Source organism: Pangasianodon hypophthalmus, chromosome 4 (genome assembly GCF_027358585.1).
Source record: "Pangasianodon hypophthalmus isolate fPanHyp1 chromosome 4, fPanHyp1.pri, whole genome shotgun sequence".
Classification (NCBI taxonomy): domain Eukaryota; kingdom Metazoa; phylum Chordata; class Actinopteri; order Siluriformes; family Pangasiidae; genus Pangasianodon; species Pangasianodon hypophthalmus.
The window spans coordinates 7,457,787-7,529,875 of NC_069713.1; the positions used below are offsets into that span (position 1 = coordinate 7,457,787).

Sequence of the window (72,089 nt, forward strand, 5' to 3'; positions counted from 1 at the left end):
TCTGTGCTGTGGTGGGGCCTGAAACCTGACTGATAAAGTTGATAGATATTATTACTTTGTAGATATGAAATTAGCTGCTGCGCTACTACTTTCTCTAGTATTTTAGATAGAAAGGGAAGGTTTGAAATCGGCCTATAGTTAGTTAAGTCGTTAGGGTCAAGGTCTGGTTTCTTCACTAGTGGTTTAATAACAGCTAATTTAAGTGATTTTGGAACGTACCCATTGCTCAGTGAGGAGTTAACTATTTTAAGCAGGGGTTCAGTTACGGTTCCAACTATTTGCTTAAGAAGACGTGTTGGTACCGGATCTAATAGACAGGTTGATGATTTAGCAGAAGAGATGAGCGAGATTAAATCATTCTCTTCAAGAGGAGTAAAACTTTCTAAGCTATTTCTAACTATTTACCTGCATTTCTTCTACATATATTTTACTCCTCCACCCAAAACTTATTCTACACCTTTTGTTTTGTTCCCAGCACTTCTGTAAGACCATTTTCGTAGGATGTTCTTCTTTATGCCTCTGGAGGTTAGCCCAGTAGTTGATCATTAATTGTTTCCTTCTAATTTCTAGTGGCATCTCTCCTAACAAGACTTGTAAAGCTGGAATGGGTGTCGTCTTTACTGCTCCACAACACTGTCTCATAGCTTGAGCTTGTATTTTATTGAGTTTTTCCAACAAGTTTTTTGATGCTGAATCATATACCACACTACCATAATCAAATACAGACCGGATCAGTGCTACATAAATAGTTTTTAATGAAGAAAAACTTTCCCCCCATTCCACTCCACTTAGACATCTCATGACATTTAACCTTCTGACATTTCTCAACCATTTTGTTTATATGTTCAGCCCATGTACGTTTCATATCAAAATAAACACCTAAAAATTTAAAACTCTTCACCCTCTCCAACGATCTCTCATACATCTTCAAACTCACTTCTGGGACAACCCTCTTCCTAGAAAAAATTACGGTCTTAGTTTTCTCCACTGAGAATTTAAATCCCCAATCATATGCCCCTTCTTCTACCTTTCTAATTGCTTCTTGCATCTTCCTATTACCATATAAAATATTCCTTCCCCTTTTCCAGAATGCCCCGTCATCTGCACACCTGTTGTCTCATTATCCAATTGCCCTGATGTACCATGGGTATTCTACCAGAGTGCCACCCAATGGACAAATATATAACTACAGCAAAAAATGGCTTCAACAAACACCATTCTCACTGTTCTCACCGTTCTGTTCTCTCTTTCTTACATTTCGGTGTAGGTTCATGCATAGAAATGCACAAATAAGCACAAACAGATGTGGACAAATTTTTTGGTACCCTTACAGTTCTTTGAAACAATGATTCATTGCTCCTGAAAAGTGATTAAACCAAAAGCAATAGTCTCATATATACCTGCCTGCCCATATAGTATGTGATAGATTAAACCAATAAAATCGTGAAGAGAAATGACTCATTGTTTATTTTTACCAAGTTTTATTTTTAAAACAGCCTGGACAGATTTCTTGGTACCCCTAAAAAAGATTACAAATCATTGCATTCTAATCATGTTTCAAACTAATTGTTTAACCTTAATTAGTGTCTTCATGTGACATTTGTCAAAATACAATACGCCACTGTGGCAATACCACAAATATGACAAAGCATTTAAAAGCAAAACGCACTACAGAGCACGACGAAGTAGAGCTGAGGCGAGCAGAGGACGTAACACAGACACGACCCCCATCTTCTGGCTTGAGGCAGAGCTCTTTAGCAGAATCCTTTCAGAGAGGTGGACATTATCCAGGTACCAAGTGGTGATTAGATTATTTGAATACAAAAAGTCGAGTCATATGTATCATAGCTATACTCTGTACAATACAAATTGTTTCAGATATGAAGATATTACAGTATTTCATGTGGAGCAGAATATTACACTGCATATAAGTATTTAAACTGGACATTTTGTTTTAAACAGTAGGATTTTTATTAAAACCTTTTATACATTTTTTCATCAGCCTATATCTATTTCTGTTACCTGATATCTGGTGGATATTCTTAATGAAATCATTTATATATTATTTATAGAATTTCAAAACATGTTTATTAAATAAATTACATACTTTAAGTGTCAAGTAATACCTGGGAGGGATTTACTATCATTATAAGTTGTTAATGCCTGTAACACAGCTTTAAGAACATAACATATGTATTATATTTTATAGATGACTCACAGAGAGCATCAGAAATTACAAGAAGCATAGGAGAGATGTAAGGGACCTCCAACCAATCTCAGTTGTAGAAGACAGAGGATTTATTGCTCTTGTGTTATTTGTTATACAAGTTGCTATTTGATTAATAGTGTTCAGTATTTTTTTTTTAAATGTAGCAAAAAGGAACTCATGTCTATTGCAGTTTATTTAATAATAATGATGGCTCAAAAGACACTCTAAAATCACTTAGATAAAAATATTTCATAGAGGTATCGGTATGAATATCGGCGCTACTTGTCTTGAAAGTACTTGGTATCGGATCGAAAAGAAAATAAGTGGTATCGCCCATCCCTAGAGAGAAATCTCTGACTGTCATTGTACCTTCAGTCTTTTGTTTATAAAAAAAAAAAAAAGATAAAGAAAAAAAAAAGCGCGCCTGAAAAGGGGGCTGCTCTTCTCGGCGTTGATGCAGAATATGGCACCGCATCCACCACCAAAACACTTATTAACCTAAAGAAACCTTTCAATACGTGCTGCCAAGAATACAGCTACTTGTTAAATACAACTAACGTTAGCGATAGTTAAATCGTTATATCGTTAAAACTGGCCAAGCCTTACACAAACTTGCTAGATAACTAGTTAGCCCAAGTAGGTTATTAGCTAGCATGCCGGGGCAGCCATCTAGTTAGCCTCAATGCTAGCTGGCATGATAACAAAATGAGGTTCGCATGAACGATAACAGAAGACGAACACGACCCACAAATATATATATAAAAATTACAGACTAACAGTAATTAAAATACATTTCCGCTGCGTCATGCTAGAAAACTCGGTGTTGTTAAGTCTAACTCGCCCGTCATGATTGAGGAGTAATACACACAGTGTTAGCAGGTGGCTACAATAATAAACACACTTCATACATCTTATAATAAACTACATAGGTAAAGTTCGTCACGACAAACTTTGGTGTTGGCTTGACAAAGCCAGTCTGAAAGTTTAAAATAGTTGTCAGTTTGACATCTGAGGGTAATGTGCAGTTTTAAGAAAGAGACAGAGAGATAGGGTGCCAATACTTGTAGAGTTGATTAGATAGATAGAGTTGTACCATCTCATCTGTAAGTTGTACCTACCTACACAAATAAAATACAACCATATAAATCAAGAAAACAATTATTGACATATAAACATTCCTGCTGTGTTTAACACTGAGATGCTCGCTGAAGACAGCCACTGACAGAAAACTTGACATTTTTTTGTCTTTCTCACCATTCTGTGTCCGGCTCCCCACAACTGGACAGATGAAGATTCTCCTCACATAACTGCTGCTCGCTGTTTTTGCCTTGTTTGTTTTTCGCACCATTCTGTGTAAACTCTAGAGACTGTTGCGCATGAAAATCCCAGGAGATTACAAGTTTCTGAAATATTCAAACCAGCCCGTTTTTTCCTCCCATTTTGATCACTGACGTCAACATTATCTAACTTGATGTGAACATTAATTGACCTGCAGGAAATTATACACTGCGCTACTGTCACATGATTGGCTGATTGAATGAACGTGCATGTGTACAGTTGTTCCTAATAAAGTGGCCAATAAGTGTAGAAATATTTTGTCTTTTGTATTGTACAGTATAGTAGAGCTTTTAGCTGGATGAAAGCTGCGAATGCTAGTTACAGACCAAACTAGGATTATGAGTTCGTGTGCAATATACCATCATTACCTACGTAATGCGCCTGCTCCAAAGTCAGACTGGAAAAAACTATTAAGGATCATATAGGACTAAAAACAGACCCAAAGAAAACACATACTGTAAGATCCAATTTATTTTTGCTGATCTTCAAGCTGGACATTGTCCAACTTAAGGAATCAATTGGCAGTAGATCACTTACTATGAGCATCTCAAAACTGCTAAGGGTGGTGCTTAACATCCAGATAGCGGGACTGTGGACGCATTCCGTCCCAAAAATCTGGATGTATTTAAATCCCTAATGAGCAAGCCAGAGGCGACAGTGGCAAGGAAAAACTCCCTCAGATGACACATGAGGAAGAAACCTTGAGAGGAACCAGGCTCAAAAGGGAACCCATCCTCTTCTGGGTGACACCAGATAGTGAGATTAGAAATCATTACTCTTCCTTAATCATGTACTATATAGACAGTCCTGAGGGTGTTGAAAAGATGTTCTTTATGAACATCAGGGTGTTTATGATTACAGCAGAAGTGTTTAGATACAATTCTACAGTGTCCAAGAAACAACCTTAGGCAGGAACCCTGGGTTCAGCCACAAGGTCACTCCAGAATCATCTGGCCAGTAAAGCACGCAGGGCGAATTTATCACAAAGGCATGCAGGTATTCCTCCCTTTTTGCTGAGCTGATCATAAGCAAAAAGTATTCGACATGTTCGAATTTCAGATCAGCATCCTGTAACCTGCAACAAGAAGTTGGGATCACAATTTGGTTCTTGGGGGAGTTTGGCAAATGGAGGTGTTTACCTCCTTAGCTCACAACACTGCTATGAGCCCATGTGCTGCCAACAAGATGTTATCCACTGTGATGTGGTTAGCCAAAATGGCTGCCACATATACGTTCAGCATAGATGGCAATTTGCCACTATACAGCAGTGCCCACAAAATGCATACATAGCCACATGCATAACTTTGCAGTTATCGAGCTGCTCACCGGTTCGAGGGGCCGAACCCACAGGTGCAGGTCGTCTGGCTGCGACAGACACCTGCTACACCGGTGGAGCGTCGTTAACATGATCCGCCTCCATACTTAACTCACAATGAGAATTCCACTAGGCCAAAAGCGTCGTCGCAAGAGATACTTAGCAAAATCCCGCGTAGTCTCCATCTTCCATCTGCATCACCCCTGCGTGCCCCCAAGCCATCCACGCTGTCGCTTGCCCCGACATCTTTCCCACCGCATCTTCTTGCATCTTTCTAGAGAAGAGGAAGGGCTTCAGCCAGTGCTGACTCTCTCATAGAGGAGCACATAGGCGCTAGTCGACCTCATCTTTAACACGTCCGTCTCGGTGGTCAGAGTGACCCGCTGGTCATTGTAGGTCATCCACTGGTGACTGGAACTGGAACAATCACTCAGATAATGTCCTGGGAAAGGGACATGTAGTACATATGGATCACTATAAAGTGTGTTTGCTATGAATGAAAAAAAAAATGTGGATCACTATAAAATGTGTTTTCCTAATTAATTAATAAATCTTGAGGCTGTAGTTATAAGTGTGTGTATGTGTGCTTATATCTTACCACATAATGTTGTGCTTCCAACATGGCTGAGGACACTGATCAGTCGATACGTGGCAGCTGATCCACCCTAAAAACAACACACATCACAATACAGATCACATACAGATACAAAACCTGAGTCTACACACTACATCCTATTGCATCCTTCCCAGCTCTCTTTCCTATCTTTCTCACTGCATCTGTCATTGTGTCTCTCTGTCTCTCTCTCACCAGTTCATTTCTGTCTGTCTCTCTGGCCTCAGCTTTGCTGTTCTCTACATGAAGAAGGAAGGCACAAAGGAAAGATTAGCTCTTCTTTAACTAATATGGATGTGATTTATACTGGCTGTAAACATTAGATGACTCTCTTGGACTTGAGGCTCGGACTAGTTTTTTTGCTTGCGACGTACCTATTCCGGGCATATCGGATTCAGGATGACAGTTTATCTGCAGCTCAGGTTTGATCTCCACTGGCATATGCAGCTTGACGACTGTGTAATATTCAGTCACTTTGAACCTGTTCAGCTGCAGAATCAGAAACCTGGAGAGAAAAGAAATTAAAAGTGACCTTCGAGCCAAAGAGCCACAGTCACTGGTGGCACACTTACAGCACTTGCAATTGACTGACCAGGTACTTGCCTGTGATGGAAAAGTCAAAAAAGCTTAACCAGAAAATGTGCCTTGATTTAGAGTCAAATCCTTTTCTCGCTCAGATGCTCTTAGCCCCGAGTGTGACTACTGTGACTATGCGAACGTTACCATGAGGGAAAATGCACCAAACCAAAACACTGCATATGTGAAAATACCCTTATATAACACTCCTAGTGTGTGTGTGTGTGTGTGTGTGTGTGTGTGTGTGTGTGTGTGTGGTAGCCTTACCTGGGCAGAGTGTGGAACATCCACCTGGACTTGGCACATTCTCCTCCACACACCTTGCATTTGCTCTCTAACTCTGTGGGGTTCTACAGTATACACATTATTCACACTCAGAGATGTCCGGGATAATATGATGTGACAGATATGAAAAAGAAACAGAAGCAGGCTGAGAGTTACTCACATTAACTATGTCATAGAGGCACTCGTCCACTGAGTTGTGCACCAGGGGCAGAGAGATGTGATTAAACACTTCCACTTTGTTCTGCTGGGATCCACAGCTGCAACACACAACATGCATCAACATCTAATCAACATCTGCATCACATACAAACTCCAAACTCTTTACGTTACTTGTTATACCTGGAGCATGTTATAATGTTCCTCATCTTGAACTTGAAATTGGCCCTGACTGGGCATCTAGGGTCCACATCCTCTTGCCAACCCAGCCATCGCCCAGACTCCTCCATTTGGGTCAGACAGTGGCAGAGGAATTCATGGGCGTCCTATACACACACACACACAGCAGTAAAAATTAAATCTTATCCAAAGCATTTTCTTTCTGCATGTTTGTGTGTGTGTGTGTGTGTGTGTGTGTGTGTTTTCTGAGCTCACGTTCTGTTGACTAATGGTGAATTCTGGATTGATGTCTGTAGCTGATTCAATCAGGGCCAGGAGGAGAGAATCCTTGCTGATGCCACCTTGAACTTCAGAGCTCTTTCTCAACCTCGACAACTCCACAAAACATCTGCAAAGGATCCAGGAAAAACTTCCTCTGAAATTCTACCTTCAGTAATATTCCTCAGCTCAGCTCTTATCTCACATATTCTTCCACCTTTCCTCCTTGCAAAGATTTAGATCAGTCAATAAGTTTAAGATAAGTCCAGAGTGCAGCCGCGCAGCTTTTTACCAGCACCTGAGACTATTTTACTTGTGCAAAATCTACACTCTAAAATCTTTACTGTCTCTGCATCAAAGAACAAAAAGGATGAAAATCCTATGTCTGTTTTATAACGGCCTTAATACACTCACTCCCTGCTATCGTTCCGATCTCACACTCTTAGGTCATTTTCACACTTGTGAACACTGACGCCACGTGTCGACATTCTGTACTTTTTACTGCTGGTTCGTCATACGTTTTATTATTGATTTGGTCAATTAGTCATTGCAGCCATTGACTCAAGTACTTGGACTAAGTGTGAAAACACCATTAGATTCCTGTCTACTGCTATGCTCAAAGTATAACAGTTGTAGTCCTGAGTGAGTCTTTTCTGTTGTAGCACCTCACCTCTGGAGCAAACAGTCTCATATAATATTGTTATATCTCTATAATATTGATCTGATTATCTATCTGCTTTCTCAAACCTTAATTTGATCCTTTTACCTTTTCATTAATTCTTGTTAATTAATTTTTTATTATCCTAAATTTGTCTCCTAATATAGTCCCTTTGCTAGTTAACAGTTTTAATGTTATCTGCTCCCTTAGGTATTGTAAGGAGTATGCCTATGTTCTTAAAAAATGCTGTATAAAAGTAGCGTATCATTATAATTTATAAATGTACAGTAATGTATATTCTTAGTACCTGAGGAATGTGTCCTCTAGTTTGTGGACAGAATTGTCCAGCAGGTAGGAGAGCTCTCCGCAGAAAGACTCAGCTGTGAACAGACACTGCAGACTTGCGTTAACGTAGCAGTTGTTTCCAAAATTAGGCAACCTGCAACAGATCCACCTGTTAGACACAGATTCTGATTCACAAAAGCACACTCGGGCTGTGTAAACATACGAACACGTAGCACAGCGCTACTGCTAATGTTCCTATAAATTTATAGGCTCATTAATATTCTAATGCATTCTGGTACCAAATATTAGTAAGCATAACTAATTATGTTTAAACTAATTCCAATCTGAATATTCTTTTTAAATTAAAAATGAGAGACAAACACACATCAATGTGTCATACCCGCCAGTGAGCTCTTGCTTGTCTGTGATGGGGGGCAGAGTCAGAGTCAGAGTCGTGCTGTTTATGTTTCCCTCAGACGGAGTCGGAATCGGGCTCTTTACGTTTCCCTCAGACGGAGTCAGAATCGGGCTCTTCATGTTTCCCTCAGACGGAGTTGGAATCGGGCTCTTTATGTTTCCCTCAGGGATCATCTTTTTGGAACTGAAACAGTGAGGCATAGAGTTTATAGTGAACTATTTGTGTCTGTGCGTTGGCAGGTCTGGATATTAAAGAGTAAATTTGTACCACTGTATAAAAGAATATAAATAAGCTTTTCTTTGCTCTGTTTTACTCATCTGTCTCTCACCTGAATGCATGTGGATCTGTCACCCTTTTCTTGTATTCCATGTAAGAAGAAAAGGCCAACTCCATCAGTACCTCCATCAACTTTGCCATTTCATCCTCCGACTTGAATAGGATCATTTCTTTCTTTTCCTCCTTCCTGTCTTGGCCACGCAGGGTCATCTCCTTCCTTTTCTCCTTTTCTTTCCTCATTGCAGTGGTCCCCACTGAGCTTTGTAAATTTGTCCTCACATGGGCCTCTTTGACCTCTATGCGTTTCGTCCATGGGTGTTTTGAGATAGGACTCACAATGACCGGCTTTGTTTCGGATGTTTTCATATTAGGCCTATTTGAGGTCGTCTCCTTCCTTTCTGCAGTCTTCTTTTCTTGGCCATACAGGGTTGTCGTCCTCTTTTCCTCCTTTTCTTTCCTCATCGCAGTGGTCCTCACATGGGCCTCTTTGACCTCTAAGCGTTTCGTCCCTGGGAGTTTTGAGGTCGGCCTCACACTGACCTGCTTCGTTTTTGCTTTTTTCATATTAAGCCTATTTGAGGTCATCTCCTTCCTTTCTGTAGGCTTTTTTTCTTGCCCATACTGTGTTGTCTTCTTCCTTTCCTCCTTCGTCGCAGTGATCCTCATCGAGCTTGGTAAATTTATCTTCACACCGGCCTCTTTGCCCTGTATGCATTTTTTCCCTGGGAGTTTGGAGGCTGGCTTCACACTTACCTGCTTCCTTTCTGCACTTTTCTCACTGCGGCTAGTCGAGGTCTTCTTCTTTGTTTTTGAGAGTTGCCCTGGCATGGCCCCCGCTAATAGTTTCAGAAAGACATTTTGCAGAGTCTCTTTTGGAGTTTCTGAGCTGCTGAGGAGTAAACAGATGCTGTTTGTATTCACAGTAACTAGCAGTCAAATTCCATAGTATTTTTAAATACTGGATCTGAGCCTACAACAATCTGTCTCTAAATACCTATAATTCTTACAGTTTTCTGATGTCAACATGGAGCTGTATAGCTTTTGCTATAACATACCTTTCTGTAAATGATGCAGGTTGCACCTTGTTCTTCTTCTACACATGAAGAAACACACAGACATCAGACGCTTATGAAAACACAACAGAAACACAAAATCCTTGTGCTACATTTCAGGTTAGTTATTTTTACTTCCACTCTTTGGCAGTTCTACTTCCTAATTTTGCATTTTCCTTCAGAATTACTGAAGTCATTCCCATGATTCCCAGCTCCTTTTCACCCATAAAACAAAAGGGATGAAAACTTTGGCACTACACTGAAAGTAAACAAGGTTAATCAAAGAAGCATTCAGAAAATTCATGTACTTTACAAGTCTGATATTTCGTGTGATTTTTCAGTAACAAATAGTAAATGTGATGTTTGTGTGTGAATATTTTGGACAGAAGATGTTCTTACCCTCCAGAAACACCATTTTGATGTTCTCCTTGCACCATCCTTCTTCTTCTCTGTGGATTTCTCACTAGATCCAGGCGTCTCTGTTGGTCTTTTTGAGCCGCTGAGGAGTAAACAGATGCTGTTTGTCCTCCCAGTAACTATCACAGGTTTTGTCTGAATTCATTACCCATAATACCTGAGGTTTTGTTTGAGCTTGATCTCATTAAGGAGATGCACATATCTGTAATGTAGCTTACCTTTCTGTAGGGGTCACAGGTACAGAAGGATGCACCTTGTTCTTCTACAGATAATAAAAGGAAACACACAGGCACAAGAGTGATGCTTATAAAAATACTATTTTTTTTCCAACATGCTACAGTAAATTTTCTTCCATTCTTTGGTAGTTTTTTTTTTCCCCCAATCCTACCCCTCCTACCACCACCAAAAAAAAGGCAAATGTGATGTTTGTGTGTGAATATTTTGGATAAAAGATGTTACCTTCCACAAACACCATTTTGATGTTCTCCTTGCACCATCCTTCTTCTTCTCTGTAGATTTCTCACTAGTTCTAGGTGTCTCTGTTTGTGTTTTTGAGCCGCTGAGGAGTAAACAGATGCTGTTTGTCCTCCCAGTAACTATCATTCAAATTCTATAGTATTTTTAAAATCTGGGTCCTGAGCCTACACAATCTCTGTCTGAATTCTCTCTGTTTGACCTTGATCTCATTAAGGAGATGCACATGTCTGTAATGTAGCTTACCTTTCTGCAGGTGTCACAGGTACTGAAGGATGCACCTTGCTCTTCTACAGATAACAAAAGGAAACACACAGGCACAAGAGTGATGCTTAGAATAATACTCTTTTTTCAACATGCTACAGTTATTTTTCTTCCAATCTTTGATAGTTTTCTTTTTTTCACCTCTGTCGAACAAAAAAGATCTGTATTATGGCTTCCTTTAAAATGATGTATTAATGTTAGTATTTAGATAAAAAAGAGAGCTATGTGTCCTAAAAGTGAAATTACATATAAATAGTTAATTTACAACAGACACTTATTGAAGTCAGTCTCAATTAGCATTTTATTGAGTGTTTAGTGCACTAAGTAGTGTCTATAACACCTTTATGTTGCACCCTACGTAGTGAACATATGAGGTAAATAGTAAGACATTTGGGATGCGACCTCAGTGTGTGTGAACTTTTCCTCCTGTGCACGAGCTGAAGGAAATGTAAAGCTGACATAAATATCAGCGACAAGAAAACATTACTCTGGCTAAGTAAACCATTTAAAACATTAAAGTCTAGGATAAAATGATGCTGTTGCCTCCACATGAGATTTCTGTTTGTCTGTGGAGGTATACTGGGTTAATCAGTCTCGTCCATATCAGAATGCAGCTCAGTGTTTCATTTATTTCCAGCAGTTCACATTTCACTGCAGTATTAAAGGAATTCCACAGCCCTAATAATGACTATAATCATCACTACAGAATTAATAGCTGATGGAGCCCAAAGCTGAGATCAATTCAATATGATTTATATCTACATTTATGTCTAAATATAGATTATTTACTATAAACATTGTCACAAAGCAGCTTTACACAAATCTGAAAATAAAGTGCATGGCTCTTCAGCCTGTTTGAATGTTTAATGCCATAATTTTTGTACTGAACATAAAATTCACCTCCTTTCATGTAGATTAGAAGACGTGTTTTTGAGATACTGAGACATTTCACTTTCAATAACGAACAGTAAATGTGACGTGTGAAAGTTTGTGGATTAAAGAATTTCTTACCCGCGACCAAAAACAGGGGCAGCAGAGCATTCTGAATTTTCACTGAACTCCTTCACAATAAAAGAAAATGATTTATCTGAAGAAACAAAGTCTAAATGTGAAAAATGTCTCTTTGCTCCTGTTTCCTTTTTCTGCACTGAGGTAAAAATGTCGTCCAGGTGTTCTATAGAACGCGCGCGCTCATGTGCCAGCCGTTGTGACGTCACAATAGCGGTGACTTCACCCACGCCGCTCAGTTAGCGCGAGCCCAGTTTTTAAGCGCAACGCGATTCTTGAGTTCATTAGTGTTTCCTTTCAACATGAGAGTATATATATATATATATAGCCTTTGTGTGAAAATGCTCTTTGGCTTTTTCTTAGTTTTGGAAGTGTATCTGAAATTAGTGGGCAGCGCAAAGCCAAAAGATTGCAGATTAAAGACAGCCATATAGCCATATACACTCACCGGTCACTTTAATAGGAACACCTGCACACCTGATGCTCATGTGGCAGCAGCACAACGCAGACAATCATGCAGATACAAGAGCTTCAGTTAATGTTCACATCAAACATCAGAATGGGGGGACAAAATGTCATGACTTTATAAGCCTCTACTGTATATGTACACTCACTGTCCACTTTATTAGGAACACCTGTACACTTGCACATTCGTGCAGTTATCTAATCAGCCAGTCATGTGGCAACAGCGCAATGCAAAAAAAATAAAAATACAGGTCAAGAGCTTCAGTCAATGGTCACATCAAAAAATGTGATCTCTGTGACTTGAACCGTGGCATGGTTGTCGGTACCAGAAGGGCTGATTCGAGTATTTCAGTAACTGCTGATCTCCAGGGAATTTCACACACAACAGTCTCAAGAGTTTACACAGAATGGTGCCAAAAAAAAAAAAAAAAAACACAAAACCTAAAATCACTGAGTGAGCAGCAGTTCTGTGGGTGGAAACGCCTTGTTGATAAGAGAGGTCAGAGGGAAATGATCAGATTAGTTTGAGCTGCCAGGAAGGATGTAATAACTGAAATAATGACTTTTTATAACCGTGGCAAACAGAAAAGCATCTCAGCATGCACAAAACATTGAACCTTGAGATGGATGTGTTACAAGAGCAGAAGACCTCGTTGGGTTTCACTCCTGTCAGCCAATAACAGGAGTCTGAGGCTTTCATGGGCACAGACTCACCCAAACTGGAAAGTTGAAGCTTAGGGAAAAAAATCACAAATGGTCTTTTTCCAGTCTTCCACTGTCCAGTTTCAGTGAGTCTTTGCCCGTGACAGCCTCAGATTCATGTTCTTGGCTCACAGGAGTTGAAAGTCACTGAGATCACATTTTTTTCCCCCCAATCTGATGTTTGATTTGCTGCATGATTTTATGCAATGCAAAAAAAATAAAGATACAGGTCAAGAGCTTCAGTCAATGGTCACAATGGTCACATGATGTTTGATTTGAGCATGAATTGAAGCTCTTGACCTGTAGCTGCATGATATTATGCATTGCACCGATGCTCACACATGATTGGCTGAATGGATAACTGCATAAATGAGGTGTACAGGTGTTCCTATTAAAGTGACAGGTGAGTGTATATATTAATTTATATTAGTCATACCCAAGGTAACTATACCACCAAAAAACACAAAAAAATATGTACGGCTAATATTCACTCACCAGCCACTTTAATAGGAACATCTGTACCCCTGTTCATTAATGCAGACACACGTCAAGAACTTCAGGTAATGTTCACATCAAACATCATAATGGGGGAAACGTGTAATCTCTGTGACTTTAACCGTGGCAAGGTTGTTGGTACAAGGTTGGTTTGAGTATTTCAGAAACTGCCGATTTCCTGGGATTTTCACACTTAACCAAGAAGGGTTTAACAAGAATGTTGTGTAAAAGCAGTTCTAGGGGGGTAAATGATGAGCGAGGTCAGAGGAGAATGGCCAGACTGATTCAAGCTGTCAAGAAGGATACTGGACAGCTGAAGATGGGAAAAACATCCTCTGTTCTTATTCCTAACTTCAGTTGTCCAGATTCAGTGAGCCAGTGCCCACTGTAGCCTCAGATTCCTGTTATCGTCTGACAGGAAGGGATTCATTGCGGTCTTCTGCTGTTGTAGCCCATCCACGTCAAGGTTCAGCATTTTTACTCACCACGGTTGTACATTGTTATTGGTGTGCTATCCGCCAATCATTCATAAATTCATTTTACGGTTTTGAAAATGAATCCCTGAGTCAGGAAAGCGGGGGGCGAGGGGGTGGTGGTCTTGTTCTCAGGGGTCTTATCTCTTCCAACCCTTGGAACACCCCTGGCTCAAACCAGTCTGTCCATTCTCCTCTGCCCTCTCTCATCAAGAAGGTGTTTCTGCCCCTACCTAGCTTTTTTTTCCATAATTGGATATATGACTATTTGAGTTTTAGACCTTGTGTGATGAAACAAGTTGAACCAATTTTAAAAAGTCAACATTTCCTCTTTTCTTAGAGTGAAAAAATAATTAATTTCTTATTTTAATGTGTGCCAAGAAAAACAACAAAATAAAATATTTTTTCCCCTTGCGTCCCTATTTTTCTTTTTATTTCACAATGAAAGAACACTGTAGCAGCTTTCCATTAAACTGCTGGTATTGGTAATAGGAGTGAGCAAGTAGATGACGCGTAAAAATTAGAGTCTATGCAAACAGATGTAAGATGCAAATAGTCTTTCTTTATTGTGCTTCAGTGAATAAAACATTGCTTCAATTAGCTTCCTGTGGTGTCATTTTGTTTTGTTCACAAAAAGTCCACACAAAACTCCATACATTGTAGATACAGCATACTGTTCAACACGGTCCAACACATAGTCCAAAAAGCCTGTTTAACATAATGAAGCACGACCTAAAACGGTCAAAAACTGTGTGCTTCCCCACTACCAATACACACACCTGTTATCTCATTATCCAATTGCCCTGATGTACCATGGGTATTGTACCAGAGTGCCACCCAATGGACAAATATATAACTACAACAAAAAATGGCTTCAACACACCGGCCCCTTAATTGCTTATGGCAGGAAGACATAATGATTACAAACTCAAAAATAATAATAATAATAATAATAATAATAATAATAATGAAGCCATAATGAACACTGCATCTCTGGACAGGAAGCAGTAAATTTAATTTCTAAATACCCCAACTTAGTCTAACAGAAGACAAAGCTTATTAATTGGACGTTCTACGACACTACTTTTGGTTTGTACCTTTACTGAACGTACTAAACCTTTGTTGTCTGAGTAGGTCTCCAAAACTCTTCCAAGTATCCATGAGTCTCGTGGTGCTGAAGGATCAACAATGACTACAATGTCTCCAGAAGTGAAGTTTCTACGTTCTTTGTTCCACTTTTGTCGATTTTGCAACAAGGGTAATTATTCTCGTACCCATCTTTTCCAAAAAAGATCGGAAATGTATTGCACTTGTTTCCATCTCCTTTTGGCATACAGGTCAGATCTTTCAAATAAACCAGGTGGCAATGCAGGATTCCCTCTCCTAAGCAGGATGTGATTTGGAGTGAGAGCTTCTAGATCACTAGGGTCACTGGATAGTTTGGAAATAGGACGGTCATTCAAAATGGCTTTTGCTTCGCACAAGATTGCTTGCAATGCTTCATCGTCCAGTGTTTGTTGTCGAAGAACTGAACAAAGAATTTGTCTCACCATTCGAATTATACGCTCCCATATCCCTCCATAATGGGAGCCTGTCGGGGGATTGAAGCACCATTGAACTTCCTTATGAAGTAAGGCTCTCTGAATCTTCTTGTTGTCCAATGCTGAGAGAGCATCCTTTAACTCCCGCTCAGCACCAATAAAATTAGTTCCATTATCCGACCTCATAAAAGAAACTTGTCCACGACGACAAACAAACCTGCGCAAGGCATTTATGCATGAGTCCGTATCTAATGAATACGCCATTTCCAAATGGACTGCTCTGCTTGCGAAACAAGGAAATATCACTCCATAGCGTTTTACTTTACTCCTGGCTCTTTTTACTTCAATGGGCCCAAAAAAAGTCCACTCCTACATTGATAAAAGGAGGTAGGTCAGGGGTGATCCCTTCCAATGGAAGGTCTGCCATTTTTTGTTCACCCAATTTTCCTTTATAACATCTACAGATGACACACTTGGAGATAATTTTTCTTGCCACAGAATTAGCATTTGTAATCCAATACTTGTACCCGGATTTTGGAAAGCATTAGGTTTCTGCCACCGTGACCTAACTGCTCATGGATGTCTCGAAGTATGAGATATGAAACATGCTGATCCTTAGACAACAAGATGGGATGCTTAGTTTCAATGTGTCTTGCTGATTTACCAAGTCTTCCTCCCACCAATAACAATCCATTATGTAATACAGGATCCAAACTGTATACAGTACCATTTATCTTTACTCTAACACTTCCATCCTTGAGCTCTGCAATTTCATTTTGAAATTGTTCCTGTTGACTAAAAGGAAGGATACCAATCTCAGCCTTGGACAGAAACTTCACTTCTGGAGACATTGTAGTCATTGTTGATCCTTCAGCACCACGAGGCTCATGGATACTTGGAAGAGTTTTGGAGACCCACTCAGACAACAAAGGTTTACTACGTTCAGTAAAGGTACAAACCAAAAGTAGTGTCGCAGAACGTCCAATTAATAAGCTTTGTCTTCTGTTACAAGCAGACTAAGTTGGGGTATTTAGAACTAAAATTTACTGCTTCCTGTCCAAAGATGCAGTGTTAGTTATGGCTTCATTTTTATTATTATTATTATTTTTGAGTTTGTAATCGTTATGTCTTCCTGCCATAAGCAATTAAGGGGCCGGTGTGTTGAAGCCATTTTTTGTTGTAGTTATATATTTGTCCATTGGGTGGCACTCTGGTAGAATACCCATGGTACATCAGGGCAATTGGATAATGAGACAACAGGTGTGTGTATTGGTAGTGGGGAAGCACACAGTTTTTGACTTTATGTAGCAGCTTTCCATTAAACTGCATTTAAAAAAAAGTAGATGACGCGTAAAAATTAGAGTCTATACAAACAGATGTAAGATGCAAATAGTCTCTTTATTGTGCTTCAATGAATAAACATTGCTTCAATTAGCTTCCTGTGCTGTCATTTTGTTTTGTTCACAAAAAGTCCACACAAAACTCCATACCTTGTAGATACAGCATACTGTTCAACACGGTCCAACACAGTCCAAAAAGCCTTTAACATAATGAAGCACGACCTAAAACGGTCAAAAACTGTGTGCTTCCCCACTAACAATACACACACCTGTTGTCTCTTCTTCTTCTTCTTCTTCTTCTTTTTTTTTTTTTTTTTTTTTTAAACGGTGGCTGGCAACCGGCGTAATAGGTGCATTACCGCCACCTTCTGCTCCGGAGTGTGGAACAGACAGAGATTTATATTCTATTTATCAGCCCCGTCTCCCTAATAAAATCAAAGAAAGCTTTACTATTAATTTCACTTGACCATTTTATTAAAACCTTAAAATTTAGTTTTTCAATTCCATTTTTCTTTATTTCTTCTATCATACTGTTCCTTTCTTGTTCATACTTAATACGTTCAAGAATCACATGAGGTATTGTTTCTTCAACATGACATTGTTCACATAATCCGTTTGGATGTTTCCCTATAATTTTAAGTGTGCTATTTAAATTTGAATGACCTAACATTATTCTATTATAAATAACCTCTTCTTTCCTTGATTTACCTATACATTTTATCTTCTGACCTACTTTATTAATTAAGCTGTAAAAAAATCTTCCCTTTTTCCCATTATTCCACTTTACTTGCCATTCTTCAATCACTTTACTCCAAATTAAAACCTTAATTTCTGACTTACTTAACGGAACTTCAATCTCTACGATTTCTCTCTGTAATGCTTGTTTCGCTAATTTATCCACTTCTTCATTTCCCTTTATTCCTATGTGTGCAGGAACCCATATAAAACTGACTAAAATATTATTTTGAACAATTCTTGAGTATATTTGTAAAATACTAAAGAGAATATCTTGGTGGCTAGATTTAAAAGATCTCAAACTCTTTAAGACTGATACTGAGTCAGAACAAATTAAAACATTCACAGGTTTATGTTCCTCTACCCACTGCAATGCCAAAAGAATTGCTACCATTTCTGCAGTATAGACTGCCAAATGATTTGAAGTTCGCTTTATTCCCTTGATTCCACTGCCTGGAACTAAAAAAGCAGCCCCAGTTGTCTGACGCTCTGGGTCTTTTGATCCATCTGTATATATTTGTATATACTGGGTATACTGGTTTCTAACATATACTGAAAATGCAGATGACAGGTCTACTTCTCTTTCTGCTTTTTTGACTTCCAACATATACTGTACAAATCTATTTGAGGTGTCACATAAACCCATGGTTCATATTCCAGAATTAAAACTGTTGGGCATATCTTGATACTATTTAGCTGCATTTCTTCTACATATATTTTACTCCTCCACCCAAAACTTATTCTACACCTTTTGTTTTGTTCCCAGCACTTCTGTAAGACCATTTTCGTAGGATGTTCTTCTTTATGCCCCTGGAGTTTAGCCCAGTAGTTGATCATTAATTGTTTCCTTCTAATTTCTAGTGGCATCTCTCCTAACAAGACTTGTAAAGCTGGAATGGGTGTCTTCTTTACTGCTCCACAACACTGTCTCATAGCTTGAGCTTGTATTTTATTGAGTTTTTCCAACAAGTTTTTTGATGCTGAATCATATACCACACTACCATAATCAAATACAGACCGGATCAGTGCTACATAAATAGTTTTTAATGAAGAAAAACTTGCCCCCTATTCCACTCCACTTAGACATCTCATGACATTTAACACCTTCTGACATTTCTCAACCATTTTGTTTATATGTTCAGCCCATGTACGTTTCATATCAAAATAAACACCTAAAAATTTAAAACTCTTCACCCTCTCCAACGATCTCTCGTACATCTTCAAACTCACTTCTGGGACAACCCTCTTCCTAGAAAAAATTACGGTCTTAGTTTTCTCCACTCAGAATTTAAATCCCCAATCATATGCCCATTCTTCTACCTTTCTAATTGCTTCTTGCATCTTCCTATTACCATATAAAATATTCCTTCCCCTTTTCCAGAGTGCCCCGTCATCTGCAAAAAGAGATCTCCCCATACCTTGATTTACTTGATTAAAAACATCGTTGATCATTATAGAAAAAATTAATGGACTTATTACACTCCCTTGTGGAGTTCCATTTTCTGTCTGGTATATATTTGACACTTCATTCCCTATTCTTACCTGGATACTTCTGTTCGCTAAAAAGTCTTTCATCCAATTATATATTCTCCCACCTATATTCATCACACTTACCCTGTTTGGCGACGCGGTAGACTCCATCGTCGAGAGATACCAGCAGGCCCGTGCTCAGGCGGCGGTGTTCCAGCAGTTCCTCCCCCGTCACTCTCTAGCTCATGGGGCTGCTGGGCGGGGGCAGCCCCCTCCGTGTACGGCCCCCTCCTTCAGGGAGGCCCAAAAACAGAGCGTTGCCTCTCGTGCTCTCCCTCATCTCACGGTGCCCGGGTCCCCCCAGTGCCCTCAGGAGGTCGGTCTGCCAACCCTGCCACCTATGGTGCTTCAGGGTGCAGCGGTCCCAGTTCTCGCCCGGCAACGTAGCGGGTCTGGGAGGCTCGCGGCCTCTTCTGAGGCCTTCGCGGCGGTTAGCTCATTTCCCCCGTGTCGGTTCGCCGCCTCAGGGCACCCAGCTGACCGCTTCTGTTACACCAGAGGTCAGTCTCGAGAGACTCATTCCCTTAGTGAGCTTTCTGGCAGCGTGGAAACTTCTGCCGAATGTGTCTCATTGGGTCCTGCGTACTGTAGAGAGAGGCTATCGAATTCAGTTCGGCTCACCTCCGCCTCGCTTTTCCGAGGTTCTTCCCACTGTGGTGGGTCCCGAGCAGGCTCTGGTATTGGAGCAGGAAGTACACACTCTCCTGAGGAAGGAGGCCATCGAGGTGGTCCCTCCTCACGACAGAGAGTCCGGGTTCTACAGCCAGTACTTCATTGTTCCCAAGAAGGGGGGAGGGCTGCGTCCCATTTTGGACTTGCGGCAATTGAACCTCTCAGTCGCGCGACTGAAGTTCAGGATGCTTACGGTCACTCAGGTCGTGTCTCAGATCAGGTCCGAGGACTGGTTCGTCACGATTGACCTAAAAGATGCGTATTTCCACATCTCCATCCTTCCCCCGCACAGGAAGTTCCTGAGGTTCGCTTTTGGGGGCGAAGCTTACCAGTATCGGGTTCTTCCCTTCGGCCTAGCACTCTCATCCCGCACCTTCACGAAGTGCGTGGATGCTGCCCTGGCTCCTATGCGACTACAGGGCATCAGCATACTGAATTATATCGACGACTGGTTGATTTTAGCTCATTCAGAGCAGATGGCGGCTGGGGAGCGGATGGGGAGCGGTCATGAGTGGCCGTCCTGCCCGTGGTCTGTGGAGCGGCCGCCATCTCACTTGGCACATCAACCGCCTGGAGATGCTGGCCGTGTTTCTAGCTCTGAAACACTTTCTCCCAGACCTAAAAGGCCGCCACGTGTTGGTGCGCACCTTTACAGGCTGGCGCTCCAGATCCTTGTGTGGTCCCAAGGGAACCTCCTCTCATTGAGAGCGGCCTACATCCCTGGTCATCTCAACGTGGGAGCGGACGCCCTGTCGAGGCAGGGGCCGGTGCCCGGGGAATGGAGACTCCACCCCGAGGTGGTGGAGCTCATATGGCGTATGTTCGGCAGAGCCCAGGTGGATCTGTTTGCGACGCAGGAGACGTCACACTGTCCCCTTTGGTTCTCTCTGACTCATCCAGCTCCTCTTGGACTGGATGCCATGGTACAGCCGTGGCCGAGGCTGCGTCTGTACGCCTTTCCTCCGGTCGCTCTGCTCCCGGGAGTTCTGGAGAGAGTGCGCCGGGACGGAATTCGTCTACTGTTAGTAGCCCCGTTCTGGCCGGGCCGAGTATGGTTCTCGGACCTGATTTCCCTCCTAGACGGCTCCCCATGGGAGATTCCGATGAGGAGGGATCTCCTCTCACAGGCGAGGGGCCATCTTCACCCCCGCCCGGAGCTGTGGAAGCTGTGGGTGTGGCCTCTGAGGGGGCACAACTCCGCACTTCCGGTCTCTCAACTGAGGTTGTGGAGACCATCCTCCAGTCCAGAGCTCCCTCTACGAGGAAACTGTACGCCCTGAAGTGGAAACTTTTCACTTCCTGGTGCGGAGACCGCCGGCTTGACCCTGTTCACTGCCCAGTTGGTACAGTGCTGGAGTTCTTGCAGGCCCGCCTCTCCGCGGGGCTGACCCACTCCACACTGAAGGTGTACGTGGCGGCTATTGCGGCCTGCCACGCCCCTCTCGATGGCCAGTCAGTGGGCAGACACCCCTGGGTGACACGTTTCCTCCGCGGTGCGCTGAGGATCAGACCTCCAGCTCGATCTCGGGTCCCCTCGTGGGACCTGGCCGTGGTTTTAGAGGCTCTCTGCAAACCCCCCTTCGAGCCCATAGAGGAGATTTCGGACCGTCTTCTGAAGTTAAAAACTGCCTTTCTCTTGGCAATTTCCTCTCTTAGGAGAGTGGGGGATCTTCAGGCCCTCTCTGTGGCCCCTTCCTATTTAGACTTTGCGCCTGGTTTGGCCAAAGCATTCTTGTACCCCCGAGCGGGATACGTACCGAAAGTCCCCTCCTCGGCACCACGGCCGGTCGTGCTGTTGGCTTTCTGTCCTCCTCCCTTCAGGGAGCCCGACCATCGGAAGCTCAATTGTACGTGTCCAGTGCAAGCACTGGACGCGTACGTCCACAGAACTGCCCTGTGGAGAAAGGCGGACCAGTTGCTTGTTTGCTTTGGTCCTCCTAAGAGGGGTTTTCCTGCTTCTAAGCAGACCCTCAGCCGGTGGATTGTAGAATCCATTTCTCTGGCTTTCGAGTCCTCTGGTCTCCCCAGTCCCCTGGGGGTCAAGGCTTACTCTACCCGAGCGGTGGCGGCCTCTAAGGCCTTTCTGGCAGGTGTGTCCTTACAGGACATCTGCAACGCGGTGGGATGGTCCACGCCCCTGACCTTTGCCAGGTTTTATGACCTAGATACGCGAGCCACTCCCGGCTCCTCTGTCCTTGTGCCTTAGGCTTGCCTCCTCCTGGAGGCAGGGACTCGTAAGTCTGGCGGCGTGGGTATACTCGTTCCCATAGCATTTCGTGACGCAGCCCGAATTCCTGAAGGGGAACGTCTCCAGGTTACGTATGTAACCATGGTTCCCCGAGGGAACGAGACGCTGCGTCTCGGTGCCACACTTCCGGCGTCCCTGCGGCGCTTGCTTCATTTTCCAGTAAGCTCGCCGCTCGGGCTTTTATGCTTCCGGGTCGCTACGTCACCCAGCACGTGACGTCTCGCCCATCCATTGGACGGATTAGACACGTGATTCAGAGCGCGGTCACGCGGGGGCGTTCCCATAGCGTTTCGTGACGCAGCGTCTCGTTCCCTCGGGGAACCATGGTTACATACGTAACCTGGAGACGGTTTCTACCACCATCACTATTGAAGCATCAATTCTTACCTCAGTGTATTACATCAATCAAGAAGAGACTCCTGATTAGATGTAAGTGGATGTTTTTGGGATGTGTAACATATTCAATATTCAATATTCAATAACATAACATACTTAATTAACTTGTGCTTTTCATGCAGTGCACGAAACTCCAGAACTATGGCTCGTCAGACTGAAGTGGTGTTTGTTCTTCTTCTCGCCATGGCAGCAACAGCTTTTGGTAAGAGTCTTATCCCTGATAAGCAGGACACTTTTAACTAAAAATAACACACTTGCAGGGGCATGGGCACTTCAAGAATTGCTCTAACGTGATAATAGCTGCTGTTTGATTGTTCCACTTTTGTAGCACTTTTGCACATTTGAGCAGTTATTGGTGAAACTATGATTTGTTTTCTGTCTTCTAACTGTAGCCAAATATCTGTGACCTCTTCATGTCTTTTGAACAATCTGCCATCTATAAATCTCAGAAATGTAGACAAAATAATTTACAAAAATGTTTAACTATTTTTCTCATTTTAAGCTGACAGGGTGAATCAAATACAGTAAATAAATAGAATAAAATAAAAATTCTGATGATGATCAATAGACCACGAAAGTCCAATTCATAGCCACCAAATACACCTAAAGAAACTTGTGGTCTATTAATTCTTTGCCACACCTTATTAAAAATAACCTCTCCCCTCAGAAGCTTTGTTTATACTATCTACTGTCTAATTTTTTTTTTAATTACCAAGTCAAGGGAGCCAATAAAAAAAAAACAGGACTCATGCTGTCTAGATGGCTGGGTGAAATTTGAAGGACGTTGCTTCAAGTATCAGGCCACCAGCATGGACTGGGCTTCTGCTGAGGTTCAGTTAAATTCAATTCATTTCAGCTATACAGAAATTTACAAAAAAAAAAAACGAAAAGAGTTAAACAATTCTGTTGGTACCTACCGTTATGCCTATTTTATACTGTATATAGTTTTGAATATCTTCATCTTCAGTAAGAGCTTTATCCTGTTCAGGGTCACGGTGGATCCAGAGTCTATTATTTATTCTATAATATTCTATAATATTCTATTCAGATTTATTCTATAATATTACAAATGTGCAGTCCCCTCCGAAACTATTGGAATGGCAATTTTGTTAGAGCTGTACACCAAAGACATTTGGGTTTGAGATCAAAAGATGGATATGAGACGAGATTTCAGCTTTTATATCTTGGTATTTACATATAGATGTGTTACGCAGCAAAACATAGAACCTTTGGTATCAGACCACCCAATTTTTAGGCTTGAAGTAAATTAAAGTAAATAACACTTAATATTTGGTTGTATATCCCTTGCTTGCAATAACTGCCTGAAGCCTGTGACTCATTGACATCAACAAATTGTTGCTTTCTTCCTTTGTGATGCTTTCCCAGGCTTTTACCGAAGCCTTTATCAGTCTCCTCTTCAGGAGATGAAATGCTGCTCAATTGGGTTAAGGGCTGGTGATTGACTTGGCCAGTCTAAAACCTTCCACTTTTTCCCCTGATGAAGTCCTTTGTTGTGTTGGCAGTGTGTTTTGGACGATTATCTTGCTGTATGATAAAGTTCCTCCTGATTCATTTGGATGCATTTCTTTGTAAATTGGCAAACAGAATGTTTCTGTAGACCTCTGAATTCATTCTGTTGTTACCATCATGAGTTACATCATCAACAAAGATTAGTGAGCCTGTTCCAGTTTCTGGGTTTATCTTCACAGCTCTCACAATGTTTCTGTCAACAGCTGTTGTTGTTTTCTTTGGCTGACCCAGTCAGTGTCTGTTGCTCAGTACACAAGTGGTTTCTTTCTTTTTCAGGATATTTCAATTTGTTGTATTGGCTATGCGCAACGCCTGTAATATTTGCGCAATGCCTCTAATTGATTTTCCATCTTTTCTCAGTTTCAAAATGGTTTCCTTTTCTCCCTTAGACAGCTCTCTGATCTCCATGTTGGCTTATCCTTTTTAACAACAAATGAAGTCTTCACAGGTGAAATTGAAGGCTAATACCAAAATTAGATGTTCAGAGCCATTTATTGTTTAAACAATCAATCTAACAGGACACACCTGGGTAACAAGATGTATCATTCACATGTTCCAATATTTCTGCTCTCCTAAAAATTGGGTGGTCACATACAAAATGTTTAACACATCTACATGTAAACACAAGGAAGGAAAAGCTGAACTTCTAAACTCTCTTCTCATATTCATCTTTTGATCTCAAAACTGAATGTCTTCAGTCTACAGCAAAAGCAAATGAACTGGCCTTGCCGTTCCAGTAGTTTCGGAGGGGACTGTAGCTGGTTTTTTAGAGTCATAATTCACAACTCTACGAACACCCAGGGATCCATAAAGCTTAGCCAAGGGGTCTGGATTTTACATTTTGTTACAATGGTGGAAATCCACCACTGCATTATTATGCTTTTGAGTTCTCTTGACTCCTCGGATCAATCCTGAGCCCTGGTTACTGCTTGTGTGGGGTTTCACATGTTCTCCCCGAGTTTGTGTTTGCTCCCACCTCCCAAAAATAATGCCGGTAGGTGTAATGGCTACTCTACTCGGTAGGTGTAATGGCTAAAAGGGTGTACTCCTGCCTCATCCTCAGATTCCCAGGACAGTTTCTGGATCCACAGCAGACCTGATCAGGATAAAGCAGCTTACTGCACATGAATGAAAGAAAATACAGCACCAAGGAAGCTTTGCCTTTATTAAATAATATGCAACATTATGCATAGTAACTGCAGTTAATGAACATGCAATGACGCCAAAGCTCTTTTACTTTTTCTAGAAATACTGTCTGAATCTCGGGGCAAACTTGATCTCAATACACAGCGAAGGTGAATATCAGTGGTTCAAGTCCTTTGTCCTTGCTGCAGACCCCAAGAACAATCCAACATGGATCGGCCTTAATAACTGTCAGAAGGTTAGTTAAGTATCAAATTGTTCCTGAACGCAAGACAAGGGAAGGCATATAACTGTACAGTGACTGATTTATCAACTTAAACATGGTCAAATGACGAAACACACAATACCTTAATTAAGTATTATAGCCTGTTACGGACTGTCCACTGGTCATTCTTTCAGAACAACCACTGGTTGACCAACCACTGACCAAATTGATTTTCACCAAGTGGAGTCCAACTCAACCCAATTTTGTAGGTACAGAGTGCTGTGTGGTAAGTGAAAACTTCTTACATAGCTGTGTTAAGAATCTATCTTTTATAACTTCAGGGTTTGGTGATTCATTTTCAATTAAAATGTTATGGCATGTTTAAATCCATATTCTTTGCTGTGTCTGCAGATGAGAAGGACTGGCTTGATGCTCCATGTGAGTGGACCTATCCCTTTGTTTGTGTCAAGAGGCCTAACTGAAATGCTCCCAGCCTCAACTTGGCAACTATAATACAATGTTGGATTTTTCTTCCTTGTCACTGATGGATTTACAAAAACCTCACTGTGGCAAGTTACCATAATTTCAGCAAAAAAAAAAAATAAATAAATAAAATAAATAATAAAAGTTACATTTTGGTGTTCATGAAATAATTTCATAAATGGTTATTATTTTGGTGTCATTATGGAACACACTCTCCATCTATTCCTCTAGCGTCTTAACGTACTTTTCCGTTTGTCTCTTTGGAGGATCTCTTGCATTTTCTATGTTGCATCACAACACAAATGGTTTTCCCTTTAGGAATGGTTTCAAGTATATTCCTTTAGAACGCTAGAGCCTTTAACCATCCGAAGAACCCATAAGGCAGAGGTTCTCAAAGTGGGGTCCGGGAACACCCAGGGGTCAGTGAAGCATAATATTTAAATCGTCAGATTGTGTTCATAAAAAATATTCACTGAAGTGTCCATGAAATTTATTTTACAGTTAAGGGTCTGTAGAAATTTGGAGAACCCCCGCCTTAATGAATAAAAAGTCTGGATCTATACTTGGAGATGTGTCTTGATGAGATGAGATGCACTGATGTGCTACATGCAGCTCTGGCAAAATGTTAACTGAATTCGAGGCTATCGAATTCAGTTCGGCTCTCCTCCGCCTCGCTTTTCCGAGGTTCTTCCCACTCTGGTGGGTCCCGAGCAGGCTCTGGTAATGGAACAGGAAGTACACTCTCTCCTGAGGAAGGAGGCCATCGAGGTGGTCCCTCCTCGCGACAGAGAGTCCGGGCTCTACAGCCGGTACTTCATTGTTCCCAAGAAGGGTGGAGGGCTGCGTCCCATTTTGGACTTGCGGCAGTTGAACCTCTCAGTCGCGCGACTGAAGTTCAGGATGCTCACGGTCACACAGGTCGTGTCTCAGATCAGCTCCGAGGACTGGTTTGTCACGATCGACCTAAGAGATGCTTACTTCCATATCTCCATCCTTCCTCAACACAGGAAGTTCCTGAGGTTCGCTTTTGGGGGCGAAGCCTACCAATATCGGGTTCTTCCGTTCGGCCTAGCACTCTCACCCCGCACCTTCACGAAGTGTGTGGATGCTGCTCTGGCTCCTATGCGGCTCCGGGGCATCCGCATACTGAATTATATCGACGACTGGTTGATATTAGCTCGATCGGAGCAGATGGCGGTTCGGCATCGAGATGTCGTTCTCGCCCATATGAAAGAGCTGGGGTTAAGACTAAACGCCGAGAAAAGTGTGCTTTCTCCGGTACAGAGAATCACTTATATGAGAGCGGTGTGGGATTCGACCATGATGCAGGCACGCCTGCCTCCTGCTCGGATCGAGTCGATCCTCACAGCAGTCGCGAGAGTGAGAGAAGGCCGGTCACTCACTGTGAAGCAGTTTCAGAGACTGCTGGGTCTGATGGCAGCTTCGTCCAACGTAATACCTTTTGGCCTGCTGTACATGAGACCCCTACAGTGGTGGCTCAAGACCAGGGGGTTCTCCCTGAGGGGAAACCCGCTCCGCATGATCAAGGTCACGCGACGGTGCCTACGTGCCTTAGACATGTGGAGGGAACCTGGGTTCTTGTCTCAGGGCCCGGTGCTGGGAGCTCCTCGTCGCCGCGTAACGCTAGCGACGGATGCATCTCTCTCTGGATGGGGAGCGGTCATGAGTGGCCGCTCTGCCCGTGGTCTGTGGAGCGGCCGCCATCTCACTTGGCACATCAACTGCCTGGAGATGCTGGCTGTGTTTCTAGCACTGAAACACTTTCTCCCGGACCTAAGAGGTCGCCACGTGTTGGTGCGCACCGACAACACGGCAGTGGTCTCTTATGTCAACCAGATCCTTGTGTGGTCCCAGGGGAAACTCCTCTCACTGAGAGCAGTTTATATCCCTGTCCGTCTCAATATGGGAGCAGACGCCCTGTCGAGGCAGGGGCCGATGCCCGGGGAATGGAGGCTCCACCCCGAGGTGGTGGAGCAGATATAGCGTATGTTCAGCTGAGCTCAGGTGGATCTGTTTGCGACTCAGGAGACGTCGCACTGTCCCCTCTGGTTCTCTCTGACTCACCCAGCTCCCCTAGGACTGGATGCTATGGTACAGCTGTGGCCGAGGCCGCGTCTGTACGCCTTTCCCCCCGGAGTTCTGGAGAGAGTGCGCCGGGACGGGGTCCGCTTGCTGCTAGTAGCCCCGTTCTGGCCGGGCTGAGTATGGTTCTCGGACTTGATTTCCCTTCTCGACGGCTCTCCATGGGAGATTCCCGTCAGGAGGGACCTCCTCTCACAGGCGGGGGGCGACATCCTTCACCCCCGCCCGGAGTTGTGGAAGCTGTGGATGTGGCCTCTGAGGGGGCACAACTCAGAGCTTCCGGTCTCTCAGCCGAGGTTGTTGAGACCATCCTCCAGTCCAGAGCTCCCTCAATGAGGAAACTGTACGCCCCGAAGTGGAAACTTTTCACTTCCTGGTGCGGAGACCGCCAGCTCGACCCTGTTCACTGCCCAGTTGGTACAGTACTGGAGTTCCTCCAGGCCCGTCTCTCCGCAGGGCTGACCCACTCCACCCTGAAGGTCTACGTGGCAGCTATTGCGAGCACTGGATGCGTACGTCCACAGAGCTGCCCTGTGGAGGAGGGCGGACCAATTGCTCGTATGCTTTGGTCCCCCGAAGAGGGGTCTTTCTGCTCCCAAGCAGACCCTCAGCCAGTGGATTGTGGAGGCCATTTCCCTGGCTTATGAGTCCTCTGGTCTCCCCTCACCCTTGGGGGTTAAGGCTCACTCTACCGGCCTCGAAGGCCTTTCTCGCAGGTGTGTCCATGCAGGACACCTGCAACGCGGCGGGTTGGTCCACGCCCCTGATGTTTGCCAGGTTCTATGGCCTGGATATGCGAGCCACTCCAGGCTCTTCTGTCCTTTTGCCTTGAGCTGTGCCCTTTCCACACTAGGCAGGGATTTGTAAGTCTGGCGGCGTGGGCATACTCGTTCCCATAGCGTTTCTACGCAGCTCGAGTTCCTGAAGGGGAACGTCTCCAGGTTACGCATGTAACCATGGTTCCCCGAGGGAACGAGACGCTGCGTCTCGGTGCCACACTTCCGGCATCCCTGCCACGCTTGCCTCATTTCTCAGAAGCTAGCGCGGCGTTTGCCGCTTGGGCTTTTACGCTACATCACCCCGCCCGTGACGTGTCGCCCATCCATTGGACTGATTACACATGTTATTCAGAGCGCGGTCACGCTGAAGGCGTTCCCATAGCGTTTCGACGCAGTGTCTCGTTCCCTCGGGGAACCATGGTTACATGCGTAACCTGGAGACGTTCTCTATGCATATTAAAGTAAAGTTTGGTGTTCCATAAGGCTCTGTTCTAGGCCCACTGCTAATTTTCTCTATATATTCTATCTCTAGGAACAGTTATTTGTAAATATGGCATTAGCAACCGCTGCTATGCCAATTACACACAGCCATATTTTTCAGCAAAGCCAGATGACAGACACCAGCTAATGCCTTGCTCCCTGGATGTTTCAGCAGTTGTGTATAGAAGCTCCTGTTAGTCTAGCAGATTTGACCACATCATCCCTATTTTATCTCCCAGTAAAATTTCACATTGATTTTAAAATACTACTAATGACCTATAAAGCACTGAATGGTCCCCCACCGCAAACTTTTGGTGTGTTATGATCCTCCATGCCTGCATTGATCAAAAGATGCAGGATTTTTGTTGGTTCCTAGAATAACAAAGACTACAACAGGGGCCAGAGCTTATGTCCTAGGGTGCCCTCATGCCTGTGTTACTTTCTGGCTCTCCTTTTTAGTTATGCTGTTATATCTAGTCTTGCTGGAGTTCCTGCTTGCACTCTGTACACAATGTACATCCTCTTAAATCACTACAGGATAAGAGCACACCTAACATTCTGTGTTCTCTCCCTCTCTCTCTCTCTCTCTCTCTCTCTGTCGAGCCTCATGTTACTCCTGCTGCCTAAAGAGATGCCTACTCTCCGATCCTACCTGGACCATCCTGATACTCTACTTCGGCTTGGAGCCTCTCATTCTTTTGGTGATCTCTGCAGCTCTTTAATATGCCTTCTACTTTATCATCAAAATCAGCCACTAGAAAACAATACATACAAGAACAAAAATAGAGAAATGTCAGTGCGTGTGGTTACTAGCTCTTCTACTGATCATTAGAAATCCATAAATCCTACCACAATACATCAGCGTTCATGTAGAATGAGTCAAATAGTGCTTGTTAAATTATTAATGGAAGATGATCTGCAACCTTTTTGTTGGAAAACAGGAAAAGGTGGTCTGGCGCAAGTGCGAGCTCAGAGGAGCCAACGACAGACCTGTTTAAAAAATATATTTAGGAATAAAATGTAGTTTTAGGCATGCTCATTAGATGTGTGCAGTTTATTTTAGGCACCTGGATTATTAATCTCTTAATAATCCCAGGCATTATGGAATATTTTTGCATCAATAAATCATCATTCTCAACCCAGCTAGAACCTTATAATACTATGATCTCGAAATTATTTGACGTGTCAGTATTGGGTGTATTATTAGCTCACTTAGTATGAGATGGTGGAAAGTTAATTAATTTTCTGCTAGATATCACATATTGTTAGCCGTGTTAACATTTTTGTGAGAGATGTAAGTAACACACGCAGGGATTTTCAAAAGTTTTGCACGTTTTTACCTGTAAAGTATAGTTCAGGGACAATTCTGTACACTTTTTTTTTAAATAAACATAATGTGATTATTTAAATATTATCAAATATTATGCTTCACTGACCCCTGGCTTCACCCAGATTCCACTTAAAGAACCACTGTCTTAACGGTTCTTTGGATGGTTAATGGCGGTAATATTCCTAAAAGGGAAACCATTTGTTGTGATTCTACATTGAAAATGCAAAAATCCCTCAAATTCTTTTAATTTGCTTTTAATTCATCTAGATGAATAGATGAAAAGTATAAATGATAAAAAAAAATACAAACCAAAATAGAACCTTTATTCATTCATTTATTTATTTATTTTTAGATTTTTTTTTTTGCTGAAAGTATGGTAACTTAAATGTAGCAAGGAAAAAATTCCACAAAGAAAAGCAAGGAAAAAATTTCCAACATTGTATTATAGTTGGTGAGGTGTGGCTGGGAGCATTTCAGACAATTCTCTTGACACACACAAAGGGATAGCTCTGATCACACCGAATGTCATTCCAGTTCTTCGTGGCTGCAGAAACAGAAAAACATAGGATTAAACATGAATTAAAAATGAAACACCAAACTCTAAGGTAATAAAAGATTATAAACACAGCTACAAAAAAGTTTCTGAATCTACTTACCACCATAGTTCATATGCGCACAGAACTCTTCAGTTAGAGAATTTGGTTCACCTGGATTCCACTTGGTGAAAGTTAGTTGGGTGCCATCAGACCAAAACCAGTTCAGTTTCTGAAAGAATGAACAGTAGACAGTCCATTACATGCTGTAATATTTGATTAACATTTTAAGTGTCTCTTCATCTGACCATGTTTAAGTCAATAAATAATGTATTGGCCAGTTATGTGCCTTCCTTGCTCTCACATATTTGAGTTCAGGAAGGATTTGATATTTTTCCAAGCTAACCTTCTGACAGCTAGAAAGTCCAATCCATGTTGGTTTCTCCTGGGGGTCTTGAGCACGGATAATGGACTTGACCTGCTGATATTCACCCTCGTTGTGTATTGAGATCAAGTTTGCACCAATATTCAGACAGTATTTCTAGAAAAATAAAAAGAGCTTTGGCATCATTGCATGCTTATTAACTACAGTTACTATGCATAATTTTTCATATTATTTTATAATGGCAAAGCATTCCTGGTACTGTATTTTCTTTCATTCATTCATGTTCAGTAAGCGGTTTATCCTGATCAGGTTTGCAGATCCAGAAACTGTCCCAGGAACTCTAAGGATGGGGCAGGAATACACCCTGGATGGGATGCCAGTCTACTGTGGCACACCACACACACGCATTCACTTTTATACCCCTAGGGGCAATTTATGATAGCCACTACACCTATCGGCATTATTTTCTGGAAGTGGGAGGAAACACAGACTGGGGGGAGAACACACAAGCAGTAACCCCACACAAGCAGTAACCCAAGCTCAGGATCGAAGCAAGGACTCCAGAGAACTCAAAAACGTAATAATGCAGTGGTGAGTTTTCATCATTGTAACAAAATGTTATGAATCCAGACCCCTTGGCTAAGATTTATAGATCCCTGGGGGTTCATAGACCCCACTTTGTAAACTATGACTCTAAAAAAACAACTTCATTTATAATATTCAGAATAATTTTGAATAGAATATTTTAGAATAAACAATAGACTCTGGATCCACCGTGACCCTGAACAGGATAAAGCTCTTACTGAAGATGAAGATATTCAAAACTATATACAGTATAAAACCGTAGGTACCAATAGAATTGTTTAACTCTTTTCATATTTTTTTTGTAAATTTCTGTATAGCTGAAATGAATTGAATTTAACTGAACCTCAGCAGAAGCCCAGTCCATGCTGGTGGCCTGATACTTGAAGCAACGTCCTCCAAATTTCACCCAGCCATCTGGACAGCGTGAGTCCAGTTTTCCTTCATTGGATCAAAAAAAAAAGTTAGACGGTAGATCGTATAAACGAAGCTTCTGAGGAGAGAGGTTATTTTTAATAAGGTTATTTTTTTAAGAATTAATAGACCACAAGTTTCTTTAGGTGTATTTGGTGGCTACGAATTAGACTTTCGTGGTCTATTGATCATCATCAAAATTTTTATTTTATTCTAGTTATTTACTTTTTTTGATTCACCTCATCAGCTTAAAATGAGAAAAATAGTTAAACATTTTTTGTAAATTATTTTGTCTACATTTCTGAGATTTATAGATGGCAGATTGTTCAAAAGACATGAAGAGGTCACAGATATTTGGCTACAATTAGAAGACAGAAAACAAATCATTGTTTCACCAATAACTGCTCAAATGTGCAAAAATGCTGCAAAAGTGGAACAATCAAACAGCAGCTATTATCACGTTAGAGGAATTCTTGAAGTGCCCATGCCCCTGCAAGTGTGTTATTTTTAGTTAAAAGTGTCCTGCTTATCAGGGATAAGACTCTTACCAAAAGCTGTTGCTGCCATGGCGAGAAGAAGAACAAACACCACTTCAGTCTGACGAGCCATAGTTCCGGAGTTTCGTGCACTGCATAAAAAGCACAAGTTAATTAAGTATGTTATGTTATTGAATATTGAATATTGAATATGTTACACATCCCAAAAACATCCACTTACATCTAATCAGGAGTCTCTTCTTGCTTGATGTAATACACTGAGGTAAGAGGTGATGCTTATATAGTGATGGTGATAGAAACCTCCCCTTTTCCAAAGAAAAATAATAGCCATTTGAACTTGGCAAAACAAACAATCAAAAAAATTCATTCTGCACCCCTCTAATTTACATTAAACTCATTAAACTCATCTTGGTTGACACAGTAAATTCACAGACACCCATCTGTCTGCAAGCTGAATTCCATTACACTGGAAAACCATGTCCAGTAGGACCGCCATGCAGGTGCACTGCATGGAAAAACACAGAGTATTTCATTTAGACATTCACTTCTGCTTTTCTTTGTTTTTGGGATGAAAATAATTGCACCAGTATAGGTTAATGTTTACCAATGTTTAATGTCTTTACTAACATTACCTCCCCTTGATTTTTTTCCACATTTTGTAAGAGACCAAGAATAACTCTAAAGGAGCTGTATAGGTCCACAGTTCAGATGGGGAAGATGGTCACAGGACAACCATAACGTGGAAACTCCACAAAGCCGAGCTTTTTGGAAGAGTGACAAGAAAAAAACCATAATTGAAAAAAAGCCCTATGAAATCCTGTTTGGAGCTCGCCAAAAGGCATGTTGGATACTCTAGTCTGAAGGGAACAAAATAGAAACTTTTAGCTTTTGCACAAAGTGGTTTGTTATATTTAACAATGCTCATTAGCATGAAAACACCATCCCTACATTGAAGCATGGTGGCATTATTTTGTGGGGATGCTTTTCGTCATCAAGGACTGGGATACTGGTCAGGGATAAAGGCAATATTGATTGAGACAAACACTGAGCAATCCTAGAAGAAAACCTGCTCCAGACCTGAGACTGGGGCAGAAATGGCCTTCAAAAAGAAAGATGACCCTAAGCATATGTCCAAAGCTACACTAGAGTGGTTCAAATCCAGTAAGTGGAATGTGTTCAAATGGCCCAATTAAAGTCCAGACCTCAAGGCAAATTACAGCAGATATAAGTCTACACACCCCTGTTAAAATGGCAGGTTTTTGTGAAGTAAAAAAATTAAACCAAGATAAATCATGTCAGAAATTTTCCCACCCTCAGTGTGAAATTACAACTTTTAAAAATTAAGTGAAAAACAATCAGGGACATTTTAGAGAAAAATAGGAAAAATGAAAAAGTTACAATAACCAGGTTGCATAAGTGTGCACACCCATTTATACTTGGGGATATTCATTCAATTTCATGTTCAAAAGTAATTATCATACATCTGTCTTCAATGAAATTATTCTGATTAACCCCAAATAAAGACCAGCTGTTTCTGTAGGATTTTCTTGAAATGGTTTCATTTGGCTGCTGGTTTCATCTGACTGTTGAATCCATGGTCTGCAAAGACCTTAAAAAAAGCCTGTATGGTCTTTCTCTAGTGGATGTTTCATTTTTTAGGGAGGGTAATAAAATTACATGAAACATCCTTAAACGTTTGGTTTAACTCATGCAGTTATTTACTCTGATATTCAGTATTTTTACTCGAACATGAAGTGTAGGACCAAACCTACAATTTTGCTCCCCCTCTGAAGTGGGGGTTCAGTTGCTTCATTTGCTCCATTTCTCAGGAACCTATAAGAAGAATCCATTAAGTAACCACAGTGTACCTCAGAAAAGATTGTGGATGTAGTAAAAAGACCAGAGAAACAGGATGTTTTTGAGGAATATGCTTCTTTGCTTGCACAGCTGGTGAAGGTCATTTGTTTGAAACTTCCTGTTTCTCTGGAAAATTTTGTGTACTAAGCTCATACACTGAATGTCCACTTTCCACTTTATTAGGAACACTTGCACACCTGATTAGACACTTCTGTAAGCAGCATAGACCCATTTCAAAATACCAACATGATGACTATTTCTGAAATAATTTCAGACAATCACCAGTCCAATTTTCATTTTTGTTTGTTTTACACAAATTGTGGTAATTTCCACAGTGTTCTTTTTAAATGCATTATGGTAGTTTTTAATATTACATAGCAGAAGAGGTGAGGCTGTGAAAAAAAAAATTCCTTCACAGCTCTGTTCACATAAAATGTTATTCAAGTCCTTCTCCTCTGCAAACACAGAAAATAAAGGGTTAAAAGATGTCATGAATTTTAAAGTGACAAGGACAATGATAAAGCAAAATGATAAAGATTACATAAGAGGCTTCCAGCTCCACTTATTTCACCTTTCCGCACGACAATGACCCAAAGCATACATCAAAATCATCAAAGGAATGGCTTAATCAAAATAAGATCAATGTTTCTGAATGGCCTAGCCAGAGGCAAGACCTGAATCCAACTAAAAATCTATGGGGTGACCTGAAGCCAGCTGTGCACAGGAGATGCCCTCACAATTTGACGGCTCTAGAATGTTTTTGTAAGAAAGAGTGGGAAAATATTGCAAAGTCAGTATGTGCCATGGTGATAGAATCTTATTCAAAAAGACTGAGTGGTGTAATAAAATCAAAAAGTGCTTCAACAATGTATTAGTTTAGGGGTGTGCACACGTATGCAACCAAGTTATTGTTTTTTTTTTTTCATTTTTTTCCATTAAAAAAGTTTCTGATCATTTTTCACTTTATTTGTATACTTTGCAATTTCACATTAAAGGTCAGTAAAGTTCTGATATGATTTATCTTAGTTTAATTTTTTTACTACACAAAAACCTGCCATTTTAACAGGGGTGTGTAAACCTGAGTGATATGATTTTATGCTCATGCCCAGTGGGAAATTGTGTGTACCTCTTTGCTTGCACAGCTGATGAAGGATATTCATCCGGAAGGTCCTGTTTCTCTGGAAAATTTTGTGTACTAAGATCATACACCGAATGTCCACTTTCCACTTTATTAGGAATACCTGTACACCTGATTAGACACTTCTGTAAGCAGCATAGACCCATTTCAAAATACCAACATAACGACTATTTCTGCAAAAATTTCAGACAATCACCAGTCCAAATTTTCATCTTTTGTTTGTTTTACACAACTTGTGTTAATTTGCCACAGTGTTCTTTTTTAAATGCATTATGGTAGTGGAAGAGGTGAGGCTGTGAAAAATTTTTTTTCCTTCACACAAACAAAGGGAAGCCCTGCTCACATGAAAAGTTATTCAAGTCCTTCTGACCTGCAAACACAGAAAATACAGGGTTAAAAGATGGCAAGACTCTTAAATTGACAATGACAATGAAAACACAAAATGATTACATACAGTCATGGAAAAAAGAAAGTACACCCTAATTAAATTCTAGGTTTTTATTTATGAGGGCCTAAATAACAATTGGGTGGTCCTCACCAACTTCTATAAACAAATAAATAACCTCAGGTAACAACCAAAAAACACAACAGATTTCAATATGTTTCAATATTTCAATAACGCTGTGGCAGGATCTTAAGAGAGCTGTGCATAAACGAATGCCCTCAAACATTGATGAACTGAAGCAAAGTTGTAAAGAAGAGTGGGCCAAAATTTCTCCAAAATCATGTGAGATACTGATATACTCCTACAGAAAAAGTTTCCTTCAGGTTATTGTCGTTAAGGTAGTACTACATGTTACTGAATTATAGGGTGTACTTATTTTTTCCCCACCTGAATGTTGATTTACTTTTTGAGAAAAAAAAGACTACATATTGAAATCTGCTGTGTTTTTTTTAGGTAACCTGAGGTTAATTGTTTGTTTATAGAAGTTGGTGAGGACCACCCAATTTTTATCTAGGCCCTGATAAATAAAAACATAGACTTGAAGCAGGGTGTACTTTCTTTTTCCCATGACTGTAAGAGGCTTCCAGTTCCACTTATTTCACCTACCAGACCAGTTAACTTTTACATACTGTTCGGGTCAAATTTGACCTATTTTAACAAAAATAGTTTTTTCGAACTAACTAAAATTAACAAAATTAACAAAAACAAATTCCACTCATTTTCCTACAGGTGCTACACATTTTTTGTACATACAGTAGCTTCTGTTCCTGGTCAGTTTTGATCTGCATGTCTTGAATGAATTACAGGTTCAAAATGGGGGAAATATCAAAACTGTGAAGACCTCCTGTGAAAAAAGTCCATGTATTGTTTGCACTGGGATCAGTTGAGATAAAAATCAAGGAGTGTCTTGGAACTTTCTTGAGAGGACATGCCTTCTGAATTGTGAGATATGCTGGCATTCCCACCACAACATATGTCTATAGACACCTGCTATTGGGCAGTTGTGGAAGAATTCTGAAAAAGTGAAACATAAAGAGTGTAAAGAGTAAAGACAAACAGTATAAACAGTAAAGAGTGGCCTTGATACTGTCATGAGATCCAAAAGCATTCCTGTGAGAAAACAGCCACTTTAAGGATATGTTACATTTTATTTGATACCAATGTGGCGAGAAGAGAAGGAGAATATTAATTAATTAATAATTCATTTATTTCTGCTAACAAAAAAGACAAACATAACATGCAGCATGTGTGGAAAATACATTTGCAAAGGTCATACTCCCAAAGTTCTAAATTATTGCCATGTTAGAATGAATGATGTTAGTTGCTGGGGTAGAGAAGGAGCAAAGTTAGTGGTCATGATTGATTCATTTTCATAACCGCTTTATCCTGGTCAGGGTCATGGTGAATCTGGAGCCTCTACCTGGATAACACTGTGTACAATGACGAAGGATTCACCATAAATTAATTCACAGTGCACCATTCACACACATTCATACCTAGGGGCAATTTAGTGTAGCCAATCTGCCTACAAGCATGTATTTTAGACAATGTGAGGAAACTCACACGAACACACAAAGAACATGAGAAACTCCACAGAGAGAGTAACCTGAGCTCAGGATCGAACCCAAGACCTTGGAGCTGTGAGGTGGTAATGCTACCCACAGTGCACCATGCTGACCTACTGTTCAATATTTTTGCCATTCTTCCTTGCAAAAGCATTCTAACTGTGTCAGTGGCTGGGCATCTCCTGTACACAACCCTTATCAGGTCAATGCCTGTAACCATCTCTTGATTAATATTTTTCAACAATGAGATCCCGTACCTACTTTGCAGCTCTTTGCGGCCCATGGCTTTTCCAGTTGGGTGTTACCAAAAAGATGTCAGGAAAATCCTATAGGAACAGCTGTACTTTATTTAAGGTTAATCAGACACTTTAATTAATGGCAGATGTATACTATTTAACTATTCATAACTATTTAACATAAGTTTGGATGTAATTGTTTGATTCCGAACACTGCCACATTCCCGATAATATATATATATATATATATATATATATGCTGTTACAGTACCCATCCGAGTGTTGGGCCCAGAGTGAGTAGCTCTGGGAGAGCCCATCCGTGTTGCTGTGCTGCGCCCCCGATCAGTGCTCCACTGAGAAGTCGAAATCCTGTAGAGAGAGGAACCAGCAGGTGACTCTGGCATTGGTGTCTTTAGCCTTGGCCATCCACTGGAGAGGAGAGTGGTCGGTGATGAGGATGAAGTGATGAACAGTCAGGTAATACCACAGCTCCTCGATGGCTCACTTGATGGCCAAGGCCTCTCTCACTACAGCTGCATACATTTGCTCTGCGGGGAACAGCTTTTGGCTTGCAAAAGAGGACTGGGTGCTCCTCCGAAGAACTGTGACAGGACTGCCCCAAGCCCTGTCTCTGAGGCGTCTGTGTGGACAATGAAGGGGAGGTTGAAGTCAGGGTTCCACAGAATGGCCGAGCTTGTCAATGCTTCCTTCAGTTTCGTGAACGCTTCCTCATCCTCCTGAATCCACTGCACCTTTCCTGATAGGGGAGATGCAATCAATGAAAAGTTAGGCACAAAGCGGGGGTAGTAGCCAGCCAAACCCAAGAAGGCACGTACTTGTTTTTTGGTGGCAGGTCTTGGGTACTCACGCACTGCCTCGATCTGCCTTCTTCTTCTGTGGCATGAGCAGTCCACGACCGATGCTGTACCCCAGGTACTGGGCCTCCATTAACCCCAGATGACACTTTTTTGGGTTGGCAGTTAGCCCAGACTTCCAGAGTTCCTCCAACATGGCCCTCAGGTGGTAGAGGTGGTTGGACCAGTTGGACCAGTGGATCACCATATCATCGATGTAGGCGGCTGCATAATGCCTGTGAGGTCTTAGGACAATATCCATGAGGCATTCGAAGGTGGCTGGTGCTCCATGCAGACCAAAGGGGAGAACCCGGTACTGCCAGTGGCCTTTGTTTGGTGAAGCCCATCTTCGGCTTAGCCTCCGGGCTGAGAGCCACTTGCCATTATCCTTTGGTGACGTCCAGCATGGAACCGGGCTCTCCCTAGTCACTCCACCCTTGGGAGGGGATACACATCTGAAATCCAAGTCGTTGCACAGCTGGATGCTCCCATCAGGCTTGGGCACCCCAACAATGGGGCTGGACCAGGGACGTGTCGACTCCTCAATGACTCTGCCTCAGAGCATCTGACTGACCCCTTCCTCGATTGCCTGATGGCAGGCTTCTGGGACGTGGTAGGAAAGCTGTGTGACCATGACTCCCAGTGGGGTTATGATGTCATGACTGATCAGATGCGTTCTGCCTGGCACAGAGGAGAAGACATCAGCAAACTGGTCCACCAGCTCTGCCAGCTACTGGGACTGAGCTGGCATGAGCTCCTCTCCTTGGTTGACCAAGGCACACTCTAATGGATCTGTGTAAGGCAGGCTGTGTAAGGTTAATATAGTACAATTGTGTGTCGGGTCACTTACCTGGTTGTTGCAGTCTGTAATTTATGGGACTCACCCTCTCGAGGACCGTGTACTGGCCCTGCTACCATGCCAGGAACTTGCAGGAGGTGTCAGGAAGGAAGAGGAGGACCTTATCCCCAGGCTGAAACTAACGGGGCTGGGCAGGATGGTTGTAGGCTCTCCTCTGTTCTCACTGGGCAACCTCCATATGCTACCTCATGATTGGAATGACGTGGTCTATTCGCCCCTGCATTTCCTGTATGTAATCAATGAGGGAGCGGAAGGGGGAGGACTGCTCTTCCCACGCCTCTCGGGCCACGTCCAGCAGTCCCTGAGGTCACTGTCCGAAGAGTAGCTTGAACGGGGTAAACCCGGTGGATGCATGGGGATTCTCTTGGACAGCGAAGAGAACGTAGGGGAGGAGCAGGTCTACCACCCAGCAAAGCATCCTCTTCAGGGTCTAGTTGAAAGAGATGGACGTCCTCAGGTGTTTAACCTGCAACAACCAAAACAGATCCGTCATTAGTTTGGACCTAAATGGCGTACCTTGGTCGGTCAGGATGGCCTTTGTGATGCCCACATGACTGAAGAGGAGCAGGAGCTCATGGGAGGTGGCCTTTCTGAGGGGAACTGCCTCAGGGTATCTGATGGCGTAGTCCATGATAACTAGGATGAATTCATGACCCCGGGCAGATTTTGGCAGCGGCCCTATGAGGTCCATGCCAATCCTCTCGAAGGGGATGCCGAAAATAGGGAGAGGGATGAGTGGCACGGGAGCAGGTTTGTGGGGGCTCATCCATTGGCACTGGGGACACTGCTGGCAGAAGACCCTGACTTCTGCATCCATGCTGGGCCAAGTGAAGCGGTCCCTCAATTTCTGCAGTGTGTTCCAAGCCCCCAGATGAGCACCCTGGGGATGAGAGTGGGCCAGGTGCGGTCTTTGGTACAGCTTTGGGGAACTACCAGGAGCTAAAGAGATTCTCTTCACAGTTCCGTCCTCTGGTAGAGTAATCCCCCTCATACCAGGAAGTGTGTGTCGGGCAGGCGTTGGTCTGGCTGCTGTAGGATGCCCTTGATGACTCGCACCTGCCTCCAACAGTTCTTTAGCCTGGGATCTTCTTTCTGCTCCTGGCTGAAATTTCCCTCCCAAGAGACCTGGGTAGACACAATAGACACAGGGTTAGCAGGGGGGTTTGACTCACCTGCTGAGGTCACTCCGGCATCAACCTTGTTTTGGGCCAAGCGGGCCGGCCGGATCCTTGGCCACGTCGTCCTGGCCTTCCTTTTCCTCATCGCCCGCGATGCCCTGGCTGTCAAGAACCCCAGCCAGTCACAGCTCAATAGCAGTGGCAAGGGGAGTTCGGGAATGAGGCCGACCATAAATAGGCTGTCAGTGTCTTGGTGCTTCACCATTACTTGGGCAGCGGGGACCTCCTGGACATCCCCGTGGACATACGTCATCTTGAGGGTTCTCATGAGCTTGGGCGCAGGGAAGCTAGAGGGCCGGAGCAGGGTTATGGTACTCCCTGATGGGTAACCTGGGAGTGGACGTTGTGTGCAGAGCACAGCCTGACAGCCAGGGCTTGTCTAGGGGTCACGGGGCGGCAGGATCCTGGTCTGTCGGCATGGACACGTTCTGCGGTGTCCCATTGGCAGAGCTAGTGAGCCTGAGTCTCCCCTCCCCTGGGGTCGTGTGTTCTGGGTGACGAGCCTGTGGAGGACGGGGTAGCTCTTGCTGCTTGCCCCTGTCGATCTCCAGCATTGCAACTGCTTGCTCCAACGCCTCTATCATTTCCCTGGGTTGTTGGGCCCCTCTCATCATGAGCGCTTTCTGCTCCTCAGGCAGCTCTCAGGAACCGGTCCATGGCCACCCTCTCAGCCACTTCAGTGGTGGTCAGGAGCTCGGGCTGGAGCCACCGCTTTGTGATCCATAATAGACTGTCCATTTGGCTCCATGGGATGGCTTTGGGGTTGTAGGTCCATCGATGGAGCTCTGCCGCCACACTGGTTTGGGACGGACCACAGCAGAGGAGGATCTCACTTTTGACGATCTCATAGTGGGCTGCTTCCTCAATGGTCAGGGCATAGTAGGCCAGCTGGGCCTCTCCTGTGAGGAGTGGAGCGAGGCCTGGGGGCCAGTTCTCCCACTACTCGACCCGCTCGAAGGTGAGCAGGAAGGCTCCAACATCTTAGTCAGAAGTGAGTTTAGTCAGGAAGCGCTGGGCCTCCCAGCAGGGGTCGGGGAGGGGGACAGCTGCAGCATCACCGACCGTCTTCTTAAGCTCCAGGAGCTCTCGTGCGGTGGTCTGAAGGCCCCGGGCCAGCTCCTCTGTGTTGGCTTGGTGCTGCAGGCTCATCTGAAGAAATTGCTGGAAGAAGTTATCCATTCCACTCTCGACATGCTGTACTGCCCGCATCCTCCACCAGTGTGACGTGCAAGACCTAGACACAAACACAGGCACAGAGAGTCTTTGAATAAGGGGAACGTGCTATTTATTCACAGTGAGTAAGGTGCAGTGTAGTGAATTTTTAGGCGTGTAGGTAGAGTGGGGGTGAGGATGAGTGATGATAGTGTCGTCTCCGGGGTTGGCGCGGCAATCCCTCTGTAGTGGTGCTTAGAGGCGATGGAGGTTTAGCGGCAGCAGTGTTTAAAGTGGCACGAGCCTAGCGGGAGACAGCAGGGGACCGTCTTCCCCGCTGATGTCGCTCTCTGCAAGAGAAGAAACAGACAAAAGTTAGTGAAGTCGCCACTTTCTCCTACCTCTCCCACTGCGCTGCTGCGGGCTCCTTTTATCTCCCTCCGGCTCCTCCAGGAGGGTAGATTCGTGCCACGACAAGGATTGGCTGCCAGACGTGGAAGGTTGAAAGTGCTCTGCCTCGCAGCCACGTGCACTCTCTGTCCAAAACAATGGGGGTGCTGAAGTGGCGCCGTCCTGGAGTTTGCTTGTTCTCCCCATGCTTTGGGGGCTTCCTCCAGGTACTTTGGTTTCCTCCCCCAGTCCAAAGACATGTGCTGTAGGCTGATTGGCATCTTTTTATGCCAATTTATGCATCCTGGAAACAATGTATCCTGGAAATAATAAATTTATTACAGAAACAGTGTTCATGAGTTAAAATAAAGCCACTTTATTATTTTTCTTTTATTCTGTAAAAAATATATTGTGTTTTTGTGATAAATTCATATTTTAAAGCCAAAAAAATGGTTTCAACATCTCATTTTCACACAAAGGCTCTATACATTTTCATTTTGAAAAGAAACACTAATGAACTCAAGAATCGCATTGTGCTTATAAACTGGCTCGGGCTAACTGAGCAGCATGGTTGAAGTCAGCATTCTTGTGATGTCACAACAGCTGGCACATGAGCGCGCCTTCTATAGAACACCTGTCCAACATTTTTATCTCAGTGCAGAAAAAGGAAACAGGAGTAAAAAGACATTTTTCAAATTTAGACTTTTTTTCTTGAGATAAATCATTTTCTTTTATTGTGAAGGAGTTCAGTGAAAATTCAGAATGCTCATTAAACATTCAAACAGGCTGAAGAGCCATGCACTTTATTTTCAGATTTGTGTAAAGCTGCTTTGTGACAATGTTTATAGTAAATAATCTATATTTAGACATAAATGTAGATATAAATCATATTGAATTGATCTCAGCTTTGGGCTCCATCAGCTATTAATTCTGTAGTGATGATTATAGTCATTATTAGGGCTGTGGAATTGCTTTAATACTGCAGTGAAATGTGAACTGCTGGAAATAAATGAAACACTGAGCTGCATTCTGATATGGACAAGACTGATTAACCCAGTACACCTCCACAGACAAACAGAAATCTCATGTGGAGGCAATAGCATCATTTTATCCTAGACTTTAATGTTTTAAATGGTTTATTTAGCCAGAGTAATGTTTTCGTGTTCCTGAAATTTGTCAGCTTTACATTTCCTTCAGTTCGTGCACAGGAGGTCGCATCTCAAATGTCTTACTATTTACCTCATATGTTCACTACGTAGGGTACAACATAAAGGTGTTATAGACACTAAACAGACTAAATAGACAGCACTAAACACTCAATAAAATGCTAGTTGATTGACTCCAATAAGTGTCTGTTGTAAATTAACTACTTATATGTAATTTCACTTTTAGGACACATAGTTCTCTTTTTTTATCTAAATACTACTATTAATACATCATTTTGTAAAGTACATGACTTTTCTGAAGGCTTCTTTGATTAAACTTGTTAACTTGCAGTTTAGTGCCAAAGTTTTCATCCCTCTCATTTTATGGGTTGAAAAGGAGCAAGGAATCATGGGAAGCTGCACTAATGCTGAAGGAAACTGCAAAACATAGACTAAATAGTCAAGTCAAGTCAAGTGTCTTTATTGTCATTTCAACCATATACAGCTATTTCATACACAGTGAATCAAAACAACATACCTCCAGGATCATAGTGCTTCATGAAACAACACAGAACTACATGAGACTACACATTACTACATACGGTGCATGAGCAAATGTGTGCAAACAGCACAAGACAGTACAATAACTACTAAAACAGAACAATCACTACGACAGTACAATAACTACTAAAACAGAAGATTAACTAAGACAGGACAACAACTACTAAAACAGTAGAATAACTACTAAAACAGCACAATAGGCACAGTAAGAGACAGTACAGCACAGACCAGTACACAGTTCTAGTGTGGAAGTGTCAGATATAACAGGTAGACATATAAATAGAAAAACAGAAAAAAGAAATAGAAAAAACAGTAGAAAAAAACTAACCTCAAATGTAAGGTCCCTGGAGGACTAGTGGTTAGGCCATGGCACTCTCACTGCCATGGCCCAGATTTGATTCCTGGCCAGGGGACCATCCCCAGCCACTGAGGGTGCACTGGAGGGTGGCACTGAGTGCTGGTCCCACACCCGGATAAAATTGGGGAGGGTTGCATCAGGAAATGCATCAGGTGTAAAAACTGTGCCAAATCAAATATATAGACCAATGAGGCGCTGTGGTGACCACTAATAGGAGCAGCTGAAAGAAGAAGAACAACTAACCTCAAATGTAGCATGTCAAAAAGTATTTTGTGTCAAGATTTATTATGTTTTTATAAGCGTCCTTCTGATGTCTGTGTGTTTTCTTTATGTGTAGAAGAAGAACAAGCTGCACCCTTCAGCATTTACCGAAAGGTAAGTTATAGTGAAGAGCTATACAGCTCCATGATGACGTCAAAATAAAAAAGCCTATAATAACTGTAGATTGTGTAGGCTCAGAGCTCAGATTTTTTTATAAAAAATACTATAGAATTTGACTGATATTTACTGTGAAGCCAAACAGCATCTGTTTATTCCTCAGCAGCTCAGAAACTCCAAAAGAGACTCCGCAAACTATCTCTCTGGTGGTGAGAGCCTTTCTTGTGGATCAGTGGAAAGTACAAATTTACTCCTAAATCTCCAGTGCTGCAAACACACAAACAAAAATGCAAAATATTCAGAGTTCACTATAAATGCTATGCCTCACTGTTTCGGGTCTAATAAGATGATGCCTGAGGGAAAAGGAATGAGCAGGACTCCGACTCTGACTGAGGGAAAAACAAACAGCACAACTCTGACTCCGTCTGAGGGAAACATTAACAGCACAACTCTGACTCCGTCTGAGGGAAACACAAAGAGCACAACTCTGACTCCATCTGAGGGAAACACAAAGAGCACAACTCTGACTCCATCTGAGGGAAACACAAAGAGCATGACTCCGACTCAAACAGACCCCCTCCAATTCACGTATCGTCCCAACCGCTCAACGGATGACGCCATCACAGCCACCCTCCAGCTTGCCCTCACCCACCTGCTTGGAAAGCTGAACCTACTGGGCCTGAACACCTCCCTCTGCAACTGGATCTTGGAATTCCTGACTGGGAGAAGGACAGCAGCTAACGGACTGCTGTAGAGCCAACAACCTGTCTCTGAATGTGGACAAAACTAAAGAGATGGTGGTTGACTTCAGGAGAGCACAGAGCGACCACTCTCCGCTGAACATCGACGCTGAACATCTGTGGAGATCATCAAGAGCACCAAATTCCTTGGTGTTCACCTGGCAGAGAACCTCACCTGGTCCCTCAACACCAGCTTCATAACCAAGAAAACCCAACAGCATCTCTACTTTCTGTAAAGGCTGAGGAAAGCACATCTCCCACCCCCCATCCTCACCATATTCTACAGAGGGACTATTGAGAGCATCCTGAGTGGCTGCATCACTGCCTGGTTTGGAAATTGCACCATCTCAGTTCGCAAGACCCTGCGGCGGATAGTGAGGACAGCTGAGAAGATCATTGGGCTCTCTTTTCCCTCCACCATAGACATTTAAACCACAAGCTGCATCCACAAAGCCACCAGCATTGTGGATGACCCCACACTTCCCTCACACAAAATCTTTACCCTCCTGCCATCTGGCAAACTCTACTGAAGCATTTGGGCCCTCACAGCCAGACTCTTCTTCCCCCAAGCCATCAGACTGGTCTGTCAACACACACACACACATACTCAGCTGAACACCATCCCACTCCCTCTGCAATTTTTACACATTTCTGTGTTTACTACCTACATTATTCCCTACATTGAAGCGTGGTGGCATTATTTTTTGGTGATGCTTTTCCTCAGCAGGGGACACTGTTAGGACTGGGACACTGGTCAGAGTTGAGGGCAAGATGGATCGAGCCAAATACAGAGCAATCCTAGAAGAAAACCTGCTCCAGACTTGAGACTGGGGTAGAGGTGGCCTTCGGACAGAATGACAACCCAGAGCATAGTGCCAAAACTACACTAGAGTGGTTCAAAACCAAGAACCTGCATGTGTTTGAATGGTCCAATCAAAGCACAGACCAGTGTGACTGAGAATCTGTGGCAAGACATTTAGATAATTGTTAAGCAGTGAGCCTTGAGCAATTCTGCCAAGAAGAATAGGCAAAAGTATTAAAAGGATCCAGATGAGCTGAAATTATTTATTACATTGATTTAATTAAGTAGTCAGAAATTAAACATTTGTTCATGGAAGTTTGACTTTATTTTGAAGAACTACACATGTTTACAAGTGACAGAAACAGCTTTTCAAGGCAGAAACTTTAATGACTTGGAGAATAGTCCTTGTAGTCTTGAACACTTCACTTCACTTGTAATTATTTCATGAGGCTGAACTTTGCCAGTTTCGTATTTGTTTTTTCCCTTCCAACTTCAAAGGCCCAGTAGTTAAGTTCCTACACCTATAGATACCACGTTGAAGCACTCTAATGTCACTTACATAAGGCTGTAAATGCTCTGAACAAAAGGGGGAAACTGCTTATTTCTTTTGCCATTGCCATTCACAAAGCATCTCATATATATGACAATGCGCATATGAATGTGACACACTCTCAAAATGCTTTTGATGAAGAAGAAATTTTACTCTAAGATTTTCAATAAACGTGCATAGTTCTTCAAATAAAGTCAAACTACATTTTCAAATAAAAAGTAACAAACTTAATTAACAAAACAAATCTCAGTGATATGATTTTAGTCAAGTGGCTTTATTGTCATTTCAACCATATACAGCTATTTCGTACACAGTGAAACAAAACAATGTTCCTCCAGGATCATGGTGCTACATAAAACAGAGAACTACAAGAGACTACACAGTACTACATAAAGTGCACATGCAAACATGTGCAAACAGCACAAGACAGGACAGTAACTACTAAAAGAGGACAATAGGCACAGCAAGAGACAGTGCAGTGCTGACCAGTACACAGTTCTAGTATGAAGGTGTCAGATATAACAGTAGTGCAAAAAAATAACAATATAATAAATTGCTGTGAATGTAAACATATACTATGACATACTATTCGGCAGATAAGCTTATACTTTATATATATCAACATAACAGCTATTGGGGTAGCAGCCAGGTAGAGAGTATAGTAATAACAAGAAATTATATAGAATATTTTTATAAGTATAGTAGCAGCAAAAAAGTGTAGGTAGTAAATACAGAAATGGGCAAAAATTGCAAAGGGAATGGGATGGCATTAAGTTGAGTACGAGAGTGTGTGTGTGTGTTGTCAGTCCAGTCTCCGAGTATTGAGGAGTCTGATGGCTTGGGGGAAGAAACTGTTGCACAGTTTGTCTGTGAGGGCCAGAACGCTTCTTTAGGGTTTGCCAGACGGCAGGAGGGGGAAGAGTTTGTGTGAGGGGTGTGTGGGGTCATCCACAATGCTGGTGGCTTTGCTGATGCAGCGTGTGGTGTAAATGTCTATGATGGAGGGAAGAGGGAAGATGGGCTTTCCTCAGCCTTCACAGAAAGTAGAGACACTGCTGGGCTTTCTTGGTTATGGAGCTGGTGTTGAGGGACCAGGTGAAGTTCTCTGCCAGGTGAACACCAAGGAATTTAGTGCTCTTGATGATCTCCACAGATGAGCCGTCAATGTTCAGCGGAGAGTGGTCATGAAATAAAATGAGGCGTAGGGTAAGCTTAGTTAGCCCTATTAGATAGCTAACAATAGTCTGTTTTTTTTTCTGACAGAAGTTAGTTGTCAGGTGCTGGAGACGGTGATCTCCAAAACATGAAGCAGAATCAAAGTCAGAGTACAGGCAAAAGTCAGGCGATGTGCAAACAGAGTTAACTGGGCAAAAGACAAAGACATAAACCAGAATCGTAATCATAACCATGAACACAAGAGCAGAATAACAAATGTTTGGTATCGCAGGGACAGGTGGACAGGTGTCTGCAATCAGAATGAAGGCTGTTGGGTGCTGTAGTCTTCAACAGCCATGCTTGTAGACTGCTCTGTGTGACGTGGAGTAAGAAGCAACTCAGTTTGTGGCATTTGCATGACATTAGCTAGTCAGGTTACTTGTTTTTTAACACTAACACTAAAAGTTGATTTTACATTTTATTGTTTATGTAGCCATTTTATTGTAATTCATGAAAATTGATCATTCTCTAGCTATTCAGTGTAAAAACATTTGTATTTTTAAACAAAAATGAATGTTTCATGGTAGTCTATTTTAGGACATTTTTATGAATTCATTTTATAAATAACCCCTCACTGTTGGCATTGCTGGCATGAATTACTGATGCTTTTTATAAAATGTTTCAAACAGTGTGCTCTTGTTTAAGATCCTACAACACAATGTGTATCAAATGTTATCCCTGTGATGCATGGTGGTCACTACAGTGGACAGTTATCATGTATCACCAGTTATATTTCAGCTACAAGTCATACCATTGCTTCAACTTTGTCGTTTTGAAAATACTTAGTTTCTAGTACCTTTTTTGGTTGTAAATCAGTTTGTTTATGTTATCATTGTATATCTTGCAAGGTATTTACTGTAAAAACAATATTTTGTGCAGATTAGTTCTACTGTGTGAGTAACGGTTACCATCTTTATCATCATATTTTGTAGAGCACGAGTGCAGTACAGAATGGAGAGACCTATAGTATAGTGGAGGAAATTCCCTCAGAGTCCAGTGATGATGATTGTCTATTGTTCTACTGATCTACTATGATCTACTATTGTCACTTGGCCACTTTCAAACAGAACTGCATACTGGTCGGTGTTGTAGTTATTGTACTGTCTTGTTCTGTCTTGCGCGTCCGCACATAAATTAAACATAAAGCACACTTGTGCACTTTATGTTTAATTTATGTTTAATTTATGTAGTCCCTGTAGCTCTGTGTTGTTCTGTGTTGTCTTATGTACCACCTTGGTCCTGGAGAAACATTGTTTCGTTTCACTATGTACTTGTATATGGCTGAAATGACAATAAACTCCACTTGACTTGACTTGACTTGACTTGATGATTATAGTGACAGTGAGTGGCTGCCAGAAAAAGAGGCTTCAGCAAATGCTAGCTATAGTGACAGTGGAGCTGATAATGCTGAGGGAGCTGATGATGCATCTATTACCTGTAAATCTGATAGATGAAATAGTGCACAACACTAACTTGTATGCACTGTTAAAAAATGAAGAGAAAATCTGGCAAGGACAATAGAAGAAATGACATTTCTAGGAATAAATATGATCATGTCATACTTCAGGTACCTAAGATCAAGAATGTACTGGTCATCCGAGGAAGGTCTTTGTCTTGGTATGATAGCAAATGCCATGTCTGTCAACAGATTCGAGCAGATTCTGAACTACATGCACTTTGTGGATAATTACACTTATGACCCAGGAAATGCTGATAAGCTCTTCAAAATCAGACCAGTGTTGAATACACTTGAGAAAACCTTCTGTTCAGCAGTAGACTCTGAAGAATGTCAATCAGTTGATGAGCAGATTATTCCCTTCAAAGGCCACCTGTCTCTCAAGCAGTACATTCCAACAAACCCAAGCCCTGGGGAGTAAAAGTGTGGGTGAGAGCAGGGACCTCTGGATTCTGGTACCAGGGTTCAGCTGGGCGTGATCAGGTCAGTGGATTGGGAATGTGTGCAGATGTAGTCACACGCCTCTGTGATGACATAAAGCAAAAGAAGCAAGTTGGACCCAGAGGTCAGGATTGGCCATGGAAATCACTGGCCCCAGCTCACCGAAGCAAAAAATGCAAACAGATGTCATGAAACTGCATGCATACGAAAGACCAAATACCTCTGTATGCAGTGTCTTGTGGCTTTGTGCCCTGGGTGCTTTGCCAACTTTCATAGTTAGATGTGATGAACTAATATGAGTCAGTTACACTGACAAGACCATATTGTTGAGTTTTATCTCAAAAGGAGTACTTGGATACTCAGACATTAATTTTCTTTTCTTGTTGTTGGAAATATATTTTGTAACAGTATATTCTATACAGTTCCACATTGTTGGTTTTTCCATAGGTTTCCAAAATAATATTAAACTATCTTATAATCTATAACATATAACAAAAATGTCTTTGTTAAACACCATTAAAACCCAATACATTTTCATACTTTTCACATAATACACAGTTCTATTCATTAGTTGAATTCTATTCAACTACATATTGCGTCAAGTTGAAGGCTCAAGCGCATACAATCCACTACAATCCACCAGAGACGTGTGAATAACTTCCTGAAAAATGCATGTAAAAAAAAATAATAATAATTTAATAATTGTTTTTTTATGCCTTGACAAGAATAAAAACACATAGCAAAAAAATCCTGACTCAGGTTGTCATAATTCATGTATCAGATTTGTTAGCCGAACATGAATCATAATTATATTCAAAATCCAATGCAGCCTCTAAGTCCCTGTCCCTAAGAAGCCTGTTGTCACCTGCCTGAATGACTACCGACCTGTGGCACTGACCTCTATCGTCATGAAGTGTTTCGAGTGGCTCATTAAAGACCACATCTGTTCCTTCTTGCCAGACACCATGGACCCTCTCCAGTTTGCATATAGGAAAAATAGATCGACTGATGACACCATTGCTCTAACCGTTCACAATGCCCTCACACACTTGGACAAGAAAAACACTTATGTGCGAATGCTGTTTATTGATTACAGCTCTGCATTTAACACCATCATCCCATCAAAACTCATCACAAAGCTCAGAGATTTAGGACTGAACTCTCATCTCTGCAACTGGATAATAGACTTTCTGACCTGCAGACCCCAAGTGGTGAGAATTGGTAACCATTTCTCATCCACACTTACCCTGAGCACAGGAGCCCCACAGGACTGTGTTCTCAGCCCCCTCCTATACTCTCTGTTCACGACTGTGCTGGCAAACACAGTTCCAACATCATCTTGACACGTCAATCCCGGGTCTCATCACAAATGGAGATGAGACAGCCTACAGAGATGAGGTGAGAGCACTATCACAGTGGTGCCATGACAACAACCTCTGCCTCAACGTCAGCAAAACCAAAGAGATGATTGTGGACTACAGGAGAACACAGGAGGTCAGCCACGCCCCCTTATACATCAACGGTACTGCAGTGGAAAGAGTTAAGAACATCAAGTTCCTTGGTGTGCACCTCTCCGACGACCTGTCCTGGTCTCTGCACACCACATCAGTAGTTAAATCTGCACGCCGGCAGCTCTATTTCCTACGGAAACTCAAAAGCTTTGGTCTCCCTCCCAGCATCCTTACAAACTTTTACAGATGTACCATTGAGAGCATCCTGACGGGGTGCCTTACTGTATGGTACGGCAGCTGCTCACTCCTCGATCGCAAAGGCCCTTCAGAGAGTTGTGAGGACAGCTGAAGTCATCATCGGCAACGAACTTCCATCCCTTCAGGACATCTTTCATCTGCGATGTCTGAGGAAGGCCCGAAAAATCATAACTGACCCTAGTCACCCAGCACACAGTCTGTTTATCAAACTGCCATCAGGCAGGCGATACCGGAGCATTCAGTCCAGAACCAGCAGGTTGAAAAACAGCTTCTACCTGCAGGCTACCAGAACCCTTAATAAACTGTAAAAAATTGTCTCTAAAACCTTGCATACTTTGCACAACGACATTACACTACCTCAAAAGCAAAACCTGCACCTCAACCTTGCACCTGCACCTTATTTGTATTTTTGCTTTTTTTTTGTTATTGTTATTGTTACTTGTTATTGTTATTGTACTGCTGCAGTGCACACTGTAGTGCAGTACTGCACCTGCACCTTATTTGTATTTTTGGTTTTTTTGTTATTGTTACTTGTTATTTGTTATTGTTATTGTACTGCTGCAGTGCACACTGTAGTGCAGTACTGCACCTGCACCTTATTTGTATTTTTATTTATTGTTATTGTTACTTGTTATTGTACTGCTGTAGACTGCCTAAGCCTCACAAACAGCATTTCAATGTACATTGTCACTGACACTTGTACATATGACAAATAAACTTGAAACTTGAAACCAGCACACAGTAGATTACTGTGTGAGCTTCTTCCTTTTGACCACCAGATATCACTAACGTGCAGTGTGTTAAAAAGGTAATGAACAACTTTTGCTGCCATGCAAAAAAAAAAAAAAATAAAATCCCCATCAGCATCTCCTTATTACTCTTTGTTTTCTCATAATAACAAGATGCTGATTTGTGTAATAAGTATCAATAACAATTATTTGTGCATTTATATGCATGAAATTACACCAAAATGTAAGAAAGAGAGAACAGAACAGAAGATGGTCTGTATACTGTGTTCTTTCATTTTGAAATAAAAAATGGGGAAGCAAGGAAAAAACTTTTTATTCTATTTTGTTGTTTTTCTTAATTTCTAAAATAAGAAATTAATTATTTTCTCACATTAAAAAAGAGAGAATATTGACTTTTAAATCATTTCAACTTGTTTCATCACAAAAGGTCTAAAACTCAAATATTCATATAACCAAATATATATATAAAAAAAAGGCAGAAACACCTTCTTGATGAGAGAGGGCAGAGGAGAATGGCCAGACTAGTTTGAGCTGACAGTAACAATGTAACTCAAATAACCACTTTATACAACCATGGTGAGTAGAAAAGAACACACAATCCCACAACACACAAATGCTGAACCTTGACGTGGATAGCAGAAGACCGCATTGCAATCCACTCCTGTCAGACAATAACAAGAATCTGAGGCTACAGTGGGCATAGGCTCACTTGCATATATATATATATATATATATATATATATATATATATATATATATATATATATATATATATATATATATATATACACTATATTACCAAAAGTATTCGGTCACCTGCCTTGACTCACATATGAACTTAAGTGCCATCCCATTCCTAACTCATAGGGTTCAATATGATGTCGGTCCACCTTTTGCAGCTATTACAGCTTCAACTCTTCTAGGAAGGCTGTCCACAAGGTTGAGGAGTGTGTTTATAGGAATTTTTGACCATTATTCCAAAAGCGCATTGGTGAGGTCACACACTGATGTTAGTTGAGAAGGCCTGGCTCTCAGTCTCCGCTCTAATTCATCCCAAAGGTGTTCTATCGGGTTCAGGTCAGGACTCTGTGCAGGCCAGTCAAGTTCATCCACACCAGACTCTGTCATCCATGTCTTTATGGACCTTGCTTTGTGCACTGGTGCAGAGTCATGTTGAAAGAGGAAGGGGCCCGCTCCAAACTGTTCCCACAAGGTTGGTAGCATGGAATTGTCCAAAATGTTTTGGTATCCTGAAGCATTCAAAGTTCCTTTCACTGGAACTAAGGGGCCAAGCCCAACTCCTGAAAAATAACCCCACACCATAATTCCTCCTCCACCAAATTTCACACTCAGCACAATGCAGTTCGAAATGTACCATTCTCCTGGCAACCTCCAAACCCAGACTCGTCCATCAGATTGCCAGATGGAAAAGCATGATTCATCACTCCAGAGAATGCGTCTCCACTGCTCTAGAGTCCAGTGGCGGCGTGCTTTACACCACTGCATACGACGCTCTGCATTGCACTTGGTGATGTGTGGCTTGGATGCAGCTGCTCGGCCATGGAAACCCATTCCATGAAGCTCTCTGCGTACTGTACTTGCGCTAATCTGAAGGTCACATGAAGTTTGGAGCTCTGTAGCAATTGACTGTGAAGAAAGTCGACGACCTCTTTGCACTATGCGCTTCAGCATCCGCTGAACCCTCTCCGTCAGTTTGACTCCTGTCTCAATGGTGACTCCTTTTTACCAATATATTTTCACTTGGTACTTTACATTAGCTAATTACACTTACTTATACTTATTTACATTAATTTTATTATAATGATAGATAATATCAGCTAGCTACCAAATGGTAGTTCAGTCATGACTTAAAGGTCTAAAATCTCTAGGATTTTCTTGTTAGTGATGTTGGCTCAATACCAGACAGAACATGCCAGCATTTTGTTTATATGGGAATCTCAGATATATTCTCAGATATATTGTCGTATTCTACCAGAGTGCCACCCAATGGACAAATATATAACTACAACAAAAAATGGCTTCAACAAACACCATTCTCACTGTTCTCACCTTCTTACATTTCGGTGTAGGTTCATGCATGCAGGAAATGCACAAATAAGCACATACAGACGTGTAAAAAATTTTTGGTACCCTTACAGTTCTTTGAAACAATGATTCATTGCTCCTGAAAAGTGATTAAACCAAAAGCAATGGTTTCATATATACCTGCCTGCCCATATAGTATGTGAAAGATTAAACCAATAAAATCGTCAAGAGAAATGACTCATTGTTTATTTTTACCAAGATAATCTAAAACTGCCTGGACAGATTTCTTGGTACCCCTAAAAAAGATTACAAATCATTGCATTCTAATCATGTTTCAAACTAATTGTTTAACCTTAATTAGTGTCACAGGTGTCTTCAATCTTTGTAACAGCCAATCAGCCTATTTAAAGAGAGAAAACGTGCTGCTGTGTAGGCTGGTATCACTGTGTGCGCCACACTGAATATGGAGCAGAAAAGGGGAGAGATATCTGATTGTCATTGGTCTATCTGTCTTTATGTATTTATTTAATTATTTATTTATTTATTTGATTTTTAAAAAAAACAAAATAATAAAAGGGGGCTGCTCTTCTCGGCGTTGATGCAGAATATGGCACCGCATCCACCACAAAAACACTTCTTAACCTCAAGAAACCTTTCAATACGTGCTGCCAAGAATACAGCTACTTGTTAAATACAACTAACGTTAGCGATAGTTAAATCGTTATATCGTTAAAACTGGCCAAGCCTTACACAAACTTGCTAGATAACTAGTTAGCCCAAGTAGGTTATTAGCTAGCATGCCGGGGCAGCCATCTAGTTAGCCTGAATGCTAGCTGGCATGATAACAAAATGATAACGATAACAGAAGACGAACACGACCCACAAATAGTATGTGTGTGTAATATATATATATAATAATAACAATAATTAAAATACATTTCCGGTGCGTCATGCTAGAAAACTCGGTGTTGTTAAGGCTAACTCGCCCGTCATGAATGAGGAGTAATACACACAGTGTTAGCAGGTGGCTACAATAATAAACACACTTCATACATCTTATAATAAACTACATAGGTAAAGTTCGTCACGACAAACTTTGGTGTTGGCTTGACAAAGCCAGTCTGAAAGTTTAAAATAGCTGTCAGTTTGAAATCTGAGGGTAATGTGCAGTTTTAAGAAAGAGAGACAGAGAGATAATGTGCCAATACTTGTGGAGTTTGATAGATAGATAGATAGGTAAATAAGGTGCCAATAATTGTAGAGTTGATTAGATGGATAGATAAGTTGTACCTACCTACACAAATAAAATACAACCATATAAATCAAGAAAACAATTATTGACATAATATATAAACATTCCTGCTGTGTTTAACACTGAGATGCTCGCTGAAGACAGCCACTGACAGAAAAGGTGACATTTTTTTTGTCTTTCTCACCATTCTGTGTCCGGCTCCCCACAACTGGACAGATGAAGATTCTCCTCACATAACTGCTGCTCGCTGTTTTTGCCTTGTTTGTTTTTCGCACCATTCTGTGTAAACTCTAGAGACTGTTGCGCATGAAAATCCCAGGAGATTACAAGTTTCTGAAATATTCAAACCAGCCCGTTTTTTCCTCCCATTTTGATCACTGACGTCAACATTATCTAACTTGATGTGGACATTAATTAAAGCTCATGACCTGCAGGAATTTATACACTGCGCTACTGTCACATTATTGGCTGATTGAATGAATGTGCATGTGTACAGTTGTTCCTAATAAAGTGGCCAATAAGTGTGGAAATATTTTGTCTTTTGTATTGTACAGTATAGTAGAGCTTTTAGCTGGATGAAAGCTGCGAATGCTAGTTACAGACCAAACTAGGATTATGAGTTCGTGTGCAATATACCATCATTACCTACGTAATGCGCCTGCTCCAAAGTCAGACAGGAAAAAACTATTAAGGATCATATAGGACTAAAAACAGACCCAAAGAAAACATGTACTGTAAGATCCAATTTATTTTTGCTGATCTTCAAGCTGGAGACAACACATTTTCCGACAGACATTGTCCAACTTAAGGAATCAATTGGCAGTAGATCGCTTACTATGAGCATCTCATAACCGCCAAGGGTGGTGCTTAACATCCAGATAGCGGGACTGTGCACACATTCCCTCCAAAAAAATCTGGATGTATTAATATCCCTAATGAGCAAGCCAGAGGCGACGGTGGCAAGGAAAAACTCCCTCAGATGACATGAGGAAGAAACCTTGAGAGGAACCAGGCTCAAAAGGGAACCCATCCTCTTCTGGGTGACACCAGATAGTGAGATTATAAATCATTACTCTTCCTCAATCATATACTATATAGACAGTCCTGAGGGTGTTGAAAAGATGTTGTTTATGAACATCAGGGTGTTTATGATTACAGCAGGGCGAATTTATCACCAACAATTTGGCTCTTGGGGGAGTTTGGCAAATGGAGGTGTTTACCTCCTTAGCTCACAACACTGCTGTGAGCCCATGTGCTGCCAATAAGATGTTATCCACTGTGATGTGGTTAGCCAAAATGGCTGCCACATATACGTTCAGCATAGATGGCGATTTGCCACTATACAGCAGTGCCCACAAAATGCATACATACCCACATGTATGCTCTATGCCCATATAGACCATACATGGCCTGCATACAAGGAGCTCTAGAGTTCAGGATCACATCCTGGACTGTTATTTTGCAGTTATCGAGCTGCTCACCGGTTCGAGGGGCCGAACCCACAGGTGCAGGTCGTCTGGCTGCGACAGACACCTGCTACACCGGTGGAGCGTCGTTAACATGATCCGCCTCCATACTTAACTCACAATGAGAATTCCACTAGGCCAAAAGCGTCGTCGCAAGAGATACTTAGCAAAATCCCGCGTAGTCTCCATCTTCCATCTGCATCACCCCTGCGTGCCCCCAAGCCATCCACGCTGTCGCTTGCCCCGACATCTTTCCCACCGCATCTTCTTGCATCTTTCTAGAGAAGAGGAAGGGCTTCAGCCAGTGCTGACTCTCTCATAGAGGAGCACATAGGCGCTAGTCGACCTCATCTTTAACACGTCCGTCTCGGTGGTCAGAGTGACCCGCTGGTCATTGTAGGTCATCCACTGGTGACTGGAACTGGAACAATCACTCAGATAATGTCCTGGGAAAGGGACATGTAGTACATATGGATCACTATAAAGTGTGTTTGCTATGAATGAAAAAAAAAATGTGGATCACTATAAAATGTGTTTTCCTAATTAATTAATAAATCTTGAGGCTGTAGTTATAAGTGTGTGTATGTGTGCTTATATCTTACCACATAATGTTGTTCTTCCAACATGGCTGAGGACACTGATCAGTCGATACGTGGCAGCTGATCCACCCTAAAAACAACACACATCACAATACAGATCACATACAGATACAAAACTTGAGTCTACACACTACATCCTATTGCATCCTTCCCAGCTCTCTTTCCTATCTTTCTCACTGCATCTGTCATTGTGTCTCTCTGTCTCTCTCTCACCAGTTCATTTCTGTCTGTCTCTCTGGCCTCAGCTTTGCTGTTCTCTACATGAAGAAGGAAGGCACAAAGGAAAGATTAGCTCTTCTTTAACTAATATGGATGTGATTTATACTGGCTGTAAACATTAGATGACTCTCTTGGACTTGAGGCTCGGACTAGTTTTTTTGCTTGCGACGTACCTATTCCGGGCATATCGGATTCAGGATGACAGTTTATCTGCAGCTCAGGTTTGATCTCCACTGGCATATGCAGCTTGACGACTGTGTAATATTCAGTCACTTTGAACCTGTTCAGCTGCAGAATCAGAAACCTGGAGAGAAAAGAAATTAAAAGTGACCTTCGAGCCAAAGAGCCACAGTCACTGGTGGCACACTTACAGCACTTGCAATTGACTGACCAGGTTCTTGCCTGTGATGGAAAAGTCAAAAAAGCTTAACCAGAAAATGTGCCTTGATTTAGAGTCAAATCCTTTTCTCGCTCAGATGCTCTTAGCCCCGAGTGTGACTACTGTGACTATGCGAACGTTACCATGAGGGAAAATGCACCAAACCAAAACACTGCATATGTGAAAATACCCTTATATAACACTCCTAGTGTGTGTGTGTGTGTGTGTGTGTGTGTGTGTGTGTGTGTGTGGTAGCCTTACCTGGGCAGAGTGTGGAACATCCACCTGGACTTGGCACATTCTCCTCCACACACCTTGCATTTGCTCTCTAACTCTGTGGGGTTCTACAGTATACACATTATTCACACTCAGAGATGTCCGGGATAATATGATGTGACAGATATGAAAAAGAAACAGAAGCAGGCTGAGAGTTACTCACATTAACTATGTCATAGAGGCACTCGTCCACTGAGTTGTGCACCAGGGGCAGAGAGATGTGATTAAACACTTCCACTTTGTTCTGCTGGGATCCACAGCTGCAACACACAACATGCATCAACATCTAATCAACATCTGCATCACATACAAACTCCAAACTCTTTACGTTACTTGTTATACCTGGAGCATGTTATAATGTTCCTCATCTTGAACTTGAAATTGGCCCTGACTGGGCATCTAGGGTCCACATCCTCTTGCCAACCCAGCCATCGCCCAGACTCCTCCATTTGGGTCAGACAGTGGCAGAGGAATTCATGGGCGTCCTATACACACACACACACACACACACACACACAGCAGTAAAAATTAAATCTTATCCAAAGCATTTTCTTTCTGCATGTTTGTGTGTGTGTGTGTGTGTGTTTTCTGAGCTCACGTTCTGTTGACTGATGGTGAATTCTGGATTGATGTCTGTAGCTGATTCAATCAGGGCCAGGAGGAGAGAATCCTTGCTGATGTCACCTTGAACTTCAGAGCTCTTTCTCAACCTCGACAACTCCACAAAACATCTGCAAAGGATCCAGGAAAAACTTCCTCTGAAATTCTACCTTCAGTAATATTCCTCAGCTCAGCTCTTATCTCACATATTCTTCCACCTTTCCTCCTTGCAAAGATTTAGATCAGTCAATAAGTTTAAGATAAGTCCAGAGTGCAGCCGCGCAGCTTTTTACCAGCACCTGAGACTATTTTACTTGTGCAAAATCTACACTCTAAAGTCTTTACTGTCTCTGCATCAAAGAACAAAAAGGATGAAAATCCTATGTCTGTTTTATAACGGCCTGAATACACTCACTCCCTGCTATCGTTCCGATCTCACACTCTTAGGTCATTTTCACACTTGTGAACACTGACGCCACGTGTCGACATTCTGTACTTTTTACTGCTGGTTCGTCATACGTTTTATTATTGATTTGGTCAATTAGTCATTGCAGCCATTGACTCAAGTACTTGGACTAAGTGTGAAAACACCATTAGATTCCTGTCTACTGCTATGCTCAAAGTATAACAGTTGTAGTCCTGAGTGAGTCTTTTCTGTTGTAGCACCTCACCTCTGGAGCAAACAGTCTCATATAATATTGTTATATCTCTATAATATTGATCTGATTATCTATCTGCTTTCTCAAACCTTAATTTGATCCTTTTACCTTTTCATTAATTCTTGTTAATTAATTTTTTATTATCCTAAATTTGTCTCCTAATATAGTCCCTTTGCTAGTTAACAGTTTTAATGTTATCTGCTCCCTTAGGTATTGTAAGCAGTATGCCTATGTTCTTAAAAAATGCTGTATAAAAGTAGCGTATCATTATAATTTATAAATGTACAGTAATGTATATTCTTAGTACCTGAGGAATGTGTCCTCTAGTTTGTGGACAGAATTGTCCAGCAGGTAGGAGAGCTCTCCGCAAAAAGACTCAGCTGTGAACAGACACTGCAGACTTGCGTTAACGTAGCAGTTGTTTCCAAAATTAGGCAACCTGCAACAGATCCACCTGTTAGACACACAATCTGATTCACAAAAGCACACTCGGGCTGTGTAAACATACGAACACGTAGCACAGCGCTACTGCTAATGTTCCTATAAATTTATAGGCTCATTAATATTCTAATGCATTCTGGTACCAAATATTAGTAAGCATAACTAATTATGTTTAAACTAATTCCAATCTGAATATTCTTTTTAAATTAAAAATGAGAGACAAACACACATCAATGTGTCATACCCGCCAGTGAGCTCTTGCTTGTCTGTGATGGGGGGCAGAGTCAGAGTCAGAGTCGTGCTGTTTATGTTTCCCTCAGACGGAGTCGGAATCGGGCTCTTTACGTTTCCCTCAGACGGAGTCAGAATCGGGCTCTTCATGTTTCCCTCAGACGGAGTTGGAATCGGGCTCTTTATGTTTTCCTCAGAAGGAGTCGGAATCGGGCTCTTTACGTTTCCCTCAGACGGAGTCGGAATCGGGCTCTTTACGTTTCCCTCAGACGGAGTCAGAGTCGTGCCGTTTCTGTTTCCCTCAGACGGAGTTGGAATCGGGCTCTTTATGTTTTCCTCAGACGGAGTTGGAATCGGGCTCTTTACGTTTCCCTCAGGGATCATCTTTTTGGAACTGAAACAGTGAGGCATAGAGTTTATAGTGAACTATTTGTGTCTGTGCGTTGGCAGGTCTGGATATTAAAGAGTAAATTTGTACCATTGTATAAAAGAATGTAAATAAGCTTTTCTTTGCTCTGTTTTACTCATCTGTCTCTCACCTGAATGCATGTGGATCTCTCACCCTTTTCTTGTATTCCATGTAAGAAGAAAAGGCCAACTCCATCAGTACCTCCATCAACTTTGCCATTTCATCCTCCGACTTGAATAGGATCATTTCTTTCTTTTCCTCCTTCCTGTCTTGGCCACGCAGGGTCATCTCCTTCCTTTCCTCCTTTTCTTTCCTCATTGCAGTGGTCCCCGCTGAGCTTTGTAAATTTGTCCTCACATGGGCCTCTTTGACCTCTATGCGTTTCGTCCATGGGTGTTTTGAGATAGGACTCACAATGACCGGCTTTGTTTCGGATGTTTTCATATTAGGCCTATTTGAGGTCGTCTCCTTCCTTTCTGCAGTCTTCTTTTCTTGGCCATACAGGGTTGTCGTCCTCTTTTCCTCCTTTTCTTTCCTCATCGCAGTGGTCCTCACATGGGCCTCTTTGACCTCTAAGCGTTTCGTCCCTGGGAGTTTTGAGGTCGGCCTCACACTGACCTGCTTCGTTTTTGCTTTTTTCATATTAAGCCTATTTGAGGTCATCTCCTTCCTTTCTGTAGGCTTTTTTTCTTGCCCATACTGTGTTGTCTTCTTCCTTTCCTCCTTCGTCGCAGTGATCCTCATCGAGCTTGGTAAATTTATCTTCACACCGGCCTCTTTGCCCTGTATGCATTTTTTCCCTGGGAGTTTGGAGGCTGGCTTCACACTTACCTGCTTCCTTTCTGCACTTTTCTCACTGCGGCTAGTCGAGGTCTTCTTCTTTGTTTTTGAGAGTTGCCCTGGCATGGCCCCCGCTAATAGTTTCAGAAAGACATTTTGCAGAGTCTCTTTTGGAGTTTCTGAGCTGCTGAGGAGTAAACAGATGCTGTTTGTATTCACAGTAACTAGCAGTCAAATTCCATAGTATTTTTAAATACTGGATCTGAGCCTACAACAATCTGTCTCTAAATACCTATAATTCTTACAGTTTTCTGATGTCAACATGGAGCTGTATAGCTTTTGCTATAACATACCTTTCTGTAAATGATGCAGGTTGCACCTTGTTCTTCTTCTACACATGAAGAAACACACAGACATCAGAAGGATGCTTATGAAAACACAACAGAAACACAAAATCCTTGTGCTACATTTCAGGTTAGTTATTTTTACTTCCACTCTTTGGCAGTTCTACTTCCTAATTTTGCCAGAGTGCATTTTCCTTCAGAATTACTGAAGTCATTCCCATGATTCCCAGCTCCTTTTCACCCATAAAACAAAAGGGATGAAAACTTTGGCACTACACTGAAAGTAAACAAGGTTAATCAAAGAAGCATTCAGAAAATTCATGTACTTTACAAGTCTGATATTTCGTGTGATTTTTCAGTAACAAATAGTAAATGTGATGTTTGTGTGTGAATATTTTGGACAAACGATGTTCTTACCCTCCAGAAACACCATTTTGATGTTCTCCTTGCACCATCCTTCTTCTTCTCTGTGGATTTCTCACTAGATCCAGGCGTCTCTGTTGGTCTTTTTGAGCCGCTGAGGAGTAAACAGATGCTGTTTGTCCTCCCAGTAACTATCACAGGTTTTGTCTGAATTCATTACCCATAATACCTGAGGTTTTGTTTGAGCTTGATCTCATTAAGGAGATGCACATATCTGTAATGTAGCTTACCTTTCTGTAGGGGTCACAGGTACAGAAGGATGCACCTTGTTCTTCTACAGATAATAAAAGGAAACACACAGGCACAAGAGTGATGCTTATAAAAATACTATTTTTTTTCCAACATGCTACAGTAAATTTTCTTCCATTCTTTGGTAGTTTTTTTTTCCCCCAATCCTACCCCTCCTACCACCACCAAAAAAAAGGCAAATGTGATGTTTGTGTGTGAATATTTTGGATAAAAGATGTTACCTTCCACAAACACCATTTTGATGTTCTCCTTGCACCATCCTTCTTCTTCTCTGTAGATTTCTCACTAGTTCTAGGTGTCTCTGTTTGTGTTTTTGAGCCGCTGGGGAGTAAACAGATGCTGTTTGTCCTCCCAGTAACTATCATTCAAATTCTATAGTATTTTTAAAATCTGGGTCCTGAGCCTACACAATCTCTGTCTGACCTTGATCTCATTAAGGAGATGCACATGTCTGTAATGTAGCTTACCTTTCTGCAGGTGTCACAGGTACAGAAGGATGCACCTTGCTCTTCTACAGATAATAAAAGGAAACACACAGGCACAAGAGTGATGCTTAGAATAATACTCTTTTTTCAACATGCTACAGTTAGTTTTCTTCCAATCTTTGATAGTTTTCTTTTTTTCACCTCTGTCGAACAAAAAAGATCTGTATTATGGCTTCCTTTAAAATGATGTATTAATGTTAGTATTTAGATAAAAAAGAGAGCTATGTGTCCTAAAAGTGAAATTACATATAAATAGTTAATTTACAACAGACACTTATTGAAGTCAGTCTCAATTAGCATTTTATTGAGTGTTTAGTGCACTAAGTAGTGTCTATAACACCTTTATGTTGCACCCTACGTAGTGAACATATGAGGTAAATAGTAAGACATTTGGGATGCGACCTCAGTGTGTGTGAACTTTTCCTCCTGTGCACGAGCTGAAGGAAATGTAAAGCTGACATAAATATCAGCAACAAGAAAACATTACTCTGGCTAAATAAACCATTTAAAACATTAAAGTCTAGGATAAAATGATGCTGTTGCCTCCACATGAGATTTCTGTTTGTCTGTGGAGGTGTACTGGGTTAATCAGTCTCGTCCATATCAGAATGCAGCTCAGTGTTTCATTTATTTCCAGCAGTTCACATTTCACTGCAGTATTAAAGCAATTCCACAGCCCTAATAATGACTATAATCATCACTACAGAATTAATAGCTGATGGAGCCCAAAGCTGAGATCAATTCAATATGATTTATATCTACATTTATGTCTAAATATAGATTATTTACTATAAACATTGTCACAAAGCAGCTTTACACAAATCTGAAAATAAAGTGCATGGCTCTTCAGCCTGTTTGAATGTTTAATGCCATACTTTTTCTACTGAACATAAAATTCACCTCCTTTCATGTAGATTAGAAGACGTGTTTTTGAGATGCTGAGACATTTCACTTTCAATAACGAACAGTAAATGTGACGTGTGAAAGTTTGTGGATTAAAGAATTTCTTACCTGCGACCAAAAACAGGGGCAGCAGAGCATTCTGAATTTTCACTGAGCTCCTTCACAATAAAAGAAAATGATTTATCTGAAGAAACAAAGTCTGAATTTGAAAAATGTCTCTTTGCTCGTGTTTCCTTTTTCTGCACTGAGGTAAAAATGTCGTCCAGGTGTTCTATAGAACGCGCGCGCTCAGGTGCCAGCCGTTGTGACGTCACAATAGCGGTGACTTCACCCACGCCGCTCAGTTAGCGCGAGCCCAGTTTTTAAGCGCAACGCGATTCTTGAGTTCATTAGTGTTTCCTTTCAACATGAGAATATATATATATATATCTAGCCTTTGTGTGAAAATGCTCTTTGGCTTTTTCTTAGTTTTGGAAGTGTATCTGAAATTAGTGGGCAGCGCAAAGCCAAAAGATTGCAGATTAAAGACAGCCATATAGCCATATACACTCACCGGTCACTTTAATAGGAACACCTGCACACCTGATGCTCATGTGGCAGCAGCACAACGCAGACAATCATGCAGATACAAGAGCTTCAGTTAATGTTCACATCAAACATCAGAATGGGGGGACAAAATGTCATGACTTTATAAGCCTCTACTGTATATGTACACTCACTGTCCACTTTATTAGGAACACCTGTACACTTGCACATTCGTGCAGTTATCTATTCAGCCAGTCATGTGGCAACAGCGCAATGCAAAAAAAAATAAATAAATAAATAAAAAAAATGCAGGTCAAGAGCTTCAGTTAATGGTCACATCAAAAAATGTGATCTCTGTGACTTGAACCGTGGCATGGTTGTTGGTGGTTGGAGTATTTCAGAAACTGCTGATCTCCAGGGAATTTCACACACAACAGTCTCAAGAGTTTACACAGAATGGTGCCAAAAAAAAACAACACAAAACCTAAAATCACTGAGTGAGCGACAGTTCTGTGGGTGGAAACACCTTGTCGATAAGAGAGGTCAGAGGGAAATGATCAGATTAGTTTGAGCTGCCAGGAAGGATGTAATAACTGAAATAATGACTTTTTATAACCGTGGCGAACAGAAAAGCATCTCAGCATGCACAAAACATTGAACCTTGAGATGGATGCGTTACAAGAGCAGAAGACCTCGCTGGGTTTCACTCCTGTCAGCCAATAACAGGAGTCTGAGGCTTTCATGGGCACAGACTCACCCAAACTGGAAAGCTGAAGCTTAGGGAAAAAAATCACAAATGGTCTTTTTCCAGTCTTCCACTGTCCAGTTTCAGTGAGTCTTTGCCCGTGATAGCCTCAGATTCATGTTCTTGGCTCACAGGAGTTGAAAGTCACTGAGATCACATTTTTTTCCCCCCAATCTGGTGTTTGATTTGAGCATGAACTGAAGCTCTTGACCTGTAGCCGAATGATTTTATGCATTGCACCGCTGCTCACACATGATTGGCTGATTGGATAACTGCATAAATGAGGTGTACAGGTGTTCCTATTAAAGTGACAGGTGAGTGTACATATTAACTTATATTTGTCATACCCAAGGTCGCTATACAACCAAAAAACACAAAAAATACACAGCCCAATGACAGAAGAGAAAAAAATAAGAGAACAATAAAGATTGGCGTTAGTCCCTGATGTACGGCTAATATTCACTCACCAGCCACTTGAATAGGAACATCTGTACCCCTGTTCATTAATGCAGATACACGTCAAGAACTTCAGGTAATGTTCACATCAAACATCATAATGGGGGAAACGTGTAATCTCTGTGACTTTAACCGTGGCAAGGTTGTTGGTACAAGGTTGGTTTGAGTATTTCAGAAACTGCTGATTTCCTGGGATTTTCACACTTAACCAAGAAGGGTTTAACAAGAATGTTGTGTAAATGCAGTTCTAGGGGGGTAAATGATGAGTGAGGTCAGAGGAGAATGGCCAGACTGATTCAAGCTGTCAAGAAGGTTACTGGACAGCTGAAAATGGGAAAAACATCCTCTGTTCTTATTCCTAACTTCAGTTGTCCAGATTCAGTGAGCCAGTGCCCACTGTAGCCTCAGATTCCTGTTATCGTCTGACAGGAAGGGATTCATTGCGGTCTTCTGCTGTTGTAGCCCATCCACGTCAAGGTTCAGCATTTTTACTCACCACGGTTGTATATTGTTATTGGTGTGCTTTCCGCCAATCATTCATAAATTCATTTTACGGTTTTGAAAATGAATCCCTGAGTCAGGGAAGCGGGGGGCGAGGGGGTGGTGGTCTTGTTCTCAGGGGTCTTATCTCTTCCAACCCTTGGAACACCCCTGGCTCAAACCAGTCTGTCCATTCTCCTCTGCCCTCTCTCATCAAGAAGGTGTTTCTGCCCCTATTAACTTTTTTTTTTCCATAATTGTATATATGACTATTTGAGTTTTAGACCTTGTGTGATGAAACAAGTTGAAACAATTTTAAAAAGTCAACATTTCCTCTTTTCTTAGAGTGAAAAAATAATTAATTTCTTATTTTAATGTGTGCCAAGAAAAACAACAAAAAATATTTTTTCCCCTTGCGTCCCTATTTTTCTTTTTGTTTCACAATGAAAGAACACTGTAGCAGCTTTCCATTAACCTGCTGGTATTGGTAATAGGAGTGAGCAAGTAGATGACGCGTAAAAATTAGAGTCTATGCAAACACATGTAAGATGCAAATAGTCTTTCTTTATTGTGCTTCAATGAATAAACATTGCTTCAATTAGCTTCCTGTGGTGTCATTTTGTTTTGTTCACAAAAAGTCCACACAAAACTCCATACCTTGTAGATACAGCATACTGTTCAACACGGTCCAACACATAATCCAAAAAGCCTGTTTAACATAATGAAGCACGACCTAAAACGGTCAAAAACTGTGTGCTTCCCCACTACCAATACACCTGTTGTCTCATTATCCAATTGCCCTGATGTACCATGGGTATTCTACCAGAGTGCCACCCAATGGACAAATATATAACTACAACAAAAAATGGCTTCAACACAGCGGCCCCTTAATTGCTTATGGCAGGAAGACATAATGATTACAAACTCAATAATAATAATAATAATAATAATAATAATAATAATAATAATAATAATAATAATTAAGCCATAACGAACACTGCATCTTTGGACAGGAAGCAGTAAATTTAATTTCTAAATACCCCAACTTAGTCTGCTTCTAACAGAAGACAAATCTTATTAATTGGACGTTCTACGACACTACTTTTGGTTTGTACCTTTACTGAACGTACTAAACCTTTGTTGTCTGAGTAGGTCTCCAAAACTCTTCCAAGTATCCATGAGTCTCGTGGTGCTGAAGGATCAACAATGACTACAATGTCTCCAGAAGTGAAGTTTCTACGTTCTTTGTTCCACTTCTGTCAATTTTGCAACAAGGGTAATTATTCTCGTACTCATCTTTTCCAAAAAAGATCGGAAATGTATTGCACTTGTTTCCATCTCCTTTTGGCATACAGGTCAGATCTTTCAAATAAACCAGGTGGCAATGCAGGATTCCCTCTCCTAAGCAGGATGTGATTTGGAGTGAGAGCTTCTAGATCACTAGGGTCACTGGATAGTTTGGAAATAGGACGGTCATTCAAAATGGCTTTTGCTTCGCACAAGATTGTTTGCAATGCTTCATCGTCCAGTGTTTGTTGTCGAAGAACTGAACAAAGAATTTGTCTCACCATTCGAATTATACGCTCCCATATCCCTCCATAATGGGAGCCTGTGGGGGGATTGAAGCACCATTGAACTTCCTTATGAAGTAAGGCTCTCTGAATCTTCTTGTTGTCCAATGCTGAGAGAGCATCCTTTAACTCCCGCTCAGCACCAATAAAATTAGTTCCATTATCCGACCTCATAAAAGAAACTTGTCCACGACGACAAACAAACCTGCGCAAGGCATTTATGCATGAGTCCGTATCTAATGAATACGCCATTTCCAAATGGACTGCTCTGCTTGCGAAACAAGTAAATATCACTCCATAGCGTTTTACTTTACTCCTGGCTCTTTTTACTTCAATGGGCCCAAAAAAAGTCCACTCCTACATTGGTAAAAGGAGGTAGGTCAGGGGTGATCCCTTCCAATGGAAGGTCTGCCATTTTTTGTTCACCCAATTTTCCTTTATAACATCTACAGATGACACACTTGGAGATAATTTTTCTTGCCACAGAATTAGCATTTGTAATCCAATACTTGTACCCGGATTTTGGAAAGCATTAGGTTTCTGCCACCGTGACCTAACTGCTCATGGATGTCTCGAAGTATGAGATATGAAACATGCTGATCCTTAGACAACAAGATGGGATGCTTAGTTTCAATGTGTCTTGCTGATTTACCAAGTCTTCCTCCCACCAATAACAATCCATTATGTAATACAGGATCCAAACTGTATACAGTACCATTTATCTTTACTCTATCACTTCCATCCTTGAGCTCTGCAATTTCGTTTTGAAATTGTTCCTGTTGACTAAAACGAAGGATACCAATCTCAGCCTTGGACAGAAACTTCACTTCTGGAGACATTGTAGTCATTGTTGATCCTTCAGCACCACGAGACTCATGGATACTTGGAAGAGTTTTGGAGACCCACTCAGACAACAAAGGTTTAGTACGTTCAGTAAAGGTACAAACCAAAAGTAGTGTCGTAGAACGTCCAATTAATAAGATTTGTCTTCTGTTAGAAGCAGACTAAGTTGGGGTATTTAGAAATTAAATTTACTGCTTCCTGTCCAAAGATGCAGTGTTAGTTATGGCTTCATTATTATTATTATTATTATTAATATTATTATTATTATTATTAGTAGTATTATTGAGTTTGTAATCGTTATGTCTTCCTGCCATAAGCAATTAAGGGGCCGGTGTGTTGAAGCCATTTTTTGTTGTAGTTATATATTTGTCCATTGGGTGGCACTCTGGTAGAATACCCATGGTACATCAGGGCAATTGGATAATGAGACAACAGGTGTGTGTATTGGTAGTGGGGAAGCACACAGTTTTTGACTTCATGTAGCAGCTTTCCATTAAACTGCATTAAAAAAAAAGTAGATGACGCGTAAAAATTAGAGTCTATGCAAACACATGTAAGATCCAAATAGTCTCTTTCTTTATTGTGCTTCAATGAATAAACATTGCTTCAATTAGCTTCCTGTGGTGTCATTTTGTTTTGTTCACAAAAAGTCCACACAAAACTCCATACCTTGTAGATACAGCATACTGTTCAACACGGTCCAACACATAGTCCAAAAAGCCTGTTTAACATAATGAAGCACGACCTAAAACGGTCAAAAACTGTGTGCTTCCCCACTAACAATACACACACCTGTTGTCTCTTCTTCTTCTTCTTCCTTTTTTTTTTTTTTTTTTTTTTTTTAAACGGCGGCTGGCAACCAGCGTAATAGGTGCATTACCGCCACCTTCTGCTCCGGAGTGTGGAACAGACAGACATTTATATTCTATTTATCAGCCCCGTCTCCCTAATAAAATCAAAGAAAGCTTTACTATTAATTTCACTTGACCATTTTATTAAAACCTTCAAATTTAGTTTTTCAATTCCATTTTTCTTTATTTCTTCTATCATATTGTCCCTTTCTTGTTCATAGTTAATACGTTCAAGAATCACATGAGGTATTGTTTCTTCAACATGACATTGTTCACATAATCCGTTTGGATGTTTCCCTATAATTTTAAGTGTGCTATTTAAATTTGAATGACCTAACATTATTCTATTATAAATAACCTCTTCTTTCCTTGATTTACCTATACATTTTATCTTCTGACCTACTTTATTAATTAAGCTGTAAAAAAATCTTCCCTTTTTCCCATTATTCCACTTTACTTGCCATTCTTCAATCACTTTACTCCAGATTAAAACCTTAATCTCTGACTTACTTAACGGAACTTGAAGCTCTACGATTTCTCTCTGTAATGCTTGTTTCGCTAATTTATCCACTTCTTCATTTCCCTTTATTCCTATGTGTGCAGGAACCCATATAAAACTGACTGAAATATTATTTTGAACAATTCTTGAGTGTATTTGTAAAATACTAAAGAGAATACCTTGGGGGCTAGATTTAAAAGATCTCAAACTCTTTAAGACTGATACTGAGTCAGAACAAATTAAAACATTCCCAGGTTTATGTTCCTCTACCCACTGCAATGCCAAAAGAATTGCTACCATTTCTGCAGTATAGACTGCCAAATGATTTGAAGTTCGCTTTATTCCCTTGATTCCACTGCCTGGAACTAAAAAAGCAGCCCCAGTTGTTTGACGCTCTGGGTCTTTTGATCCATCTGTATATATTTGTATATACTGGGTATACTGGTTTCTAACATATACTGAAAATGCAGATGACAGGTCTACTTCTCTTTCTGCTTTTTTGACTTCCAACATATACAAATCTATTTGAGGTGTCACATAAACCCATGGTTCATATTCCAGAATTAAAACTGTTGGGCTTATCTTGATACTATTTAGCTGCATTTCTTCTACATATATTTTACTCCTCCACCCAAAACTTATTCTACACCTTTTATTTTGTTCCCAGCACTTCTGTAAGACCATTTTCGTAGGATGTTCTTCTTTATGCCCCTGGAGGTTAGCCCAGTAGTTGATCATTAATTGTTTCCTTCTAATTTCTAGTGGCATCTCTCCTAACAAGACTTGTAAAGCTGGAATGGGTGTCTTCTTTACTGCTCCACAACACTGTCTCATAGCCTGAGCTTGTACTTTATTGCATTTTTCCAACAAGTTTTTTGATGCTGAATCATATACCACACTACCATAATCAAATACAGACCGGATCAGTGCTACATAAATAGTTTTTAATGAAGAAAAACTTTCCCCCCATTCCACTCCACTTAGACATCTCATGACATTTAACACCTTCTGACATTTCTCAACCATTTTGTTTATATGTTCAGCCCATGTAAGTTTCATATCAAAATAAACACCTAAAAATTTAAAACTCTTCACCCTCTCCAACGATCTCTCATACATCTTCAAACTCACTTCTGGGACAACCCTCTTCCTAGAAAAAATTACGGTCTTAGTTTTCTCCACTCAGAATTTAAATCCCCAATCATATGCCCATTCTTCTACCTTTCTAATTACTTCTTGCATCTTCCTATTACCATATAAAATATTCCTTCCCCTTTTCCAGAGTGCCCCGTCATCTGCAAAAAGAGATCTCCCCATACCTTGATTTACTTGATTAAAAACATCGTTGATCATTATAGAAAAAATTAATGGACTTATTACACTCCCTTGTGGAGTTCCATTTTCTGTCTGGTATATATTTGACACTTCATTCCCTATTCTTACCTGGATACTTCTGTTCGCTAAAAAGTCTTTCATCCAATTATATATTCTCCCACCTATATTCATCATTTTTAGTTTTATCAAAAGTCCCTCTCTCCACATCATATCATACGCCTTCTCGACATCGAAAAATACTGCTATTACTGATTCTTTATCTGTGCTTTTCTAATTTCATTTTCCAAACATACAATAGGATCTATTGTTTCTCTTCCTTTTCTAAAACCACTTCGGTATTTAGATATTATTCCTTTCTTTTCCAATAAATACGTCAACCTTTCTGTAATCATCCTTTCCATA

The 72,089-nt window shown here is 41.5% G+C and overlaps 2 protein-coding genes and 1 long non-coding RNA gene across 3 annotated transcripts; 1 reads left to right on the plus strand and 2 right to left on the minus strand.

The window, feature by feature from the left end:
- Window positions 1-5,760: 5,760 nt before the first annotated feature.
- On the minus strand, window positions 5,761-6,812 carry LOC117597001 (ubiquitin carboxyl-terminal hydrolase 29-like). The gene is made up of 4 exons (XM_053233524.1): window positions 6,676-6,812; window positions 6,497-6,593; window positions 6,319-6,401; window positions 5,761-5,980 (listed from the first exon to the last, which is right to left on the minus strand). The coding sequence occupies exons 1-4, from the start codon at window positions 6,780-6,782 to the stop codon at window positions 5,761-5,763; spliced, it is 507 nt and encodes a 168-aa protein (XP_053089499.1). The 5' UTR covers window positions 6,783-6,812.
- Window positions 6,813-23,121: 16,309 nt separating this feature from the next.
- LOC113527002 (uncharacterized) lies at window positions 23,122-25,848 on the plus strand. Its single transcript, XR_004577961.2, has 3 exons — window positions 23,122-23,209; window positions 25,156-25,290; window positions 25,452-25,848. It is a non-coding gene; the product is annotated as an uncharacterized LOC113527002 (long non-coding RNA).
- A 4,900-nt stretch (window positions 25,849-30,748) lies between these two features.
- Window positions 30,749-33,115, minus strand: LOC117597003 (lactose-binding lectin l-2). The gene is made up of 6 exons (XM_053233680.1): window positions 33,064-33,115; window positions 32,895-32,974; window positions 32,279-32,373; window positions 31,372-31,506; window positions 31,089-31,197; window positions 30,749-30,976 (listed from the first exon to the last, which is right to left on the minus strand). Exons 2-6 carry the CDS (start codon window positions 32,953-32,955, stop codon window positions 30,906-30,908), a joined length of 471 nt encoding a protein of 156 aa, XP_053089655.1. The 5' UTR covers window positions 32,956-32,974; window positions 33,064-33,115; the 3' UTR covers window positions 30,749-30,905.
- Window positions 33,116-72,089: the final 38,974 nt, after the last annotated feature.

Bases quoted from the DNA above. Each gene is read 5' to 3' on its own strand.
- LOC117597001 (XM_053233524.1), bottom strand. From the start codon at position 6,782: ATGGAGGAGTCTGGGCGATGGCTGGGTTGGCAAGAGGATGTGGACCCT. The intron at 6,594-6,675 runs GTATAACAAGTA...TGTGTGTTGCAG, and splicing joins AACATTATAACATGCTCCAG to CTGTGGATCCCAGCAGAACA. The intron at 5,981-6,318 runs GTAAGGCTACCA...TTTTCTCTCCAG, and splicing joins ATGTTCCACACTCTGCCCAG to GTTTCTGATTCTGCAGCTGA.
- LOC117597003 (XM_053233680.1), bottom strand. From the start codon at position 32,955: ATGGCTCGTCAGACTGAAGTGGTGTTTGTTCTTCTTCTCGCCATGGCA. The intron at 32,374-32,894 runs GTAAGAGTCTTA...GATCCAATGAAG, and splicing joins CATGGCAGCAACAGCTTTTG to GAAAACTGGACTCACGCTGT. The intron at 30,977-31,088 runs GTAAGTAGATTC...CTGTTTCTGCAG, and splicing joins TGCGCATATGAACTATGGTG to CCACGAAGAACTGGAATGAC.